Genomic DNA, 72,089 nt, shown 5'->3' with positions numbered 1-72,089 from the left:
GTAAGGATTGATTCACTAATTTTTAATAGCAGTGAACAAGGCTTTTATTGTTATTGATTACCAGTCTAGCTTCTGTTACTGGAACAATTCTATTGCTAAATATGTTCTAATGCAAGCAAAAGCAATTCGATTCAATTATTGGCAACCACAGCAGAAGTTTGACAGTTTTTCTTTAAACTCAATCCATTATTACTGAATTTGGAAACTTTGTAGAGACTTTTGAACCCATTAAATTACCTCTCCGTTCCAATATACCGTACGCAATCCGATAGATTTATTTTAAGTGGAATGCATGTTTGAAACATCTAAACATATTCTACAACAGCCAGGGGCGTAGCTGGGTCAGTAAGATTGAGGGGTATGTGTGTGTTGAGCTCCAGATTTTCCAACAATCACGCTGGCATACAATGTATGACAAGTAGGGTGCATGAGAGGGGCTGAAGAGTCAGTGTAAAAACACTTGTACCCAACCACTTATCAGAAACTCTACCCCAAACACCGCCCACAATCCTCTCCTAAGCTGTGCCCCTGACAACAGTCTTTAAAACAAAACACAGCTTATGGTCGTAATATTACAGGCATCTCTCACAGGAAGTGGTTTCTTGCCAGATGAACTATAGTTTCAACAAAATATCTTACAGTGATTGCAATGCGCATTATATTCTCCAAGTAATGGTGAGGATCGTCATAAAACGAAGAGTCTTATGTCAGGTCGTAAAGGTAGCAGTAAGAAGGATGCTGTTATAGTGGTAGCCACAGAACGAAAAGACTGAAACTGGTACAAGGGAAATAAAGAGACAATTTCGACCCGTGCATTCTTATCAGGTGACAAATCCCTCTCTGAACTGTGTGTGCACCAGTGCACTAACAAACTGGGAATAATGTCTACAAACGGCAACTGTGCCTGTTTTGCGCACATTATGATTCTTTCTGCGCCGGTTTACAAAAGGAATGACCACCAGAGGCCGTATTATCATGAGCTGTGCTGGCACAGCCCGGAAGCAAGCGCTTGTTTTTCTGCTTCTACAGTGTGTAAAGTGTGCACAAATTCGGAACTGAGGTGTTCCTATTTAATTGTGCGCAATAATTATTGTCTATTACAAATTCTGCTGCCAAGCAACACCCATGGAACCGAAATGAATCTGACACACTCCCAAATTTACAAGTTTGGGAATTCGTCAGGTTACTATGCCACTCAGGGACTGTGTCAGAGGGACAAAACGGGGAGAAATATCTTTATTTCCCCCAGTTTTTTCCTCTATGTATGCTGCATTATCCAGCACACATAGAAAGAGGAAAACATCTCTTATGATTGTTTTTGTGCAGGAAGGTGTCCCTTCATGCACAAAAACAATCATCCCTACAATCTAGGCACCCTTGCACTAGGTGCAAGGGTGTTTGCACTGGCGCATGGCAGCAATTTGCGTGCCAGTGCTGGGGTAGAGGACAGAAATACGCTGTATCTTGTAGATACAGTGCATTTCTGCCTTTTTCCGGTGGCACAGAGTGGCACAGCAGGACACTTGCTGCGTCGCCCTGAGCCACAGGCCTTGTAAATAAGGTCCCAAGTACCTTCTACACCATAAGCCAAGTCTCAGCATTTTCCAGGCTTATTCCTCTGGGTAATTGTGGCAGATTTGGCCTGCTGAAATTCACAGAGCTTTGCAGATTTGATTACACTCGGCATTTACTATGTGTGATAACATACCCACAACTAATCATTCTGATATGTGCAGTACAAAAAGGTGCTGCACATAGCAGAACTATAGTATAGTGACGAGGCCCCTAGTGCATTATTTTAGACAGCAAAGCTTAAAAACAGAAAGAGGCAAACCCCACTTACTGTTTCCGAGATGTACTGTCTGAAAATCAAGCCCTAATTCGGAGAAATATGTGGTTAAATGATTTCACTCACACACTAAACATTTCTTTATATCTCACAATGACACACAGATATGGGATGATAGTGAAAGTGACCATTCCAGCAGATTTTCCCACTTCTCTCTCACCTCAACCATTTCAGCACAGAACCATAACTAGACACAAATTCTCAGATTGGAAAACCCAGCCCAGTAACCTGTTAGCAGACTGTAATCATAAGCAATACCGCAAAAGGGACATGCACAGATGTTCAATGTTGCCAGCACACTGAAAACCGTAAAACTCTGAACAGGTATTGCAGGGAGCCTTTTCTCACCATGCAGTAAATGAAGAGCCAGCAGTGTAACCTCCAAGCTTGACGATTCCAACAGCCTATACCTTGGTGTACTCACATTTATCATACACAAAATACAACTAATACAACAAGCTGCCACAAACCTTCTTTTCTGCCTTCACCCAAAGGAACATAGGACTCCAACCCTGCAATCACTCCACTGGCTACCTGTAGGCAGAAAGGCAATGTTAGGGGCACTCTGTATTGCCCACATAGCCTCCCAAGGAAAAGGATAGCTATACCTATAAGTCAAATTCAAGCAATAGAAACAAAATAGAACAAGGCGTGCTGTGCTGCACCACTTTTCATCACACCACCTTGCCAAAAGAAATCTGTAGAAAGCACAGCTTTTTCAGTATAAGCTGCCAGACTCTGGAACTCACTACCAGCCAGCATTCGAAGCATCTAGGATCATATATTCACTTCAGATGGCAGTTGTAAACAGACATACTGACAACAGCACCCAGAAAGATAGTTGCACCCACAAGCGCAATCTTCAGCTTACAACCCAGAGATTGGAAACAACCCAACCAGTAACTGCTTTCGATATGCTGGTGTGCTAAGAAGGACTCACCTATGGTTGATTGTGGCATTATATAGTTTTGTAATAACATATATAATATTTATGGGACAAATAATACTAATACTACAAAACTCAGTGGTCAGCAGCTAAATTTAACTCATGCCTCTTACATTCTCAAGACATATCTGTGACAAAGGTTGTCTATTGTCAGTACAGTACAGCCAACAAAAATAAATCAGCAAATGAACAGGCATAAAATAACATAGGAGATCTGTCACACTCTGCTGAACAAAGTGGAAGATTTTAATCTAGCCCACCACTGCAGGTCCCAAATATCTATATACTTTGACTGCTTCTTTAAATCCAACAATGATAACCAGATGTGGGATGATAGTGAAAATGCCCATCCCAGCAGATTTCTCCACACCTCTCTCACTCCAACCATTCCAGCTCTGGACCATAACTATACAAACAATTCTAAGATTGGACAACTCAATGCAGTATACGTTAGCGACTATAATCATAAGAAATGCCATAAAGGGGCTGGCAGAACTGTTCAAAGCTGCCGTCACGCTGAAAATTAAAAAGATGTGCGTCTGTCTCTCAGACCTCATCATTCACCATAGCTAAGTGGACGACACTTAAGACACGGAAACACTACCCACGGAGGATCACAAAACAAAAACAACACCCTTAAAACCACATATTCTAAACAGGGTATCTTGAAACACCTGGGTAAGAGCTTCAGAACTCCACATATATAATGCTGCAATACAATACAATAACATACAATACAATGCAGGCACATAGAAGCAGGTGTTCAGCTCTGCATTGAGCCAGCTCAGCCCATCATGATATGGCCCAGGTACAGAACAGTACTGAAGGCCAGTGCAATACAGGTGGAATGGTATTTGTGCTCCTAATTTGAGCTACTCCAAAAATAGACAGATGTGAAATTTATGTCCCTTTTAGCACTGATTCTTGAATCTTAGTAGGCTCAAATAAGTGTGATTGCACAGACCTCCATTCATTGACATTTCAGAAATAATATATTATATAAAATAAAGAAATTAATGGTCTTTATAGAGTCTTTATAATGCTACCGTTGTGAAAGTATTCTCTATTACCAGTCATTGTTGCAGATTTTGCTAAAGCTCATTTTGTTTGTGAAGGCTTGAGTTTTTTAAGACACACACACTATAAAAACAAACGTTGCCTAAAAGAAAATATCTATCTATCTATCTATATATATATATATATATATAAATATATATATATATATATTCACTTAAAAAACAAAGATCACAGGGATGTTATCTAGTTAGGCTCACATTTTAAATGTACAAAATCATAGAAATTCATCTTTTAGAGTTAGCTCAAGTAACTATATTTCATGCCCTAAAGTAACTATAACTCGCACCCACCTCACTATGCACAGTTTTCTGATCAATAAATGTATTGCAAATGTTGAAGTGGTAGTATCAAAGATGCCAGAGAAGATGTCATCAATGATATAAAATGTGGAGTAATTAGCTGCACATGACGATGGCGTGAGCTATAGTTACCTTAGGGCGTGAGTTATAGTTACTTGAAATAACTCTAATTATAACTGCTGAATTTCTGAGGTTTTGTGCCCATAAATTCAGCATATAAATATAATAATGTCCCTGTAACCTTTGGCTTTTTCAGTGAATTTCTATGTTTTTTTTCACCACGCGTAGGTGTGAATATAAGCAGCGCCAGGGGCGGCCAACCCTCCTATGTGCACCCAAAACCAAGCTATGCACAGCCTTCGGCCATGCGCAGCATGAGTTTTGATACAGTGGGTGTTTTTTTTTTTCCTCTGGATTTGAGAATCCTCAAGTGGATTCGCGAATCTGGGATCCATGGATCTGCGAATCGCAGAAAAAAATTAAATTGGGCAATTTTTGCCCACAAAGGGTAACCCTCTATGTGTCCTATGGGGTAAGGATACCTGTCTATTCTCTCTTCTTTTCCCACCCCGGATCCAAAAGGACATACAAAATGGCGGCTGCAACTTTTCTGTCAGGTTGCGGCCAGTCAAACAGGGCCTTGTCTTTTTTAATCCGAATCCACAAATCCAAATCTGCGAAGCTAGATATCTATATTTTTAAACTCTAAAATCTCAGAAACTACTGAATGGATTTTCACCAAACCACAAAAAGCTTAATCTGTGGAACAGGTTCTAGCTTTCTGACAAATTTGGCGTTATTCCTTTCAGCGGGTCAGGCTGTAGGCGTGTCTAAAGAATGCAGAATCCCCATAGACACGGAATGAACAAAAAGTGTTTTGGGACCCCACCCTTTATTTCATCCCCGGCTTCACAGATCACCCAAGGCAATTTTCAAAACAGCAGCTGAACTGACGAAAGTATATGTTTTGAAAATGTCATGAAGATTCATCAAGCAGCGCCAAAGTTATTGGCAAAACAAAAAACGCTCCCTCTATGGAAAAAATGGCTCTAACTATAACTACATAGTGTCCCTTTGTAACTTTGCACTCGTTTGATGGATGTCCATAAATCTTTGTAGACCTGCTGCCCTTGTTTCATTTTGGCAGAGATGAATGTTTCACTGCATTTGGTCAAGAATGTGTAAAGACATACAAGGTGTCCCAAAACCAGCTTTAAAATGAATGCATTTTCCATGAAATGTTGTATTTCGCTTAGTGCACAAACCGCCAGCAGGATTTTTATAAAATTTGGCAGTATTGCAGTCTAGGGGGTTCAGATTATTCTTGGAGGTACTGATGGTAAATAGAGTAAGTCAAGTTTAGGGTTAGCACAATACTACTTAAAGTAGCAAGGAAGTCCAAGAAACAAACTAGACTGCTTATGTAAGTTTTCAGATTTGCTACATGAACAACTGAAAGTCACAATATTACGAAAAACTTTAAACAAAAACATAACGAATAGAATAGATCTTAATGTACATTTGTTTTGTTTGTATGTTTTCTGGCTCAACAAGCCAAACAACAACCATCTTTCTTATGCACCCCTGTGCATCAAAATGAAACATTTACCAAGCGGTGAGCAACACAAGCTACTATTTTGAGGGCATGATACTTGGCCACTAGAAAAAAATTAAAATCTCACTTTTTTAAAGAATGACAATTATTGTATTTCATTCATTTTGGCCTCATATGAATCGCAAACCTACTAAAAGTAGCAAGGAAGCCAAAAAATACATGAGGCTGCATACGTACATTTTCGGATTTACTAAATGCATAACTGAAAGACCCATTTATATTCACATGATAATAAAAACCTAGAAACAAATACATAATGAATAGAATATATCTTAATATGCATAATTTTTCTCTGCATGCTCTCTAACTCACGAAATTGAACAGTGCCCAACAATCCACACAAAAAACATCTTCAGTATTTACTCCTGTGCAACAAAATGTAAAAGTGACCTAGCAGTGAGCTACACAATCTATTATATGGAGGACATAGTAATTGGTCATTAAGAAAAAATTATAATCTTAATTTTTATAACAACGATTGACTTTCATTAACTTTGGGTATCAATGGTAGCACAATCCTACTAAAAGCAGCAAGGTAGCCCAAACAATAAACTAGACTGCATGCATAAAGTTTCAGAATTACTACATGAACAACTAAAAAACACATTTATGGTCACATGATTAGGTAAACCAGTAAACAGATACATAACAATACAATAGAAAAAAGATTGAAATCACATTAAATCTGATTGCCACTCTGTAATTATAGTTAGGAGGCAGAGCTGACGAAGACTGAGGCAACCTTAGAGATCCTGGAGAGGGCATTGGCCACTAGTCTGGAACTGCTGGGTCAGTGGTTTCCAATCTTTTGACTCCTGAGGACCCCCAATGAACCATTACTGAAAGCGGGGGACCCCCAGCAATTTGTACGATTTAATTTTCAAACATTAAAACAGTAATTTGCAAAAAATATAACAAGTACACACCAAACAAATACTCAAATTACTAAAGATAAAATTATTTTATGACAGAAAAAATATGCAAAAATCAAAACATTTTATTGGGAAGGTAGACACTGCATCTCTGCAACTACCTTTTCAATGTTTGGTTCTATTTAGGAAAGGTGAATCCTCAGGTCAGATTCTACATTTCCAGAGCGATTTCTGTTTTTATTTTTTAGGTATGCAAGATCTGAGAAAGCTTTTTCACATAAATAAGTAAAGGGTAAAGGAAGTAAACCATGAGGGCCTCTCATCTCTCCCTAGCCTCTCTGTCACATGTACTTCATTTGTTTTATAGCACCTCTCATACCACTGTAGGGTGTCAGAGCACTTAAAGGGGACTACAAGGTGTAGGATTCACGTCATCCACACTGGTAGGCATTTTCTAAGAGTGCTTGGTCCGGAGAAGCATGAACTTAGGATTCAGAACACAGCACAGTGATTAGCGATGACGTTAGCACAGTGCTTAATTTGTGAATAAAAACGTGTCGGTGCCCAAAGCCCTCCTTTTAAACATGCAGCTGCTGCAATTAAATGTGGGTACATGGAATCTTAAAGGCAGCATAATCCTAAACCATCTCGGGCCTCTTCAATCCATATAAAGCCACTCCCTGCCACTTCAGCTCACTCTAGCAGCTTTCTACTTTCTCCCTTTGTGACGCTTTTTTGTTTTTCCCTTCCTCCGTCTTTCCCATATGTGTCTTTTGCTCGCAGCAAATGCTTGAGGCAGAAGAATAAGCCCTGGCCCTCAAAAATAGGTGCCGGTGCTCAGCACCGGAAACAACAAGCACAAATTAAGCACTGCGTTAGCAATAAGAATGTATTTCTACACAAGCAAACCTTTTTTAGCAGCATAAAGAAAATGAAAGACTAGGAAAAAAAAAACTTTCTAATTTGTGCCATGCGGTTTGCATGCAGCTCTTTAATGGCAGTTCAGAGCTCACTGTGCTAGATTATGATTATTAACTGCATAGTAACAAAAGAATCTCTGTGACAAAAGCAGTAACCCACTGTGCCATGCATATAAAATACTGTTTTTTGCATGATACACATTCTTTGCAGCAGGCATATTAACCACCTGCACTACCTTTGAGTCAAAACTGACACTGTACAAAACTCCCATCTCTCTCCATCAGATATATTAATCACTTGAGTTAGCTTGACGCTTTGCAGTGCGTTTAAAACTGCTCAACAAAGGAAGTAATAAATATGAAAACAGGCACGCACATGTTTGTCAGAGGCCCCACCTGGAGAAGTGTCTTCCTCCCAGCCCAGGCCTGCGGACCCCTTGGGAATGTGTCATGGACCCCTGGGGGTCCGCGGACCACAGGTTGGGACCACTGTGCTAGGTGAATGGGACAGAGTACGACACCGCGTGTGTGTGGTCTGGGACCAATTGGAGAAGCATACCTGAAACACTGGGAGGAGGAAAGCTTCCATGGAGGGCAACAGAGCTGGGCGCTTGTTGGCATGATTGATTAGGACAGAAACGGTGATGAACCCAATACTGCCAATGAGGGGTAGTGAGGGAGAAGTAGTGTTGACCTAGCAGGCCGTTAACAATGCCTTCACTTCTCACTTTCAAAAGGAGTATACAGCACCCGAGGGTGTCGAGAAGCAACTGATCTCTGAGTATTTGGCACAGCTACGCCTGCAGTGCCTGTCCTTGGAGGCGGTGGGTCAATGGTGCCTCATTGACACAACAGGAACTGCTTGTGGCAGTGGAGGCATTGAATACGGTCAAGCCCCCCGGAGAAGATGGCCTGCCTGCTGAGTTTTTAAGGCATTTGAAGGGACACTGGTGGATAAACTGCTGCTCGTCTATATTGAAGGCTTAGACAAAGGAATCCTCCCAGGCTCCATGAGAGAGACCCTTATTATACTGATACCAAAACAGGGGAACGAACTCCTGGAGATGATCTTACCACCCAACTTCAATGCCAAGTGTCGATCAGAAGGTCCTTAGCCATGTTTTGGCGGCACAACTGCTGCCTCACCTACCACACTTGATCCATGCAGATCAGTCCTGGTTTATACCTCAGCGTAATACATTATGTAATCTCCGCTGCTTAACACACGTGCTTCATATTTCTATTCTCAACTATGATAAATACGCACTTGCCTTCTTAGATTTCGTACAGGCCTTCAATACGGCATGATGGAATTACATTTGGCAGGTGTTGGACAGAGTTGGCATGGGCCATGATTACACTCAGTGAGTGCAACTACTCTATAAACGACCAATAGCGTGAGTGTGTACCGGTCAATATGTCTCATCTGCGATTACTTTACATAGGGCCACGCGACCAGGCTGTTGCCCCTACTGTTTGCCCTGGTAGTAGAGCCTCTGGCATGCCATCTCCGACATGTCTTGCATGGATGGGGTATACAGTTAGACCGATCGAGGCATGTGGCTTTGCTCTATGCGGACAATGCCATGGTTTACTTGCACCAACCGGATATATCAGTTCCAATATTGCTGAATGTTATGCACAAGTTTGGTGACCTTTCAGGACTGAGAATTAACAGTGCCAAATAGTTGCTGTTTCCGTTTGGCCAATTGAAAGAACTGCCCTTGGAACAGTTACTGGACTTTCACTATTAGTTGGCTGAGTCCTAGGCCTACACTGGGGAGGGATCTGCTGGAGTGGAAGGGAGCGGAGGAAGTGCACATACAATGGTCACAAGGAAATGAGAGGTTGAAGATGACTTGATTTCCTGAGGCTCCATGGCATAGCCACGAAGGGGAATCACCCAACTAACTATCCCAGGTTACTATGTGGCACAGGCTGAACTGAAGACGGGTCCAAGACTGGAGGAATAGAGTGGGCCACTGTGAATGTAGTTGTGGATGTAGCAGTCCACAAGCAAATGGGACTGTCATACAGAGGTCACTGCTTTTCTCCCCAATTATGGACTCTGGAAGTCATGGAAGCTATGGGGGGAAAGCAACGGGGGGATTCTGCAGTTGCTAATGTTGGGAATTTTGATTTGTAGATGGCTGACCTTCAAGAGCGAATAGAAGTAATATGACTGTCTTAAGCATGATTTTATTATTATTGGAATGTGTTTCAAATAATATAAGAGCTTTTGTACTTGTGGATATACCCATAAAAAAGAATGGGAATAAAACACTGAAAACAGCCAAGTATAGTAAAAACAACCATTACCCAATTATTTACTGGTTTCTCATCACCATGTACCACGGTACACTAGAAAGTTACCACAGTAAACCATGGGCAAAATGTAGCAAAGGCCTAGCTGTATTATTAGATTGCAGTGCCCTTGCATCACTCATGGTGTGGCACAGGTTATGCAATATTTGAGTGAGATTCACAAAGGAACACAAGGCCACCATGCATGGCCCTGCATTGATTGGTAAATCTGGAGAAATGCAAGATAGCACAATTCCCTGTTGTGCGTTACTCTACACACCATAATTTACATTGCTGCTAAATTACCCATACATCCATATATGCTAGGCCACTCCACTATACGCTACTACATTCTGCACCTCTCCACTGTACGAGACTCCACTCGGCACCACTTCATTCAATGCTATTACACTGTAGACAATGCCACGGTATGCCACTATAATTTACACCACTCCGCTGTATAACACTCATGTATAAGACACTCCACTGGACACTACTTCACTATACCCTGTTCCACTCTATGCCATGGTACTTCACACCACTACACTCTTCTCTATTCCACTGCATGCACCTCCTCTCTACAACACTCCACTGTATGCTATTTCACTGTATGCCACTCAACTGTAAACTACTCCACTCTACGCCACTTCAGTGAATGCCACTCCACTTTACCTCACTCCATTATATGCTATTCCATTGGATGCTGCTCCATTGTACGCCACTCCACTGTATGCTATTACACTTTACTCCATTCTAATGTATGTCAATCCAGTCTATATTACTTCATTGTATGCCACAGCACTGTACGCTACTCCACTATATTCTATGCCAGTTTACACCACTCTACTGTACACCACTCAACTCTATGCTGTTCTGCTGTGTGCCACTCCGCAATATACTACTCCACTCTATGTCACTTGAGTGTACACCAGTCCACTCTATATCACTCCATTCTATGCTAGTTCATTTGATGCCTCTTCACTCTACGCCATGCTACTGTATGCTATCCCACTGTACACCACTTCACTGTTCACTACCACAGTTTACACCACTCCACTGTACACCACTCCACTCTACACTATTCTACTCTATGCCACTCTATGTAATTCCCCTGGATACAATCCCATTCTACAACACTACACTGTCACAACTTCAATTTTTGCCTCTCTTTTGTCTTGTATTCCACTCAACCCCACTCCACTGTACACCACTCCACTGTACACCACTCCACTGTGTGCTATTACACTCTACCCCTACAATATACCACTCCAGTCTAAACCACTTCACTGTATGCCTCTCTACTGTATGCCACTCCAGTCACAGCTATACCACCCTGCGCTATTCCACTTTATGCCATTCCGTTGTATGCTACTCATTTCTACATCACTCCAGTGTACTCTCCTCCACTCTACATAACTCCACTCTACAAGACTCTACTTCACTCCATACCACTCTACTAAACTCTACTCCACTCTATCCCCATACACTCCACTGTCCAAATTCACACTCAGCTTAATGCTCGTCCACTCTATTGTACGACACACTACTCCACTCTATGTCAGTTTCCAGCAATTTACGACACAGTACTCTACTCTACCATATGAGACGCCACTCCATTTTATAACAGTTTCCTTGACGCTATCCTACGCCACTTAAATGTAAGCCACCCCACTCAATGCTAACTCACTGTACCCTATCCCACTCTATGCCACTCTACTGAAAACCCCTCCACTCAACATTATTCCACTTTACACTCCACTGTACAGTATCCCAGTGCACGCTATTCTACTGTATGCTCCTCCACTTCACAGTAATCCACTGTAAACCACTGCAGTTTGCACCACTCCACTCTACACTGCTCCATTGTCTGGCACCCTCCTCCACTCTATATAACTCCACTCTATGAAAATCTACTACACTTCATAGGACTCTACGACATTCTACTCCAATCTATCCCTGTAAACTTCACTGTTCAACTTTATTCTCCACTCTATGATCCTACACAATGTACAGCACTCTATTCCACCATGCAACACTTTTCTATACAACAAAGCACTCTACTCTACTGTATGTAACCCACTCCAATTTATAACAGTTTGTATCTATTCTATGGTAGCATACTCCACACCATGACGCTGTACTCTACAACACACCAATACACGCTATTGTACATACTCCACACAATGTTACACCACATCGTTCAACTATATTCCACTGTCCGAGACTTTACCTCACTCTATGCTACTATACAACAATCCACTCTATACAGCTCCACTGTTTTACACACTATTGCACTCTATACAACTCCATTCTGTGACACTGTACTAAACTGTATGCCACTCTCCAGCACTTTACCCCTGTCTATGGCCCTTCACTCTACTGTACAGCACTGTTCTATACTATATGCCACTGTACAACACTCTACCCCACTTTGCTCTATGGTACTCTAGTCTACGCTATGACACTGTTTGCAACTCTTTATATGCCACCGCACCCCACTTTACTCCACTCTACTCTGAAACAGTATTCCACTCTAATCCACTACTCCACTCAATGACATTGTACTCTATAGCATGGTAAGCCAATCCACTGTACCACACTCTGTAACACTATGGTACTGCACACCACTCCACTCTACAAAAACCAACTCGAATTTATGCTACTCTACTCCTCTGTAGTCACTTTTCAATACTGTATGACACCCCTCTACACTCTACTGTACAACAAAGTACTCTAATTTATGACACTTTGCTCGACTGTATGCTACACCATTCTGCTTTACTGCAATCCATGCCACTATGGTCTATAACATGCCACTCCACTGTGGGACACTTTACTCCACTCTACACTACCCCTCTCGGTGAACTCCCCTTCTCTATACTCCTCTCCACTTTAGTCCACTCTATGCCACTATACTACAGTCCACTCCACTGCCTCACACTCTACTCCACTGTATGCAACTCCACTCAACAACACTGTACTACACTCTATGCACAATATGACATTCTACTCCACTCTATGCCCATTCACTCTCTATCCTGTACTATACTCTGACACTCGATGACACACCACTCAACTTTTCTCTATGATACGCCACTCCACTGTATAACTTGTAACTCCACTTCATGACACTCTCCTCCACTGTACATTTACGACAGTCCACTTAACGACTGTAGGAAGCTGGCCTGGCTTGTAGTGGGTACTAAGGGGTGCTTACACTCTGTACCAGGTCCAGTTATCCCTTATTAGTGTAGAAGAGGTGTTTCTAGCAGCTTAGGCTGATAGAAGGTAGCTATAGCAGAGCAGCTTAGGCTGAACTAGGAGACATGCAAGGCTCCTACTATACCACTGGTGACATATGCACAATATCATAAGAAAACACAATACACAGATATACTAAAAATAAAGGTACTTTATTTTTATGACAATATGCCAAAAGTATCTCAGTGAGTACCCTCAGTATGAGGATGTCAAATATACACAAGATATATGTACACAATACCAAACATATGCAGTAATAGCAAAAGGAAGTAATGCAAGCAATGTAGAATTACAGTAGATTGCAATAGGAGCACATAGGTATAGGGGCAACACAAACCATATACTCTAGAAGTGGGATGCGAACCACGAATGGACCCCAAACCTATGTGAGCTTGTAGAGGGCCGCTGGGACTGTAAGAAAACAGTGAGGGTTAGAAAAATAGCCCACCCCCGGACCCAGGAAAGTAGGTGTAAAGTGCAGCTATATTCCCCAGAGAGCACAGAAGTCGTGATAGGGGAATTCTGCAAGGAAGACCAACACCAGCAATGCAACCAAAGTACCTGTGGAACAAGGGGACCAAGCCCAAGAGTCGCGACAAAGTCGAGATTGGGCAGATGCCCAGGAAATGCCAGCTGAGGGTGCAAAGAAGCTGCCACCGGATGGTAGAAGCTGTGGATTCTGCAAGAACGAAGAGGACTAGGAACTTCCCCTTTGGAGGATGGAGGTCCCACGTCGTGAAGAAGCTTGCAGAGGTATTCCCACGCAGAAAGACCGCAAACAAGCCTTGCTAGCTGCAAGGGTCTTGGTTAGCATTTTCTGGATGCTGCTGTGGCCCAGGAGGGACCAGGATGTCGCCACTTCTATGAGGAGACAGAGGGGGCGACCAGCAAGTCAGGGAGCCCTCACAGGAGCAGGCAGCACCCGCAGAAGTGCCGGAACAGGCACTACAAAGAGGAGTGAACCGGAGCTCACCCGAAGTCACAAAAGGAGATCCCACGACGCCGGAGGACAACTCAGGAGGTTATGCACTGCAGGTTAGAGTGTCGGGGAACCAGGCTTGGCAGTACACAAAGGACATCCTAGAAGAGTGCACAGGAGCCGGAGCAGCTGCAAATCACGCAGTACCCAGCAATGCAGTCTAGCGTGGGGAGGCAAGGACTTACCTCCACCAAACTTGGACTGAAGAGTCACTGGACTGTGGGAGTCACTTGGACAGAGTTGCTGAGTTCCAGGGACCACGCTCGTTGTGCTGAGAGGGGACCCAGAGGGCCGGTGATGCAGTTCTTTTGGTGCCTGCGGTTGCAGGGGGAGGATTCTGTCGTCCCACAGGAGATTTCTTCAGAGCTCCTAGTGCAGAGAGGAGGCAGACTACCCCCACAGGATGCACCACCAGGAAAACAGTCGAGAAGGCGGCAGGATCAGCAATACAAGGTTGCAGTAGTCGTCTTTGCTACTTTGTTGCGGTTTTGCAGGCGTCCTGATCAGTCAGCGGTCGATCCTTTGGCAGAAGGTGAAGAGAGAGATGCAGAGGAACTCTGATGAGCTCTTGCATTCGTTATCTAAAGAATTCCCCAAAGCAGAGACCCTAAATATCCAGAAAAGGAGGTTTGGCTACCTAGGAAGGAGGATAGGCTAGCAACACAGGTAAGAGCCTATCAGAAGGAGTCTCTGACGTCACCTGCTGGCACTGGCCACTCAGAGCAGTCCAGTGTGCCAGCAGCACCTCTGTTTCCAAGATGGCAGGGGTCTGGAGCACACTGGAGGAGCTCTGGGCACCTCCCCTGGGAGGTGCAGGTCAGGGGAGTGGTCACTCCCCTTTCCTTTGCCCAGTTTCACGCCAGAGCAGGGCTGGGGGATCCCTGAACAGGTGTAGACTGGCTTATGCAGAGATGGGCACCATCTGTGCCCATCAAAGCATTTCCAGAGGCTGGGGGAGGCTACTCCTCCCCAGCTCTGACACCTTTTTCCAAAGGGAGAGGGTGTAACACCCTCTCTCTGACAAAGTCCTTTGTTCTGCCTTCCTTGGCCAAGCCTGGCTGGACCCCAGGAGGGCAGAAACCTGTCTGAGGGGTTGGCAGCAGCAGCAGCTGCAGTGAAACCCCGGGAAAGGCAGTTTGGCAGTACCCGGGTCTGTGCTAGAGACTCGGGGGATCATGGAATTGTCTCCCCAATGCCAGAATGGCATTGGGGTGACAATTCCATGATCTTAGACATGTTACATGGCCATGTTCGGAGTTACCATTGTGATGCTATACATAGGTAGTGACCTATATATAGTGCACGCGTGTAATGGTGTCCCCGCACTCACAAAGTCCGGGGAATTTGCCCTGAACGATGTGGGGGCACCTTGGCTAGTGCCAGGGTGCCCACACACTAAGTAACTTAGCACCCAACCTTTACCAGGTAAAGGTTAGACATATAGGTGACTTATAAGTTAATTAAGTGCAGTGGTAAATGGCTGTGAAATAACGTGGACGTTATTTCACTCAGGCTGCAGTGGCAGGCCTGTGTAAGAATTGTCAAAAGCAATGCTGCAGCCCATAGGGATCTCCTGGAACCCCAATACCCTGGGTACCTCAGTACCATATACTAGGGAATTATAATGGTGTTCCAGTATGCCAATGTGAATTGGTGAAATTGGTCACTAGCCCGTTAGTGACAATTTAGAAAGTAAAGTGAGAGCATAACCACTGAGGTTCTGGTTAGCAGAGCCTCAGTGAGACAGTTAGTCATCACACAGGGAACACATACAGGTCACACTTATGAGCACTGGGGCCCTGGCTGGCAGGGTCTCAGTGACACATACACTAAAACAACATATATACAGTGAAATATGGGGGTAACATGCCAGGCAAGATGGTACTTTCCTACACAACCCCCCCCCAAATGAAGGACAATAAGACTAGCCATGACCTGATGAGTCTTCATTGTCTAAGTGGAAATATCTGGAGAGTCCATCTGCGTTGGAGTGGGTACTCACAGGTCTATGTTCCACTGTATAGTCCATTCCCTGCAGGGATATAGACCACCTCAACAATTTAGGATTTTCACCTTCCATTTGTTTTAGCCAAAGTAGAGGTTTGTGGTCTGTTTGAACAATGAAGTGAGTGCCAAACAGGTATGGCCTCAACTTCTTCAGTGCCCAGACCACAGCAAAGGCCTCCCTCTCTATGGCAGACCAACGCTTTTCTCTAGGGGTCAACCTCCTGCTGATAAAAGCAACAGGTTGATCCTAGCCCTCAGAATTAAGTTGTGAAAGGACTGCCCCTACCCCTAATTCAGATGCATCAGTTTGGACAATGAATTTTTTGGAGTAACAGGGGCTTTTCAGGACAGGTGCAGAGCACATGGCCTGCTTCAGCTCCTCAAAAGCTTTCTGACACAGAATACCTTTTTAGGCATTTTCTTGGATGTGAGGTCATTAAGAGGGGCTGCAATGGAGCCATAGTTCTCTATGAACCTCCTGTAGTACCCAGTGAGGCCTAAGAAGGCTCTCACCTGGGTCTGAGTTGTAGGGGGAACCCAATCTATGATATTTTGGATTTCCCCCTGAAGTGGTGCAATCTGTTCTCCACCTACAAGGTGTCCCAGATAAACCACTTTCCCCTGCCCTATCTGGCACTTTGAAGCCTTGATAGTGAGGTCTGCCTTTTGCAGGGCCTCCAAAACTTTCCACAGGTGGACCAGGTGATCATCCCAGGTGGAGCTAAAGACAGCTATATCATCTAGATATGCTGCACTAAAAGCCTCCAACCCTTTCAGGACTGTATTCACCAACCTCTGAAAAGTGGCAGGTGCATTTTTCAAACCAAAGGGAATTACTGTGAATTGGTAGTGCCCTCCAATAGTCAAAAATGCAGTTTTTGATTTAGCATCCTCTGATAACTTGATCTGCCAATACCTTGCAGTCAAATCAAAGGTGCTTAGATACTTGGCAGATGCCAGTGTATCTATTAGCTCATCTGCCCTGGGTATAGGGTGAGCATCAGTTTTAGTTACCTGGTTGAGACCCCTGCAATCTACACAAAACCTCATTTCCCTTTTCCCATCTTTGGAATGAGGCTTTGGTACCAGCACCACAGGAGAGGCCCATGGACTTTCAGAGTGCTCAACCACTCCCAGTTCAAGCATTTTCTGAACCTCTTGTTTTATGCAGTCTCTGACATGGTCAGGCTGCCTATAGATCTTACGTTTGACAGGCATGCTGTCTCCAGTATCTATAGTGTGCTCACACCAAGAAGTGGTGCCTGGCACAGTAGAAAAGAATTCAGAAAACTGACCCAGGAGATTTATGCAGTGGTCTTTCTGCTCAGCAGTAAGACAATCTGCCAAAACTACACCTTCCACTAGAGCATCTTGTTCTGTGGAAGAGAAGAGATCAGGGAGAGGGTCACTCTCTTCTTCCTGTCCTTCATCTGTTGCCATGAGCAGGGTGAGATCAGCCCTGTCATAGTAGGGTTTTAGGCGATTGACATGGAGTACTCTAAGGGGACTCCTGGCAGTGCCCAAGTCAACCAAGTAGGTGACTTCTCCCTTCTTTTCAACAATAATGTGGGGTCCACTCCATTTGTCTTGGAGTGCTCTTGGGGCCACAGGCTCCAAGACCCACACCTTCTGTCCTGGTTGGTACTGAATCAGAACAGCCTTCTGGTCATGCCATTGCTTTTGGAGCTCTTGGCTGGCCTGTAGGTTTTTGCTGGCCTTTTTCATACACTCAGCCATTCTGGATCTTAGGCCAAGTACATAGTCCACTATGTCTTGCTTAGGAGCTTTTAAAGGTTGTTCCCAACCCTCCTTTACAAGTGTTAGAGGACCTCTTACAGGGTGCCCAAATAGGAGTTCAAAGGGGCTGAAGCCCACTCCTTTCTGGGGTACCTCCCTGTAAGCAAAAAGGAGGCAAGGTAACAGGACATCCCATCTCCTCCTGAGTGTTTCAGGGAGTCCCATTATCATTCCTTTGGGAGTTTTATTAAACCTCTCAACCAGTCCATTTGTTTGTGGATGATAAGGTGTGGTGAATTTGTATGTTACACCACATTCCTTCCACATGGCCTTTAAGTATGCAGAGATAAAGTTGCTACCTCTTTCTGATACCACCTCTTTTGGGAAACCCACCCTGGAAAAGATTCACAGGAGGGCCTTTGCCACTGCAGGAGCTGTAGTGGTCCTTAGAGGAATTGCTTCAGGATATCTTGTGACATGGTCCACTACCACCAAGATAAACCTATTGCCTGAAGAAGTAGGAGGGTCAAGGGGGCCAACTATGTCAACCTCTACCCTTTCAAAGGGAGCCCCAACCACAGGCAGTGGAATAATGGGTGCCTTTGGGGTGCCACCAGTCTTGCCACTGGCTTGACAGGTGACACAGGACTTACAAAAATCTTTTGTGTCCTCTGACATTCTAGGCCAATGAAACAGGGGGACAAGCCTTTCCCATGTTTTCATCTGCCCCAAATGTCCAGCCAAGGGAATGTCGTGGGCTAGAGTTAGGGGGAAATCTCTGTATTGCAGGGGAATAACCAATCTCCTGGCAGCTCCAGGTTTTGGGTCCCTTGCCTCTGTATACAAGAGGTTGTCCTCCCAGTAAACTCTGTGTGAGTCACTGACATCCCCATTTTGCTGTTTGACAGCTTGCTGTCTTAGACCCTCTAGTGTGGGACAGGTCTGCTGTGCCACACTCAGCTCCTCCCTGGCAGGCCCCCCTCCACCCGAAAGCTCAGCAGTGTCTGCTTCCAGATCCTCTGGTGAAGGTTCTGAACAGGGGGGAAATTCTTCTTCCTCAGAAGTAGAATCATCTGTAGAGGGAGGGATAGTAGATAGGGATTTACCTTTTCTAACCCTTGCTTTAGGGAGCACTTGGTCCATTGTTCCAGGATCCTAGTCACCCTGTCCTTTTTGCTTTTTGGCCTGAGCCCTGGTTAAAGCAAAAATATGCCCAGGAATGCCCAGCATTGCTGCATGAGCCTCCAACTCCACTTCTGCCCAAGCTGATGTCTCCAATCATTCCCTAGTAGACAGTCTACAGGTAAATATGAGGCAACCACAACTTTCTTTGGGCCAGTAACCCCCCCCCCCCCAGTTGAGATTCACAACAGCCATGGGGTGGCTTAGAGTGTTGTTATGAGCATCAGTCACTTGGTACTGGTGACCAAGTAGGTGTTGATCAGGGTGTACCAGTTTCTCTATTACCATGGTAACACTGGCACCTGTGTCCCTGTAGGCCTGAACCTCAACACCATTTATTAGGGGAAGTTGCTTGTACTTATCCATATTAAGGGGACAAGCAACCAAGGTGGCCAAATCAATGGCACCTTCAGAGACTAACACAGCCTCTGTGGTCTCCCTAACAAGCTGAGAATAAGGGAGGGATCAGGAGGAATTATGGTCCAGTGTATATCCTCCTTAAGTGAACATTGAAAATCAGCGATACACTGTTCCAATCATATAAAACAGAAAATATATAGTGACCGGGGTCCTAAATTCTAGGAGCAAGGGGCCTCACACACCCATGGGGTGTCATGCTTCATCATAGGCGCTGCTCCTCGTCAGACTGGCGCTGCAATGTCTGACGGGCACCACCCCTGATGGGGGGGCTCTTTGCCGGAGATCTTAATATATGGTGGTGCCGTGACCCCAAAGGTGACTAAAGAATCAACGGAGATCAAAAACAGGTAAGTAGTTAAAATTGACTCTCAAAACTGCCACTGGGACTGTAGATTTTATTGGACCCAATGAACGGTCAGGGCCAAGGTTAAAAATTAGAATCAAAAGAGTGAATAAAGAAGTTAAGATCAATCACTCTTGTAATGTAGAACATATCAATGAGAGGAGTCTGGGAATTCTCCAAAGACTACCACCTCATGGGTCAACATGTTTCGCATCCTGGTGGTCCAAACGGATCCAGTGATGCTTCATCAGGACCTTATGTGACTATATGTATCTCCTGAATAATAAGGGCCACATATATTTATCAAGAAGTTAATACAAGTGTCTCTCAACCAGCAATTAGTAGGGAGGTGTAATAATCACTTACATAAATATGGAATAAATAATTCCTAACTCGTGCCCTGCAAAAGAGAAGTACACAGGTTATACCACAGTAGGGGCGAGTCATAGCTTTATACATATCATAGGAAAGAAAGGGCGACCGTGATGTGCAGTGCAAGTATTACTTTGTGAACAACATACATGCAAGTGCTTGTGAATACAAGCTTACCGTCCTAAAATTGAAGGCGAGCATCCTAGGATTACACGGACCAATAGTCCAGCGCTAAACAACGTCTAAACAAGGGGGAATACGAAACAACAGAATCAATTAAGGGAAAGGTAAAGTTTCCAATCAAGTAACTCATATGTGTGTTGTCATAGGGGTCTCAAATGTAGTAATCATAGATTCATAATTGGTATCGTCACAGGAAACATGGTAAACCAAACGTAATGAATGCGGCAATGAATATCAGTAAAGTAGCTGTGGGACAGAGTGGTCCATAGAAATCAATGAAGATAGCAGACTACATTGTGTTACTGGACATAGATCCTGTCTAGAAGAGAAAGCTGGGCAATGCATAAAGTCATGAGTATCAATAACTGTCTAAATGTAAATTTAAATGTGGAGTCCATCCTCACGGAAACCGAGATAAAGGAAGAAGTCAAAATAGAGGAGTCACCGAGGTCTCCTCGATAAATATACTGTGTTTACAGCAATGCGGTCCCAGGTAGCAGGTGTAGCAGCGTACGGTGCCGGTGAATCAAGACTACATGTTGTCTGTCAAATGGCAGAACAACATAGGAAGCGGAGTCTGCAGAAAAGCGGGTCCCGATATGAAAGGAACGGGGCTAGTATACTATAAAAACTAACGAAACGGGGGGGAGAGAGCGGCAGGGCACTTACTTGTTGGAGCAATGCTGGCCAGGCGGAGACCTACCCCGGTCCGTGGTTCCCGAAGAATGGTGGAACCAGGGCCGATACGCTAAATGTACGTAGCGTGCCGGAAATCGAAGATTTAGAATTTCCGGTCAGGCAGTCAGGCAACGCGGAACACGTTGATCTAGAAATTCCAGAAAGTGAAAAAAGACTCAGAGGGAGTCCCGGAGTCAACACAAGAGAATATATAAATCGAGATCAGCAATGAGCGTTAGTCTGACAGTATCAGATGCTCAAGTAGGACTCTAAAAAAGATGAAAAATAGGGAGGGATAGGTAACCGTCTGCACATGGCCTCTAGGTAAAAAATGGAATTCTGAAGAGATAATGGATGCCACAAAATCAAAATTATTGATTATTAAATCTAAATCACCTACTCATGCTAGGTAAATAATCATTGAAAAAAACTGCAAAAAATAAAGGGAAGAGAAAAATTGCAAAATAAACCAACTCAAGGGGAATTATCAGTAATACCTGCAACAATCTAAAGGTACAGTGGAAAATCATTTAGAAAGAAAATTCCAAGGGATCTCATCATTCAAGCCATTCACATGGGTGCATAATTTAAACACCCATCGTTGTTCTAACTCAAAAAGAGAGTTAGGTGTGTTGCGTGAGTCAATTTGTAGCACGACCCACCACATGTCGTTAGGGCTATGTCTTTTGTCAAGGAAGTGTAAAGCCAGTTTAGTCGTGGCACGGCCACATCTGATGTTGCTGCGATGTTCGTTAATTCTAAATTTCACTGCTCGTGTGGTCATACCTATATATTGTAAATTGCAGGGACAAGTAATCATGTAAACACAATTTTTTGTGTTGCAATTCGTGTGTCTGAGTAGATGCCAAGGGCCTATGGAGTCAAATTCGATGGTTTTTAATCGTTTAGTAAGGGTGCATGTATTGCACGTACCGCAAGGAAAATACCCAGCTACTGGTGGTATACCCCATAGTGTTTGTGAATAGGGGGGGATAAAGTAGGGCGGGGTCTAGTATGGACGACTAAATCCTTTACATTAGTGGTGCGTTTAAAGGCAAATAGAGGTTTTTGAATCTGAGCCCCACCACTACAGAGAATAGACCATCTCTTATTCACAACTTTTTTGATAGTGTTGGAAAGAGGAGTAAAGGTCGACACACACGTGAGTTTAGGGTCTGGGTCCTTCGAATTAGTAGATAGTAAATTGTCTCTGTTACAGGACTTGGCCCGTTTGTAGGCTGTCCTGACCACCTTCTCTGGATAGTGGCGATTACTCAGTCTAGCTTTCAAATCATCAGCTTGGGAGGAGAACATACGGGTGGTACTACAGTTCCGTCGGAGTCGGAGAAACTGACCATACGGAAGGTTATCTCTTAGTTCCTTAGGATGGTGACTCTCATACATAAGGAGACTATTACAGTCTGTGGTTTTATGGTAAGTATGAGTGTGTAATTTGCCATGTTCAATGCAGATCATGAGATCCAGGAAGGGTATCTCTGTACCCGAGCCAGAAGATGTAAATTTAAAAAAAGGGTTCAATGTATTAACCCAGGTAGTAAAAGCTTGTACTCCAGAGAGGGCACCTTGCCACACGATCAAAATGTCATCGATATATCTACGCCAAAGTTTAATGTTGGTATGAAAGGGGTTGGTGTCAGGGAGTATAAACTTTGATTCAAAGTCAGACATGTATAGACACGCAAGGCTTGGGGCGAAGGTGCTACCCATCGATGTGCCACGAGTCTGAAGAAAGAGAAGATCCTCGAACTGGAAGAAATTTTCTTTCAGGGCTAGAGATGCACAGTGCATGATGAAATGTACAGGGGAAGTAAGTGTCTGGCTGACTGAGTGAAGAGCAGTTTCAACAACTTCCAAAGTGGCCTCTTGTGGAATATTTGTATACAAGGCTTCAACATCAAGAGTGATGAGAGCATGAACTTCAGTAGTTGAATTGATAGCTGAAATCAAGTTAAGGACATCTTTGGTGTCCTTCAAATAGGTGGTGGATGTCTGGACAATCGGTTGTAAAAATTTGTCACAAAAAGTGGAGAGGGGTTCCAGGATGGACCCTATCCCCGAGACGATTGGACGTCCCGGGGGAGGTATTTTGCCCTTGTGTATTTTGGGGAGGCAGTAGAAGTAGGGGATACGCGGGCTTGTAGTGTCCAGAAAAACGGCCTCATTGCGTGAGATCCAAGTGTTCGTTAAGGCTTCCTCAATCATACCTCGTATTTCGGTTTGTAACCTCTTCGTTGGATCTGTGTTGGTCTGTGTGTAGTAGGTCGAATCCCCCAATAGACGTAAGCATTCTTGTCTGTAATCAGATGAATTCATTATCACCGTGGCTCCCCCTTTATCCGCAGGTTTGATGACAACACTCATGTCTGTAGATAGAGTTTTTAGGGCATCTCTCTCAGCATTGGAGATGTTGGAAAAACTCAGTTTGGGTTGTAAAGCAGATAAATCATTTAGTACTGCTTTTTCAAATGCTAACACTTCGTGGGGCATAGAGGAGGTTGGGGGCATGAAAGTGGATGATTTTCGAAGGCCCGGGTCAGTGGGTTGGTCAATATGGGGGCGGTCCTCAAAGAAGAATTGCAGTCTAATCTTCTTAAAGAGATGAGACATTTCACAGTGGAGGCGGAACGGGTCTTCTCTGGGAGTAGGGACAAAGCCCAGTCCTTTATTCAAGACTTGTAGTTCAATGGGGGAAAGTGATCGTGATGATAGATTGATCACTAGATCCGATTTGGTGGGTTCTTCCCTTGACTGCGTTTCACCATTTGTGGTTCGTCCTGTGCCCAGTGTACCCTTCTGCCTCTTCCTCTCCTTCTGCCTTTTCCCCTGCCCCGGCCGCGGCCTAAAAAAGGCATGTATGGGAGCATGGGGCGTGGTTGATAGAAGGGAAATGGTTGTTGCCATGCTAAGGGTTGTCCAGGGGGATAGTAGGAGTGTCCAGGGGGATATTGGGGGTAGTGGTAAAATTGATGGGTCCCATCATCATCAGTATTCCACCCGTCGGATGAGGAACTATTGCTATATTTCCGTGGTTGTTTTCTTGATGTGGAGGATTCATCAGAAGAGGAGGAAAGTGTCTCAGTAGTGAAGTCATCAGTGATGTAGGGGTAGACTTTTTCACGGTTAAATCTTGTGATGTCTTTTTGTAGTTTCGTGATTTTCTGTTGAGTTAAGAACTCCCTATTATCATTAGGTTCAGAGTTGATTTCTGCTAATCGGTTCTTGAAAGCAGCCAGTGAAACTGTGGTTTTAAGAGCACCTTCCATGAGTGTAATCTGAACCGTGATGGAATCAGCCAAACGTTTGGAAGTGTTGATAATGAGAACCAACCAGTCTCTGGTGCATTTCCATGCTACTTGGGCCCAGTCTTTTCTGAAGGCTAAATCTTGCAGAAAAATCCTGGGCATATTTGAGACGAGTAGACCATTAGGGGCTATATTCGCCCTCAGGTATTCGGTCATAATGGTGCCGTGTAAGACGGTTTTAATCAAGTCTCTTTTGAGTGCAGACAACTTGTCCCACTCTTCTTTAGATGGACCCGAGAGTCCAGCGCCATCATTTCCCAAAATAGAAGGAGTCTGTAAAATAGTAGATACTATATCCTCTATTTGCCTTTAAACGCACCACTAATGTAAAGGATTTAGTCGTCCATACTAGACCCCGCCCTACTTTATCCCCCCCCTATTCACAAACACTATGGGGTATACCACCAGTAGCTGGGCATTTTCCTTGCGGTACGTGCAATACATGCACCCTTACTAAACGATTAAAAACCATCGAATTTGACTCCATAGGCCCTTGGCATCTACTCAGACACACGAATTGCAACACAAAAAATTGTGTTTACATGATTACTTGTCCCTGCAATTTACAATATATAGGTATGACCACACGAGCAGTGAAACTTAGAATTAACGAACATCGCAGCAACATCAGATGTGGCCGTGCCACGACTAAACTGGCTTTACACTTCCTTGACAAAAGACATAGCCCTAACGACATGTGGTGGGTCGTGCTACAAATTGACTCACGCAACACACCTAACTCTCTTTTTGAGTTAGAACAACGATGGGTGTTTAAATTACGCACCCATGTGAATGGCTTGAATGATGAGATCCCTTGGAATTTTCTTTCTAAATGATTTTCCACTGTACCTTTAGATTGTTGCAGGTATTACTGATAATTCCCCTTGAGTTGGTTTATTTTGCAATTTTTCTCTTCCCTTTATTTTTTGCAGTTTTTTTCAATGATTATTTACCTAGCATGAGTAGGTGATTTAGATTTAATAATCAATAATTTTGATTTTGTGGCATCCATTATCTCTTCAGAATTCCATTTTTTACCTAGAGGCCATGTGCAGACGGTTACCTATCTCTCCCTATTTTTCATCTTTTTTAGAGTCCTTTTTGAGCATCTGATACTGTCAGACTAACGCTCATTGCTGATCTCGATTTATATATTCTCTTGTGTTGACTCCAGGACTCCCTCTGAGTCTTTTTTCACTTTCTGGAATTTCTAGATCAACGTGTTCCGCGTTGCCTGACTGCCTGACCAGAAATTCTAAATCTTCGATTTCCGGCACGCTACGTACATTTAGCGTATCGGCCCTGGTTCCACCATTCTTTGGGAACCACGGACCGGGGTAGGTCTCCGCCTGGCCAGCATTGCTCCAACAAGTAAGTGCCCTGCCGCTCTCTCCCCCCCGTTTCGTTCGTTTTTATCGTATACTAGCCCTGTTCCTTTCATATCGGGACCCGCTTTTCTGCAGACTCCGCTTCCTATGTTGTTCTGCCATTTGACAGACAACATGTAGTCTTGATTCACCGGCACCGTACGCTGCTACACCTGCTACCTGGGGCCGCATTGCTGTAAATACAGTATATTTATCGAGGAGACCTCGGTGACTCCTCTATTTTGACTTCTTCCTTTATCTCGGTTTCCGTGAGGATGGACTACACATTTAAATTTAAATTTACATTTAGACAGTTATTGATACTCATGACTTTATGCATTGCCCAGTTTTCTCTTCTAGACAGGATCTATGTCCAGTAACACAATGTAGTCTGCTATCTTCATTGATTTCTATGGACCACTCTGTCCCACAGCTACTTTACTGATATTCATTGCCGCATTCATTACGTTTGGTTTACCATGTTTCCTGTGACGATACCAATTATGAATCTATGATTACTACATTTGAGACCCCTATGACAACACACATATGAGTTACTTGATTGGAAACTTTACCTTTCCCTTAATTGATTCTGTTGTTTCGTATTCCCCCTTGTTTAGACGTTGTTTAGCGCTGGACTATTGGTCCGTGTAATCCTAGGATGCTCGCCTTCAATTTTAGGACGGTAAGCTTGTATTCACAAGCACTTGCATGTATGTTGTTCACGAAGTAATACTTGCACTGCACATCACGGTCGCCCTTTCTTTCCTATGATATGTATAAAGCTATGACTCGCCCCTACTGTGGTATAACCTGTGTACTTCTCTTTTGCAGGGCACGAGTTAGGAATTATTTATTCCATATTTATGTAAGTGATTATTACACCTCCTTACTAATTGCTGGTTGAGAGACACTTGTATTAACTTCTTGATAAATATATGTGGCCCTTATTATTCAGGAGATACATATAGTCACATAAGGTCCTGATGAAGCATCACTGGATCCGTTTGGACCACCAGGATGCGAAACATGTTGACCCATGAGGTGGTAGTCTTTGGAGAATTCCCAGACTCCTCTCATTGATATGTTCTACATTACAAGAGTGATTGATCTTAACTTCTTTATTCACTCTTTTGATTCTAATTTTTAACCTTGGCCCTGACCGTTCATTGGGTCCAATAAAATCTACAGTCCCAGTGGCAGTTTTGAGAGTCAATTTTAACTACTTACCTGTTTTTGATCTCCGTTGATTGTTTAGTCACCTTTGGGGTCAAGGCACCACCATATATTAAGATCTCCGGCAAAGAGCCCCCCCATCAGGGGTGGTGCCCGTCAGACATTGCAGCGCCAGTCTGACGAGGAGCAGCGCCTATGATGAAGCATGACACCCCATGGGTGTGTGAGGCCCCTTGCTCCTAGAATTTAGGACCCCGGTCACTATATATTTTCTGTTTTATATGATTGGAACAGTGTATCGCTGATTTTCAATGTCTCCCTAACAAGACCAACCCCAACTAAATTACCAAAAGTGAGCCCAGCTACTCCTTTGGATTGGTTATTAGTAGGTTTGCTCCCACCACCACTGCTATTACTAGGGGCACTAGGTGTAGCAGTAGGGGTTGTGGTAGTGGGAGGCTTGGTGCTTCTCTTTGGACAACTGGCATCAGTTGTCCAATGGCCTTTTACTTTACATAAATAGCACCATGGTTTCTTTACTTGATTAGAAGAGGATTTGGACCCACCACCCCCACCAGAGTGTTTTTGTGGGCCTGGTGAAGACTCATTTTTAGATTTGTCCCCACCCTTGTCTGAAGACTTACCATCCTTCTTCTTGCCATCCTTGTCACCCCCTGTATGAACTTTTCTGTTCACTCTTGTTCGGACCCATTTGTCTGCCTTCTTTCCCAATTCTTGGGGAGAGGTCAGATCTGAGTCCACTAGATATTGGTGTAACAAATCAGACACACAGTTATTCAGAATATGCTCTCTCAGGATCAGATTATACAGGCTTTCATAGTCAGAAACTTTACTGCCATGTAACCACCCCTCCAAGGCCTTCACTGAATAGTCAACAAAGTCTACCCAGTCTTGTGAAGACTCTTTTCTGGTTTCTCTGAACTTAATCCTGTATTGTTCAGTGGTTAAGCCAAATCCATCCAAGAGTGCATTCTTTAAAACTGTAAAATTATTGGCATCACTTTCCTTCACAGTAAGGAGCCTATCCCTACACGTTCCACTGAAAGATAGCCATAGGATAGCAGCCCACTGCCTTTGAGGGACCCCCTGTACAACACCGGCCCTCTCAAGTGCAGCAAACCACTTGTTAATGTCATCCCCCTCCTTGTAAGGGGGAACTATCTTATGCAGATTCCTAGAATCATGCTCTTTCATAGGATTACTATCTGTAATACTGCTGCTGCCACCATGGGGTCCTAACCCCAACCTCTGTCTTTCTTTTTCTAAGTCTAAAGATTCCCTGTCTAGAGTCAGCTGTTGGTGTTTAAGCTTCAGCCTGGACTCTTCCACTCTCAATCTATTGAGCTCCCTTTCTAACATTCTGTCATCAGGGTGGGTGGGTTGGGCATGCTTTGACACAGAAGAATGGTGTGAATGAACAGAGGGAGAAATGTCCCTAACAGTTGGCACCCTAACAACCTGGACTGCAGGAATGACATCCCTACTGTGATGAGAGCTCACATTAGTACCAGTTTTGCTAGGTGGTCTGCTAAGGAGCAAATTGTGAAGAATACCATCTAACATTCTTACTGGGGGTGCCCCAGAATCAGAGTGTGAACCATCTCCTAACTTCTCAACAGATGTGCCAGCTAAGGCCTTATCATTCTCAATGAGCATGTTATTTAACAATTCTCTAGAGGGATTCTTCCCTACCCCTAAACCTCTATCAATGCAGAGACTCCTCAACCCTTTCCAGCTAAGGTTATCATAAGCAGTGCTGGCCAGATCAAGAGTAGGACCTGTACCAGACATGATAGAAGAAAGGTTTAGGGACAGAAAAAGAGAGAAACATTTCCAGAACTTTTTAAGGAAAACAGAAAAAAAAACTTTTTCATCTTTTTAGAAACTTTTTGAAAGTTTAGAGGTACTTTTCAGCACTTAGCAAATAGAGTAAGAGAAGAAAAGCAAAACTTTTTGGTTAGGTGTACATACACTGAACTTGTTTTATATATTATTCTCTCATGAAAAGTACAAAATGACAAAGTGGTAAGTAGTTGCAAGTACTTATCCCACCGCTGCACAACCAATGTAGGAGGCTGGCCTGGCTTGTAGTGGGTACCAAGGGGTACTTACACTCTGTACCAGGTCCAGTTATCCCTTATTAGTGTAGAAGAGGTGTTTCTAGCAGCTTAGGCTGATAGAAGGTAGCTATAGCAGAGCAGCTTAGGCTGAACTAGGAGACATGCAAAGCTCTTACTATACCACTGGTGTCATATGCACAATATCATAAGAAAACACAATACTCAGATATACTGAAAATAAACAATACCAAAAATATGCAGTAATAGCAAAAGGAAGTAATGCAAGCAATGTAGAATTACATAGATTGCAATAGGAGCACACAGGTATAGGGGCAACCATATACTCTAGAAGTGGAATGCGAACCACAAATGGACTCCAAACCTATGTGAGCTTGTAGAGGGTCGCTGGGACTGTAAGAAAACAGTGAGGGTTAGAAAAATAGCCCACCCCAGGACCCTGGAAAGTAGGTGTAAAGTGCACCTATATTCCCCAGAGAGCACAGAAGTCGTGATAGGGGAATTCTGCAAGGAAGACCAACACCAGCAATGCAACCAAAGTGGATTTCCGGATGAGAGTACCTGTGGAACAAGGGGACCAAGTCCAAGAGTCGCGACAAAGTCAAGATTGGGCAGATGCCCAGGAAATGCCAGCTGAGGGTGCAAAGAAGCTGCCACCGGATGGTAGAAGCTGTGGATTCTGCAAGAACGAAGAGGACTAGGAACTTCCCCTTTGGAGGATGGAGGTCCCACGTCGTGAGGAAGCTTGCAGAGGTGTTCCCTTGCAGAAAGACCACAAACAAGCCTTGCTAGCTGCAAGGGTCGTGGTTAGGGTTTTTTGGATGCTGCTGTGGCTCAGGAGGGACCAGGATGTTGCCACTTGTGTGAGGAGACAGAGGGGGCGCCCAGCAAGTCAGGGAGCCCTTACAGGAGCAGGCAGCACCCGCAGAAGTGCCGGAACAGGCACTATGAAGAGGAGTGAACCGGAGCTCGCCCGAAGTCACAAAAGTAGATCCCACGACACCGGAGAACAACTCAGGAGGTTGTGCACTGCAGGTTAGAGTGTCGGGGACCCAGGCTTGGCTGTGCACAAAGGAAATCCTGGAAGATAACACAGGAGCCGGAGCAGCTGCAAATCACGCGGTACCCAGCAATGCAGTCTAGCGTGGGGAGGCAAGGACTTACCTCCACCAAACTTGGACTGAAGAGTCACTGGACTGTGGGAGTCACTTGGACAGAGTTGCTGAGTTCCAGGGACCACGCTCATCATGCTGAGAGGGGACCCAGAGGACCGGTGATGCAGTTCTTTTGGTGCCTGCGGTTGCAGGGGGAGGATTCTGACGTCCCACGGGAGATTTCTTCAGAGCTCCTAGTGCAGAGAGGAGGCAGACTACCCCCACAGCATGCACCACCAGGAAAACAGTTGAGAAGGCGGCAGGATCAGCGATATAAGGTTGCAGTAGTCGTCTTTGCTACTTTGTTGCGGTTTTGCAGGCGTCCTGAGCAGTCAGCGGTCGATCCTTTGGCAGAAGGTGAATAGAGAGATACAGAGGAACTCTGATGAGCTCTTGCATTCGTTATCTAAAGAATTCCCCAAAGCAGAGACCCTAAATAGCCAGAAAAGGAGGTTTGGATACCTAGGAAGGAGGATAGGCTAGCAACACAGGTAAGAGCCTATCAGAAGGAGTCTCTGACGTCACCTGCTGGCACTGGCCACTCAGAGCAGTCCAGTGTGCCAGCAGCACCTTTGTTTCCAAGATGGCAGAGGTCTGGAGCACACTGGAGGAGCTCTGGGCACCTCCCCTGGGAGGTGCAGGTCAGGGGAGTGGTCACTCCCCTTTCCTTTGTCCAGTTTCGCGCCAGAGCAGGGCTGGGGGATCCCTGAACCGGTGTAGACTGGCTTATGGAGAGATGGGCACCATCTGTGCCCATCAAAGCATTTCCAGAGGCTGGGGGAGGCTACTCCTCCCCAGCCCTGACACCTTTTTCCAAAGGGAGAGGGTGTAACACCCTCTCTCTGACGAAGTCCTTCGTTCTGCCTTCCTGGGCCAAGCCTGGCTGGACCCCAGGAGGGCAGAAACCTGTCTGAGGGGTTGGCAGCAGCTGCAGTGAAACCCCGGGAAAGGCAGTTTGGCAGTACCCGGGTCTGTGCTAGAGACTCGGGGATCATGGAATTGTCTCCCCAATGCCAGAATGGCATTGGGGTGACAATTCCATGATCTTAGACATGTTACATTGCCATGTTCGGAGTTACCATTGTGACACTATACATAGGTAGTGACCTATGTATAGTGCACGCGTGTAATGGTGTCCCCGCACTCACAAAGTCTGGGGAATTTGCCCTGAACGATGTGGGGGCACCTTGGCTTGTGCCAGGGTGCCCACACACTAAGTAACTCAGCACCCAACCTTTACCAGGTAAAGGTTAGACATATAGATGACTTATAAGTTACTTAAGTGCAGTGGTAAATGGCTGTGAAATAACGTGGACGTTATTTCACTCAGGCTGCAGTGGCAGGCCTGTGTAAGAATTGTCAGAGCTCCCTATGGGTGGCAAAAGCAATGCTGCAGCCCATAGGGATCTCCTGGAACCCCAACACCCTGGGTACCTCAGTACCATATACTAGGGAATTATAAGTGTGTTCCAGTATGCCAATATGAATTAGTGAAATTGGTCACTAGCCTGTTAGTGACAATTTAGAAAGTAAAGAGAGAGCATGACCACTGAGGTTCTGGTTAGCAGAGCCTCAGTGAAACAGTTAGTCATCACACAGGGAACACATACAGGGCACACTTATGAGCACTGGGGCCCTGGCTGGCAGGGTCCCAGTGACACATACACTAAAACAACATATATACAGTGAAATATGGGGGTAACATACCAGGCAAGATAGTACTTCCCTACAACGACACTCCACTCTATGATACTCTACTTCACCCTACTTCACTCTAAAACACTGTACTCCACTCTATGACAGTCTGTTACACCCTACTCTACTGTTTGACACACCATTCCACTTTACAACTAGCTTCTCCAGCTGTCTACGACACTTGACTCCACTATACAAGGCATCATGCCACTACACTATATTACACTTTACTGCACTGTACAATATGGTACTACACTCTACTATACACCACTCAGTTTGAATTTACTATACTCCTCCATTGTACTGTACAACACTCCACATAATAACTCTACACTTGTGACACTGGACTCCAGGATTTGAAACACATTTTTATTTAAAAGATTTTTTTAAATTTAAATTTAGTGAAATGGTTATAGTTAGGAAAACATATTTTCCCTATACAAACCAAGTTTAAACTACAAAATCTTAAAAATTCTAAAATTATAGATATAACTTTCTTTTACAATCTATACAAATCAACAAATTATTTTATGTAGCGGACCTTATTGCACAGTCTTTTCAGTTCGCTAACCCCTTCATGATGTGCTTTTGCACTGCACAAAAAGTAATGTTTTGTTGACTCCATAACTATATACTTTTAAGGGAAAGTTAAAAAAAATAGAAGAAATACACAGACAAGGTCATTTCTGAACTTCCTCGGTCTTTGACCGGGTGACTATGGGCCAGGTTTAGATTTCGCAAGAGGGGCTACTCCATCACAACGGTGACAGATACCTTGTTTGCCCAAATCTAAATTTCATAGGCGGACAGGATATCTGTAACCCTTGTGACAGAGTAACTAGTCCGTCAACATCTAAGTCAGGTCCTATGTCCACTACCCATCTTTTCTCAGTTTGTCCTGTTATCCTCAATAGATTTCTCGAATTTATTTGCAGTTTAGTAAATCTTCTGCTCTCATTGAGTCTTGACCAGTGTTGGTTGTGTTTCTGCTTAATAATACTATCAATCCAGTATATTCACAAATTATCAACAGCATCTTTACATATGCTTGGGTATCTAGTGAATTTAAGATGGCTATCATCAATCTCTCCTCAAAAAATATTTTCTTTGTCAAGCTGATCCAGCCAATTTGTGGAGGGCATCACTTTTCCTACTGGCAGCCAAATTCCTTGAAAAAAACACCATGGAACAGCTCAAGGAATTTGTGGAAGGAAAGAACGTACACACTCACACATAGACACACACACCTTACACTAGGCTCACGATGAATACAGGGATCCTCTCTTAACACACTACAGTTTTTAACAGTAGGCAGACCTCTATCCCCCACATTTTTCCGCTTTCAGCTGCAGATACAAAGACCAGAATCCATGCTTTCTCATAAGCTGCTGCAGCCATTAGTCACCTCTTTGCTTTGAAATAGAAAAAGGGTTTACCGGTTCATATTTAGTCCAGAATAGACTGCAACTGCCATAAAGCAGCACCCAAACTCAGGCAGAGCATAAGTTAGAGGACTCATTTCACAAGTAACATCTATAGGAATACATACTGAGCTTGTCAGGATGAAGAAATGAGGAGTAGGATGGCATTTAGCTATAACTCTAAGGACATTCAGACCTATAATGTTTCATCACAGAATAGTAAACAACTAGGCACTGAAAGGCTGCAATTTGCAGCAATTGAAACGAAAATATATTAAATCATTTCCAAACATTACTCTATAGGTTACCTTTACCAAAAACAAAGTGTGATGTTAATAATAGCCAAGCATGGATCCTAGCTAGATAGCCTTTCCACAAGTCCAATTTGGATAAGAGTAGTGAGTGTAATGCTGTTCAGAGGTGTTCAGTGGAAATGAGGTGGTAGATTTTCTTGTGTGCATGTGGATGAAACTGAGGGGCATATTTATACTCTGTTTGCGCCGGATTTGCGTCGTTTTTTTTTACGCAAATCCGACGTAAAGCTAACTCCATATTTATACTTTGGCGTTAGACCCGTCTAGCGCCAAAGATCTTGGAGTTTGCGTAATTTTTTAGCGTGGACACCTACCTTGCGTTAATGATATGCAAGGTAGGCGTTCCCTTCTAAAAAATGACTCTAAGGCATGTGCGCCTTATTTAAACTCCCGTGCAAAAATGACGCACGGGAGTGGGCGGGCCTGAAAAAATGACGTCCAGCCGCTTTTGCGTCATTTTTTAACGCCTGGTCAGGGCAGGTGTTAAGGGACCTGTGGGCTCGGAAGGAACCCAGAGGTGCCCTCCCATGCCCCCAGGGACACCCCCTGCCACCCTTGCCCACCCCAGGAGGACGCCCAAGGATGGAGGGATCCATCCCAGGGAACTTAAGGTAAGTTCAGGTAAGTATTCTTTTTTTTTTTTTTTGGCATAGGGGGGCCTGATTTGTGCCCCCCTACATGCCACTATGCCCAATGACCATGCCCAGGGGACATAAGTCCCCTGGGCATGGCCATTGGGCAAGGGGGCATGACTCCTGTCTGTGCTAAGACAGGAGTCATTTCAATGGGGGTTGGGAGTAAAAAAAAATGGCGCACATCGGGTTGAGGCCAATATTTTGCCTCAGACCTGACTTGCTCCATTTTTTGACGCCCAAGCTCCATTTTGCCCTACGCCGGCGCTGCCTGGTGTGGGTCATTTTTTTTGACGCACACCAGTCAGCTGCGCCGGCTAACGTCATTCAATAAATAAGGTGCCCGCATGGTGCTTTGGAATGGCGTTAGCCGGCGTTAAAATTTTTGACGCACAACTGCTTTGGCGCAGTTGTGCGTCAAAAAGTATAAATATGGGCCTGAGATGGTTTGGCCACATTGTTGATACCCACAATTAGTGTGAAGGTCAGATCTAGTGTCATCTCTAAGGGTCTGGTTGTCAGGGAAGCTGATGAAGATAAGTATTTCAGATCCAACAAGTTCAGAATGAGGACTTAAGCTTTCTTTGGAGAGGACTGGATGGGAGACAGAATTCCATTTTCTGTAGGTTTAGTGGGGGTGTTTTGTAATATCCAGAATTGTCTTTCTGAGAGACAGCTTTTTATGATTTTGTTGCCTTGTGTGATGTTGGCCGATTGGCACACTGCCATGCTAAAGTCTTTTAAGATCTAGTCTAGGGGTTCAATGTAAAGGTTGGAGTTGTGACAATTTGTGAGCCCCAAAGAATATAGCACAATATTTGATACAAGCCCATTGTATGTTTTGGCAATACACTGTGTGAGTGCATTTTCTCTGCCAACCTGTTTTAAAACTGCAATGGTTTGGCCTACCGGTAGGTACATCAGACCTATATGAGGTGGTGGGCCTGGGAGAGAGGGCAGATAGTTAATAAAGTCATTCTCTGAAGTCATATCATGTTCACTCTTTATTATACCCCCCAATACACACTCTGCTATATCTGAGCTCATCACTGCAGTCAGCTCACCCCCTCCCCCATGCTGCATTCTATTACAGTGCAACCCAGTCATGTCAGTCATCAATACAGGGGACTCTGTCAATGTAATGATCCAGAGGTTATTTGATGACCTAAGAGACATGCGGCTGCTGAAACTCAACCAGGTACGAGTGTGTGTATGTGGACAAGCCAAACCACTGCCATTCACTGAGATGTTCACAACAACCCATGATCACCAAAGTCACATAGAGAGTTCAAAAGTATGTGGCAGACACAGCATATTGCTGAGCTGCCAAATGGCCAAAGATTTCCCCCAAGTACAACTTACATTTCAGATCAACCTTGTCTAAACAGAAATACTGCTACAAGGATTCCCAGAGCTATTTAAAGAGATTGTGTTGCAAATGGGTTCCACCCACTGCATGTACCTGGATTTTTTTGCTTTTTGGATCCCCCAGTGTTAGACTTTTTTCACTCTGGATGAGTCTCATTACATGTGTATCACCCACAGTAATCAAATGGCAAATGGACTGCATGTGTTTACCGCCTGTGTTCATCTTTTAACATAAGGCCACTGCAACACAGAAAAGATAAAGGGTACTTGGCTGGTTACATGTGATTATGTGTGCACACATGTGTACACATGTGCAGTCGGTGAGGGGGATACTACTGTCATGTGCAGCCTGATTTTTGCACACAGGTAACCTTGCTCAGAGGGGACTCTGCAGGAGTGTAGGCCTTATAATGTTAAAATACACTAGTAGGGAAAGTCAGTGAGATTCAATGTTTTGTCTGTGACAACACTTTATTCTACATATAGGGAGAAAACTGCCCTAGAGTGCAGTTTTACTTCCCTTTGGCCTACAGACACCAGTGACATATCAAATTGGGGTGTAACCTGTGCAAGAAAATCAATTCTGCAAGTTCCACAGAGATATCTGTACAAAATGGGTCATCCAGAATTGTCACATTTCTGTGGTTCAGCTCAGGATCAGAGCCCAGGCCTTTTGTCGCCATTCCGTACCAGGTTAATTACATTTCTCTCCAGCATCAGGAACAAAGGCCTCTGTAGTAACGTGCTGACACTGGGTGTTCCATGTCCATGGGAACTTTGTAACTATGTGATGAAGTATTCGTGGAATGTGGAATGCATCATGACACAGTGCATGAGACATGCTAGTTGCAGTTGATTTTGAAAGCTGCGTAGGGATCGGACTCTATTTGCTGACTGGATGGGGATACTTGGACTGTCATACTTGAACCAATAAAGGAACCTTCTGCCATCGGACCTTGACTCTGTTAATTTATTCCAGAGCCTCCTCCCCTCACACAAGGGGAACAATTAACAGTGCTTCACCCAGCTCCTGAGGAGGAAAGGATGGGACTGTATCAATCAATCAGCTGACTCAAAGTACAAAGTAGCTGACTCACTGTACAGGCCCCCCAAACAAAGAAGGGAACCTAGACATCTGGGGTCAACAGAAGAGGGTGCTCCCCTTTGAACATTTGACAGCTACGGCCCCTAGAGGGTATGTAACTAGTGACTCCTGGTTGTTGCCATTTTGTACTGTTTCAGCATGCTGTGCAGGAGGGTTGGGACAGGGGTGGTGAGGTGACATGGCTTCTGGAACATTCCACTTCCCTTTTAAAAACTCTTCCACAAGGGGTAGACTCTCTCCTGCTTGGTAATTTCTCTGCCCTTTGCTGCTGGACATTTGGACCGCCATGGGCAACTGGATGGAACAACCCTCGGGTTCCCACAAAAGACCAAAGACTCTACCCAGTTGACCCCAGGACCAGTGGGTCTCCCCAAGGGCTAGTGAAGCTGACCCCTTAGACAACATGAGGACCAGTAGGGAAAAAGCCCTGGACGTCTGCACCCAACAACAAAGACCAGTAGAATAGCTGGCGCAAGGAGCTGGGAGACCCACTTTTTTTTTTACTACACCAGTTTGGAGGAGATGAGGTCTGCTGCAACTGCCTATGGTGCCTAGAGGTCGGCACTGGGAGTAAAATGAACCCAGGATTGAAAAAATCAGCCAATAGGTCCCAAGTTATGGCATTATAAAGAATTGCGGCATTTGACCCTTTTCCACCACAAAGTGAGTGGGGCTTCACTGCTGTTTCTCTAATTACCAGGGCCCGGGTTTGGCACCAAATTTATTATTAACTTTCATCGGGGGCATGCCTGGGGCCCTTCCCCTGTACTGTCTACTGGGCCAGGGACCCCAACCCCAGGGCCTTTATTTTGAAAGGGGGGCCGGGATCCCATCCCAATCACCTGAGACCAATGAGTATGGGAGAGCACCATCACGCCCCACCCAGTGGTGGTGGCTTTGCACCATCTCCCCATGCCTGTGGTCTGGGGTAGTGGGGTGGCTGCAGTAGAAAGCTGCACTCAAGAGAAGCTGCCAGTTGCCCCAGCTGCACGCGGACATCCAGGCCACACGTGAGTCAGCAGTGTGGCTAGGAGTGGGCTCTCTGAGCTGCCCCTAACAAAAGAAGGAATGTGTTGAGGGCCTGAGTGGGACTGGACGCCCACTCAAAAGAAAGAATCAATAAGTAAGACGCAGGGGATCCTGGAACAGTGGGAGACTCGCTATCATAATATTCATTGCTCCAGGATAGAGCACCCCATAAGGCTCTAAGGGGCATTTTCTTCACATGTTTAACTGTTTGTGGTGGTCTCAAAATGTGCAGGGGGTACCATCAACATGTAAAAGGAGGCATGGATGGCTGCATGAGCACAGCTGCCTTCCCCCAGAGATGTTTTTCATAAGGTGCTGACACTATATCTGCATGGTCGGGTATCCTGGACCTTCCAGGGCCTTCATCAATGTCTTAAAGCACTCCCAAGGTTGGAGGTTTGTTTCTACAGGTGGGAGTGTTATGCCCTCTAGGGGCATGGTTTATGGTTGCATTTACTGTGGCCTAAAGATGGTTTAAAGAAGGCAGATGTTGTACAACGTCTCTAGGGTCTAAATCTATGGTTGCATGTTAACTTAGTCAAAATATGATGCCCCCTAGGTTCTGATTTTATGATTGGATTTTCATGATTTAAAAGTCCACAAATACACACAGACATGGGTTTTGTTCATTTTAAATTATTTCTTGAGATAATGCTGATAATGTTTATTCAATTACAATGGATATGCTTTATTTACATTCATAAGTGCATTTACACCTAATGTTTAATATTGATTGTATCATTTACCTAAAATGATGTCTTTAGCATGAGGTCTGCTGCTCCTAAACTTTTGACCAAACTAGTACGCTTACCTTATGTTTGCATGACCCCTTCAGGGGGTCAAAAGTAATGATGTAATGTCATCTATGGTATTTTCCATCTGCCAAAGAATATATTTGTAAATTGCTGAACAGTATTTAGTAGTGTGTTTGTATCATAACTATTCTATTCCTAGTTCTAAAGAAAAATCACTGACTGGACAATCATTTATTGAGTGTTAATAATGTGGGCCAGAGAGCGGTGATTGGTAGTCCATACCACCTCCCCTGAGTAGGCTTTGGAGTGTTTTGCTTCACTGCCCTAAGAGAGTCAAGTGCTACAATGTGGTGCTTGATTCCCAGTAAGGAGAATTGTCGACCTATTACATGTGCAGGCCACACAACTAGCAGCCCAATTTCCTACAAATTGGGGGCCATATTTATCAGAAATTCATGCAATGCTGCAAGCCACCTTGCTGTACTGTGCTCCGTGAGCGGGAAAGGGCAGGAATTCAGCGTATTTATGATACAATATGATATATTAACTTTATTGTGGCGCTCAAGGCCCTAAAGGTGCAGAAGCCAATAAAAAACATTTACAAAGATCAAATCAATAATAAAACCAATCACAATATATTATAAACAAAAACTATCTAAAATCTACACAATTAAAAATCATACACTATTAAAAATGACAAGAACATCAGGGTCCTCAAAATTGAGTGACCCTAGGCTACAACTTTAAATGCCAGCTCAGAGAAAATGAATCTAAGCATGTAAAATGACCAAAGGCTAACATGAGCATAAAGCAGTTTTTCTTTGGTCCCTACATGCCAGCTCTTAATACATATACTAGAAGCCAAATTAACACTAAATCTGAGCATGGTTAAAAAAAACAGATGCATCCTGAACCCTGCAACATTATTAGATAAAAACCAGAGTGTTGTACATGCCATAAACAGACAAAATATCAGGGCCATATCACCCCACCACCTATTTCCTTAGGCTCTATACCCTGAATAGATAACTATAAATGGAAAAAACAATGGGCTGGCCAGTATTCCTCCTCAGAACACTTAGGCCCAAATTTATACTTTTTCATGCAAAACTACGCTAACTCAGTTTTGCATGAAAAAGTTTACCGCCGGCTTGCACCATTCCAAGACGCCAGTCTGGCGTCTTATTTATGGAATGGTGCAATCCGGTGCAAGGGTGGGCTAACATCATGGAAAATGACGTTAGTCGGGTGGGAGTGGCGGTAGGGGAAGAAGGCGGTTTTGCACCAAAAAATGACGTTAGCCTGGTTAGAGTAAAAAAAGATTACTCTAACCAGCCTAATGTAATTTTCTTGATGCAAAACCTACCATACCACACTACTCCTGTCTTATAAAAAACAGGAGTCATGCCCACCACCCGAAAGGCCATCACGGGGGACAAGGGTCCCCTGGGCATGGCCACTGCACCCAGGGCCATGAAGGGGGACCCATTTCAGGGCCCCCAATTGCACTTTAAAAAAAGTAATAAAATACTCACCTCTACTTATCTATACTTATCTGGGATGGGGTCCCCCATCCTCCGCTGTCCCTCTGGTGTGGGTGTGCCTGGGGCCTGAGGAGCGCATCTGTGGACTCATTCCATTGTCTTCCATCAGAGAAATAGGCCCACAGGTCCCCTAACGCCTGCCCTGACCCAGGCCTTGAATAATGGTGCTAAGCAAGATTAGCACCATTATTAAGGCCCGCCTCCCTCCCGTGCACCATTTTTGCACAGGAGGATAAATATGGCGCCTGGGCCTTAGAGTCATTTTTTGCCCGGGAATGCCTAACTTGCATCTCATTGACGCAAGGTAGTTCCCCGCTAGCAAAAAATGACTTTAACTCCAAAACTTTGGTACTAGACGAGTCTAGCTCCAAAGTATAAATTTGGAGTTAGGTTTGCGCTGAATTAGCATTAAAAAAAATTATGCTAATTCAGCTCAAAGCAAGTAAAATTCTGGGCCTTAGTGCTTCAAAGCAACGAGTAAAACCAAAAGTGCGACAGACTTGAACTATCCAAACAGATCTATACTTCCTATAAGCAGAGCTAAAGAAGAAAACATGAGCCTCTGTCTCCTATGATGGGCACATGATATCCGCCATCTGCCCCCCCCGACACCTCCTGCTTGTGAAGGACAAATTGGAAGATTACAATGCCTAAACTATAAATATAGCTTTCTCGCCACAACCGGCTGAATTTCTTCAAGGCAACTTTCCAAACAATAAGAGTCCTTAAAACTTAAGAATTGTGTGGTCAAGTTGCCTTGAGAATGGGCCCTTAACAAATTAGAAAATGTATAAACCCTGTAGCATTTGATAAATTCGGCTCGTGGGATGGACTGACAGGCCTCTGCCGGGTTATCCCACATGTTACGCTTTCCCATATTTTCCAAAGTATCCATGACATATCTCAACAAGGTAATCTGGCTGCCCCTGCAACCCCTAGAGCCTCCTCAAGGGAAGATCTATAAGAAATTAGCTCAGGAGTTACCCAGATTCTCCACCAATAGAGTATAGGCATAAGTCCAATATCCTCTATTAAAGGTCTTGTACCCAAATCCAAACAGAGGGGCAGCAAGGGAATACTGACTGGAATGCTCAGCACCTGTCTCATAAAGTTGTTCTCAATGCTCATAAACTCACATGGCCGCACCTACAATTTGCATTTTATAAATCTCTATAATGGGGCTAACTAGCTTCAACAATGACTCCTGTGCACCTTCGGGAGCCCACCAACAAAATGACCCAGCCACAATATTTGTCTTTCCATATGGGAAACTCAGTCATTGGATTTGCTGAGTGCAATTCCTAAGTATTCAAAGATAGAAACTCTCTCTAGTCGAATCCCATTTAAAATGGGATTGGAGCACAAGGTTCAAAATCATATATTTCGTTTTACTCTTATTCATCTCTAGTCCAATCTCCCTACAAAAAGTATTGAAACCACTAAGTTCTCATTGGATACCCGTAAGGAACTCTGAGAGTAGGAGGTGTCATCAGCAAACTTAAGAGCAGGTACCTTAACGTTCGCTAGATTATGGGCATCATTGTTTATGATTGACAAAGAATTAACCAAACCATTAACATACAACGAAAATAGTGTAGGTGCCAGACCCCTGCCAAACCCCTTTTGTAACTGTGAAAGGATCTGAGAGTTATCCCAATTGGCTACATTGAACCTGCGCAAATTTCCCTTCATGGAGTCTTTGCAGAATGTGACACAGGTATGGGGGAACCCCTAGATTGGCCAAAACACTCCAAAACTTGTCCCTATGAACCAAATCAAAAGCAGAGCCTAGATCAACAAAAATCAAATACAAACTACCGCCCTCTATGGCAACATATTTCCAGTAGAGAAACTGTAGCCTAAAAATGTGATCAATAGTTGAGGTATGCTTGCAAAAGCCTGCTTGAAGTGGGCTGAGAACATTTGATTCCTCCATCCAATCCTGTAACCTCTTGAGTATCACTCTAGAAAAATAGGACATCAATCAGACTAATAGGCCTATAATTGCTAGGTAGCAAGCCTTTTCTAAAAATAGGAATGATCTCCGCCCCTGCCCATGTGTGCGGAATAGGCATCACCTCCATAATGACATTAAACATAATGTCTAAGTATATACCCCATAATTCAGGTGCTGCGCAAAAAAGGTCCACTGGAATGTTGTCCATTCCTGGTGCCTTCCCTGGGGCAAGTAAATTAATTGCCCTCTCAATGTCCTCAAAGTTATAGGACTGAAACCCCACCGACCCTGACTTGAGAGCTCCCACCTGGATCTGTCTGCCTCGATTTCTCTTCCCCCACATTCTTCCAACCAACGACCCCCTGGTGTGGGGGCCTTACTCCCCTCTGCTTGACTGTCAGAGACTTTGCAGCAAGCAACCAAAGCCTCCATCCTTTCCCTCCCCTTCTCCTTAGTATTTAAGAACTTAGGGCCAGATGTAGCAATGTCCGCATTTGCGATTCGGAAGTTGCGAGTCGGTGCGACTCGCAATTTCCGAATCGCAAATGCGGATGTAGAACGGTGTCTCAGACACCGTCTGAAATTCGCTATGGGGTCGCAAAGACCCACCTCATTAATATTAATGAGGTAGGTAACATTTTGCGGCCCCATAGCGAGTCCCTGCACTCACAGGGATGGTGGCCTGCAGAAGACAGCAGACCTCCATGTCTGTAACTGCTTTTTAAATAAAGCAGTTTTTTTTTTGTATTGCAGCCCGTTTTCCTTAAAGGAAAACGAGTTGCAATACAAAAAAAATAACAAAACCATTTGGTTTCGTTTTTTCAGAGTAGGCAGTGGTCCATTGGACCACTGCCTGCTCTGAAAAAACATTTTGGCAACATTCAGAAAGGGGAAGGGGTCCCATGGGGACCCCTTCCCTCTTGAAAATGGGTTCCCACCAGTGTGACACTGGTGGTAACTGCAAATTGCTTTGCGACCGCGTTCGCGGTCACAAAGCAATTTAGCATTGTGGTGCGAGTCGCAAATAGGAAGGGGACACCCCTTCCTATTTGCGAATCACATTCACATTTTGTGAGTCGATACCGACTCGCAAAATGTGAATGTGCATCTCGATGAGCATTTTGCATGGCGCAAACTGCGATTTTCGCAGTTTGCAACATGCAAAATGCTTCCTACATCTGGCCCTTGATCCTATATATATTGTTTGCAGGGGTGAAGTCTGTTTGGGTCCCCATGTTCTTTTTGTCCCCTGACCACCTGGAGACAGTATTTATAATAGCCCTAATCGCAGTTTCCAGTAACAACAACTGTTCCACCAGTGGCAGTAACTATGCCACCAAAACGGCCTTTGCTTGGGCCAAAATGACCCTAGATATTGCTGTTGCACACTGTGGCAACTGGACCTTCCCAGTGGTCCCCTCCTCCTCTCGAGCGTTCAATCCTGCAGGATGATACTGCTTAAATCCATTGCCGCCCTTTCTACCTGCCTTATGAGAGTAAGGGGCCTTGCACGTTCTTCTGACTACAGGACTCCGGTCTGTGCCAAAAATCTTTCGGGACAATCTGTGACAATATCCAGCCTCAGTGCATCTATAGCACTCTGAGCCTCTTCCAAAGTTGCTGCACTATCTGAAATAGCCAGACTGGTAGAGGCAGGGGACTCGATACCAAGGGATGCACTACTCGCCTCTTGACTAAAGGACAAGAACCTGTCTATAAGTTCAATTTCAGAGGCTACCACCCCAATGGCCCATTTAACATCATGTTTATTGATGTTGGTTTTAACACAGGTAGCGGGGACTCCACCTTTCCAAAACATTTGCACTTTCTCATTGCTTGTAACTTGCCTCACATGTCCGGATAGAAGGGAGCACTGGATAACATAATTTCATTAGTCTCCCCCTTTCCCACCCAGCAATCTGAGTACCCAAATAAGCACCTCAGGAGTGAAGAATGGCAGGACTTTGTTAGATATTTATCAAACGCTTAACACACAGTACCCACAGCGCAGATCCACAATGGCAATGGGAAAAAAAGGAGAGAATTAACGAGCAATCACTAACCCCTCTATCTTTTGAAAGAAATGGTCAAAGAAAGAGACTGGCCAATCCCAGCTTCATCCTGGCTCTGACAGGTGCAGACCGGCCTGCTCTTGGCGCGGTCTTTGCCCGGGCCGTGCCCGGGCTCGTCCCCTGCTGCGGTGGGAGAGGCAGCACTATATAGCGCGATGTGAGGCTCCTCCCCCTCTCAGCAGCTGCTGCCAGTTATGGCAGAGCAGAGGTGCCTGGGACACTGAGTCCCACTTGGGCAGGAAAACAGTGAGTCCAGTAAGTCCAGCAAAACTTGCACCGTGGGGGTAGAGGCAGCGCTATGTAGGGGGATGTGAGGCACCTCCCCCTGTCAGCAGCAGCAGGCAGTTATGATGGAGTTGAGGGCCCTGGGACACCGAGTCCCACCAGAGCAGGAAAACAGCAAATCAGCAAGTCCAGTAAAACCTGTGTTAAAGGGGGAGAGGAGGTGCTCTGTAGCGCAATGTGAGGTGCCTCCCTCTGTCAGCAGTTGCGGGCAGTTAAGATGGAGCGGAGGGCCGTAGGACACTGAGTCCCACCAGGGCAGGAAAACAGTGAGTCCAGCAAGTCCAGCAAAACCAGCAGTGTGGGGGTGTAAGCAGTGCTATGTAGTGTGATGTGAGGTGCCTCCCCCTGTCAGCAGCTGCAGGCAGTTATGATGGAGCAGAGGGCCTTGGGACACTGAGTGCTGCCATGGCAGGAAAACAGCGAGTCCAGCAAATCCAGGAAAATCCCGTATTTACAATGTATTCCTGTCCTTTCCTAGCACCGGCACACTTTCTGTTCTTCCTGCCAAGTGCCAATGCATGCACTCTTCTATTATGTTGCACGGGTACTTACATTGCATACAGGATTGTTTTTGTGCAGGAAGGGACACCTTCCTGCACAAAGACAATATTTCTCACACTTATTTTCTTCTTTTAATGTGTTATGGAAAGAAAACAGTTAGTAGAAATAAAGATATTTCTCCTTGTTGAACCACTGGTGGGAAGGTGTATAATTCTGCTGCATTCCCAGGTGTACCAATGTTGGTAAATCTTGGAATTTATCAGAATCCATGGGTGGATGCATGGGAACACCCTGACTCCACCCTTGGTGTGCCTCCCTGCTGCAGAGTAATGCAAGGCAGTGATTTGTGCTGCCTTGCATTACAGTAGATATATCAAGACACTCAGGGCCATGCAAAGTGGTTGTGCATAGCTTGATAAATCCCATCTAGGTTTTTCGATTCCCTTGCATTCCCTTATGTGCCACAAGGGTGATGCAAAACCTTGATAAATATGATATTGGATGCTTAAAAGGCAAGCAGATGCAACTCCAGATTGATCCCTCAATCCAGCCAACAACCTTGCACCACTGGCCTTCAGACCAAGGTGAATGAAGAGCTAAAATAGCTAGAGGAAGCAAACATTATTGCAATAGCAATTGGCTCCACCCCCTAAGTTTCACATATCGTAGTGATGGGAAAACTGAAACAACTTAGGGTGGTGCACATCTGTGTGTATATGTGGTTGAACTATGTCATTATCAAAAGAGAACAGCACATCACCTCCATGGTGGACAACATTGTGGGTGAACTCCATGGAGCCTGCTGGTTCTCAAATATTGGCTTGAGGTTAGGATACCATTAAATCCTTCTAGCTACAAAGATGAGGTGCATCACCACCTTCTTGATGCATGTAGGGCTACAACATTACAAGTGGCTTAACTTTGGTATCACCAGTGCTAACACAGTTTTCCAAAATGTTGTGCGAGAAGTGCTAGACAGGTTGCCGGGAGGACTAAATGTGATCAAGGACATCCTGATCCATACCACAACCTTAGAATACCACTACCAGTGGGTGAGGATGGTGATAAAGAGGCTACAAAACAGTGAGCTGACCCTGTACAAATGTGTTTTTCTCAAAATTATCATCAGTTTCTTTGGGTAACAATTCTCTGCTGAGAGGGTAGACCCTGACTTCAGCAGAGGTGCAAGATTTTAAAACTGTGCATGCCCCATCATCTATCACCAAGGTGTGCGGCTTTCTTAACATGGTGATTCATCAGAAACATCACAACGATCACCCCCCTTTTAAGGGACCTGTTCAAGTCTACCAACCTGTGTGTCTGGAAGAAAGAGTAAAGAAAAAGCCTACCAACAAACAAAGGAGGCTCTGCTTGCAAGCACCACCATAGTCTATTTTGATCCAGCTAAAGTGATGGAGGTATCTGTGGATGCTAGCCCAACTGGGTTTGGAGCAGTTCTGTTAGAACAACAGAAAGTAGGTGAGGTAGGCCACTCTAGCCTATGCCAGCCTGTCAAACAAGGCAACTCACAAATAGAGCGAGAAACCCTAGCAGCGCACCGGGGCTGTTATCATTTCCGTTTATATGGAAATGTTCACCATTTTACTGTGCATTCTGACCACAAGCCCCTGGTCCTGCTGTTCAAGGAATCAGCATCCAGACCCCCACCTCGCTTTAAAAAGTGGGTTTTGCAACTGTAAGAATATTCATCTACTCTTGTCTACCGACAGAGGGCTCAAAGTCCTGTGGACTACTTGAATCGCTATTCCCAGAACACCATGTCAGAGAACAAACAGGAAGCGAGAGTACAGAAGAGCATGCCAATTTGATCAATGGCATATTCCAGTGTCCCTTGAAGACATAACGGAGGCTGCTGATGAAAGTGACTGCCGCTAGCTTCCTCTTGCAGCCATCCAGTTTGTCAAGTGGAGCCAATTGAAACAGAATCTCTGCCTCAAGAAGCCAGATGCTCAGCAGATTTTGGTATTGCTATGCAATGCCCAATAAGAACTGGTCGCATCATAAGATGGTTCTTTGCTGGGAAGCCTTTGGTTAGTGATTCCATAAAGCTTGTTTCTCAAAGTAAGGCACCTAGTGGGGGTGTACACGAAATTCTGCCCCCGAAAAAAAAGTATGCTTCCACTTACTTGGTGAGTGGGTGAAGAACATTGTGTGGTTATTTCCAATGTGCCAAGTAGTCAGGGGTACTGACCCACCCCTGCCAGCAGTCACAGAAGACATCCTCCAACTGCCTTGGATTAGAGCAAGCTGCAGTCTCCTGGATGGACAGTACATTCTGGTGGTCATTGATGATTTTTCCAAGTACCTCGAGGTGAAAGTTGTGAATAGTACAGCTGCAGATTACATAAATACCATATTATAGAAGACTCTGGTCATGTATGGTTTACTTGTGGAGTTGAGCACAGACAATGGGCCCTCATTTCAGGGGCATGAGATCACCGAGTATCTGTGATCCTTGGCAATCCACCACCTCAAGGTGATGCCTCACTGGCCGCAAACAAATATAGGGGTGGGGAGGGTCATGTGCAACAATACCAAAGCCATTCACATTGCCTATGCTCAGCACAACCACATAGAATGAGCTCTATACTCGTTTGTGTGGTAGTACAGGCAAACGGTACATGTTACCATTGTAAGGGCCCACAGTCAGCTATGCTTTGAATGGTCCACTCGAGATTTAATATCACATCATCGAAGCTTTAGAGTAGATAGACAGCCACGCAGTGCCATCAAAATGATGACATGGTCAGAAACAGAGAGCCCAGGTGTCTGACATCCAAGTAGGTAATTATGTAAGAGACCGCAACTCAGGAATCATATTCCAGCTTGCTTTTGAGCCTGAGTCCTGGAAGGTGATATAGGCCAGTATCACAGTGATTACTGTCATCAACAGAAGTAACATCGTGCCTCAAAATATCGGATGGTTCAAGAAGTTTGTGCCTCCAGCAAGCATGATGTTTACTGACAGACAAACCCTGGAGGAGGGTGGGCCGGAAAGTGATGCACTGGGTGAGACTGCAGCTTCTCAGGTTGTCTCGGCCCCCCTTCTGCTTGGTGGACTGATTCAGACAGACCCAGCTGAATTGGAAAACCTGACCAGGAGAAGGGCGTGGAAACTCCATCTGGAGTCATCGAGGTCAGTCTGCATCCCAGTATAATCTGACATTTTCCCGAGCGTCCGCCTCATACCAGGATTATATCACATCATGTCAGGGAGAGGGTTTTTGTTAGTTGCTGTTTGTTATGTTTTGGGAGGAATGTTGGCTACAAGCCCATAGGTTATGTTATGTTTGGAATGGGGTGGGGAGTGTGCCGCTGCTTCCTCTCCCTTCTCCCACGTTTTGAGGCTGTGATAGTTTTGCTTACCTGTAGGGTCCTAAGACGTATATGATTTTTTGCGTTTTTGCATTTTATTTGTGTTTCCACACAACATAATGCACACCATCTGCTTTGTGGCTGAAGAGTAATCACTGATTTTCACCATTTGGCATCTGTTGTTAAGGCTGGATATTAATCAACTCAAGAATGTGCTTCTGAAACCCATGCAGTGTGCTAATACTGCGGGTAGTCTGCCGTGTTTTATTATGTTTATAAGCAACAGAAAGATACAGAAAAATGATTAAGCAGACGTCGCCTTTGTTGGGGAGGTGGTTCATGTCATATAGTACTTTGGAGTTAGGCTTTTGGTGCTGAAATTGACTCTGAATCCAAATTGGTAGTTGGCCTGTAGTGCTTCTCTCTCGTTGGCAGAGGTTACTTGCTCTCCCATCATTTTTTCAATGGCTTTTCTTAGCCACAGGAAATTGGACTCGAGGCGGTGGCTGGCTAGCTGGGAGTATTCAATGACTGCTTTCTTGAGTATGAGACTGATCTGAATGGTTTTTAATGAGTTTGCAATTATTCCATGATCAATTAAGGCGTTGATCTGTTCGACCCAGAAGTCAAGGATGACAGGGCAGTTGTCTTTTGAATGGTTTTGGCTGGTCTGGAATGACGTATTTTGTGTACTTATAGTTTTGTGCAGTTTCTGCTAGCTCGTTGGTACATATAGACGTGAAAACCTCCCTGTTGTTGGCGTATTACAAAAGTACTGGATCATTGGAATTCCAAACATTTCAACCAATATCCACATCTGTGTATAGTCGTAGGGTTTGTTTTTGCCTGTGGAGAAGGGGTGGTAATGAACAGAAGAAATCGTGATTCTGCCATTTATTACCTGCCCGATATGCAAATATGGCCGACAAAGCTAACAGCATGACTAACTAGCTCAGGCCTTTCTTTCAGATTGCAATGGAAGAGATGATACTATCACACGAACACTGAAGAACAATAGTGCCTTGATAAAAGACGACATAAAAGAGATATAGATTCATGAAGTGAAGGTGGCACAGAAGAACATCTTTACACAGTATAAGAGGGAGATATTTGCTTTGCATTGTGAATAGATAAAAGATGAAGCGCGTAGGCAGGCAGCATGATTGCAAGGAAATGATTCTGGGATAACAGACAAGGCTCTAAACCTCATTAATTCGAAAAATACAATGGAAAAGCACGTTTATTTCTCAACCTCTGCGTGTAATTCAGGGTCGTTTTAGAACATGTCTTGTTTCCGGCATATTGAAGACAAGTGGTAGATTTAGAGAGACTTCTAACGGGTCCAGGGGGTTGCTGTTAGTTGAAGGTGGATTCCCTCTTTCGGATTATTCCTCTAGGCCCACAGAGCTCGAATTACACAAGTTCATTAACTTTAAAGGCAATTACTGACCGTGCTGGCTGCAAATGAACCTCTGAGGTAAGTAACTATCAACCGACTATCCCATGATCCATTTCTGCTTAGATCGGGCTAATACAAGATAAAGATGTCGAAGAACAGGTACAGATGGAACCAACCCGTTAATTCTCCATAACAAGATATTACCTCAAATTGGGTGGCTCGGTGGACTGATCTACCCTCGCAAGCTGGGTGCGCTGGCTCAGTGAACTAATGAATCCATTCTACTAAAGCTGTGTTAGAACTGATGGCCAAGGATTCAAATCCTGATGGACCTACTCAGTCTTTCATTCTTCTGAGGTGAATAAAATGTGTACCTTTCACTTGGGTAGTTCTAAGCACCCGTTATTCAGCCTCCAGGGGTGCAATTTGCTATGCAGCATAATATTACTGCCACTTAACAATACATAGCCTGCGTGCTTGTCTCATTAGAGTGCCCTCGGCTTCACCTCAGGCACTCAGCTCACAGGAGCATTACATACCACCATCAACCCCCACCCCCACACAAACACACACTCACTCAGTTCTTGTTTTATGAGAACATCCTGCTCTGAGGTCCATTTCATAGGACCTTTGACTCCATTGGCGTCTCCATTAAAACAGTAGGCGTGACAGTTTCAGAATCAGAATCCCTACCAAGGGAAGCCGCGGGCCTGGGACTGTTTAAAAAAAAAAAGAATTTTGGGTAATGTGTAATTCGAGGAGGCCATCCTTAGTTTTAATACTCGTTTATTTTCTATCTTGACGATGTGATTTGTGAGCAGCTCTTCCCAAAAGTGCAGTGATAATTATAGTTTTATATAGTGTGTCCGACAGTATTTGTGTGGGGTTGTTGAGAGCTATGCATAGCAGATGTGCAGTTATCTCGTTGTGCATTCTGTACTCCTCGTGCCTCCGGATTGGTCGTCTCTCTTGATTCGTCTGATAGATAGTTGGTGCTCATGTCTTACTGTTTTATACTTATTATGTTTTATTGCTGCGTAGTTAATAGTTAAGGTTATTCTTCTCTATGTGCCAATGTCTGCATTTTGTTTTTTTAAGGGAGTAGCCAGAAAATTAGACTCCCCCACTTCACTTTGAACCATACTTCTAGTCACAGTGAACATGAAAAGCCAGTGAACGCGACCGTCCTTACAGTAGTTCCAGCCACAGTTTCCTTGTTCTTCCAAACATCTATTCATCCATCTTCTTACCCTCCCATGTTTTAAATCACTCATCTGTTCTTCCCTTCAACTTTGCATCCATCCACTCATCCAACTATACTTTCTTCCTTCCATCGTTTCAGCATTTCAGATACCTCCACCCTTTCACTCATCAGTACATCCATATATCCATATTTCCCATCCTTTTGATCTTCATTCCTTCATCTTTCCATTCTTCTGTAAATCCTTCATGTGTCGATCCTTTCAATCTTCAATCCATCCTTTCATCTTTCCTTTTATTTTTACTTTCACTCTTCCATCCATGCTTTTACCTTTTTATACATATTTCCACCCTTTCACTGTGCACATGTATGTCTCCATCTTTCAACCCATCCATCCCTCCATTCTTCATTTGTTTTTCACTCATTTTAAATTCTTCCATTCATTCATACTTTCACGTATTGATCCTTTCACTCATCAGCCCATTGTTGCCTTGTTCACTTTAGTTTTCCTTTTATCCTCCCATTCATCCTTTTACCCTTCCACCCTGCCATCCATTCATTCCCCTTCCTCCATTTTACCCTGCCACCCAACTTCTTTCCTTTCATGTTTTCTTCCTTTCTCTCACCCTTCCTTTCTCCATCCTTTCTGCCCCTTTTGCATCTACTCATCTTTTCTCCTGCCCCTCCCTTACCTTATCTTTTTTTCTTCTTACATAATTACTCAATTTTTCTCTCTTTGTTTTCCTTTTCCATCATTTTTCTTTAGTCACAGTACGTCTACTCTAACACCACAGCCCTCAGTCATAATATTCTATGAAGATGGTATTTATGATCATTTGTCCAGAAGAGGCCTGTAAACAAAAAAATTATGTTTAGTGGGGCCAAGTTAATCATACCTTGGGGAAGACAATTTGGGGCCTGATTTAGAGCCTGGTGGAGTGGAATACTGATATCAAGTCCGCCATATCACGATCCCATTATATGCTATGGCGATGATAATACGGTTGACGGGATATCCGTCACATTTATGATGAAGTATTCCATCTGCTGAGTTCTAGATCAGGCCTTTGGTTGGTTGGGCATAGCCCCTGTAATGACAACGTAAAGAGAATGTACTGACCAGGTTGTATTGACTTAAAATGCTTGAAATAAATTCTGCTGTACTGCTATTTTAATGGAGATTATATATTTTCATTTGTATTTATTTGATTATAGCATAGAGTTCCCTGTGGATTTTTGGAGTAAATGTGTGACAAATTATGGGTCATATTTACTAGAAAGTGTCGCACCGTTCCGATGCGCCACTTTTCTTGCTTGGCCCCTGTCCCACCTAACAACACTGTGGTTGTACCGAATTTACAATATCATTTTACATAACAGTTTTACCCAGTGAAGTAGGATTGTCAGGTTCTCTACACTGCGTTTTTGAGAGCATTAATGTGCAGTGGTGAGCATTCAATAAGTAAGATCAGTAACCCTGGTCAAAATGTTTTAAGGTAACTGTGAGGATTCCTCTATAGGAGTTTTGTCCCAGGTAGTGGAAGATAATGCATCACAAGTGTTATAGGAGTATTTACACTGTGTATAACTAAGATACAATTGCACAGGATATTTTGGGATTCTCCCTAAGAGCAAAACTAAAATTACTAGCAAATTGTGCCTGTTGTAATCTGATTATCTTTGTTGTATGGGACTGTAGATGAGAATTGTGCTTGTTGCCTATGCCTTAACCTGTGTGTTCTTGTTAGTAGTCATTGTACACACTTCTCTAACAGATTTTCATTAGTAAGCATCTGTTAGGGCCCATGCCCCTCACACTATTGGTTTCTCCTCTTTGGTTTATACCTCCTGCCCGTTTTACTCTAGGTTTCCTCATAATGTAGCCATTTTACTCTTCTGGTTTCTCTGACTAACAAACTCCTACCACCTATTGCACTGTTTCGAGTAAAGTCATGTTGGTTAAAAGACTGATTCCTCACTTCCTCAGCCTCTCTTGTTCCCTCACCACTCTCCTGTTAGATCTACCCCTTTTGTACTGCCTTTCCATAGTGCTATATAAGCACACGGTACAATGAACCATGTCTCTTGGCCTGTGTGTATCAGTGACTGAGGACTGGTGGTCTGTTGGCATGGTTGCATGTGTGCCTGGTCTTTGTGCATGTGTGTTAGTAGGCATTTTGTTGTTTGTGTACCTGGACATCTTTAGATGTTTTATGTTACAATATTTGCAGGTATGCACCAATTTTGCAGTTTTAATTCAAAGTGTTGTAAATATTTGGTATTACTTTTACCCAGTTTAACCATGCTCAATGTATCGTCCTCAGAATGATGAAAGACTGAGTTGGCATTGTCAGGGACTCAAACCAATGACCTATATCATGCAGCATTTTCAAAGAGTCACTTTGAATGCTTGTTCACAGAAAGAATAAAAACATGAAACTGGCTGCAATAGGGGGATGTTCTGCTACTATCTATTGTGAATGATTAAAATATCCTGGTACGGTTTGTCTACTATTACTTATGTCCTCAGTGAAGACTTCAGCAGGCCACCATCCCTGTGAGTGCAGGCACTTGCTATGGGGTCGCAAAATGCGACCCACCTCATTAATATTCATGAGGTGGGGCTTTGCGACCCCATAGCGACTCGCAGTCGGTGTCTGAGACACCGTACTGCATCAGATTTTGCGAATCGGAAATTTCCGATTCGCAAAATCGGAAATTGCTACATCTGGCCCCTAGTCACTTATGGGCCTGGTAAACCAGGCAGTTATGCTAAAGGCAGTGCTGCTGCTTTTTGGGGTAAAAACTGAACATGTCAAACATTTGTGTCTTTGACTTTCTTAAGTAATCTCGTTACAACATTTTTTTTGTTTCATGCTTTGTTTTTCTAGGATGATATTGCAGGTGAAAGTATTACATTTGAGCATACAGATCAGATACTACACTATTCCAGGGTCAGCAGGCCCCAATAACCCAGGTTTATTTACACCCTTATAAGTCTTTGCTGACATGAGAAATTTTAAAGTCGAGCCCAACATCTACATTTCATTTTCACTGATTGATTACCACACAATAGCAATATCTCTGGAGCTGTGTGATACCATAGTGCTCTGACAGTGACTTGTCTTTGAATTCCTGTGCTAACACTTACTGATTATCCTGACGTTTGATATTGAAAACCTGGCCACCCTATAATTAGTAGAAATAAAATGTGCTATAAGCCCCAATGAGAGAGTCTAAAACAAGATTGCAGTAGGCAAACTCCCATACTTGTGCAGCTTTTCCTTCACTTAGTGCACAGGCATGATCAACTCAGTGCTTAATTTGAGCCATTAGTTGCAGGTGAAGCCCATTGCCACCCATTTTGGGGGACTGGCAGTTATGTTTCCTCAAAATAATTTGGTACAGGTCAATAGAGAGAAGAACCAAAAGGGGGAAAGAAGGGTGAAGAAAAAGATGGAAAAACAGCCAGAAAGAGAGAGAGCAGAGGTGAAAAAACCCTCCAAGAATGCAATAGAGAAACAGGAATGGTGTGGGTCAAAGAGACCCAAGGTAGGATCAAGAGTATGCATCTTTGGTATTTGGCACCCCAACCAATTGATAGTACCATTGTGGTCTTGTGAGCAAAGCGTTGGGCCCTTACACCTAGGGGCATATTTATGAGCCCTGTTGCATCACGCATGCTCCATGCAATGTGGTGCATGAATCTCATCTGGAGTAAGACAAGGAAGCGCAAATCGCTGTGTTGTGATTATTCAAAAGTGCTTTATTTTGGTAATATACCATAAAAGCATACATAACATGATAGAAACATACATAACATGCAAAGAAGTTAAAAACATAGAAGGCAATTGTACAATGGTTTTACAGATGAGTTAAAAAAATTAAAACACATGCAGACGATAGAAACTGTATGCAGAAGATATCATTTTATTTCTTGACAATAATCAAAGAGCTCAGGAGAAGGCTTTTGAAGTCTTTACACGATTTGAACAAATACTGGGGTATAGGTGAATAGCAAAAAAACTGAAATTATACTTTGTGGTTGTACTTCCAGTAGACCACTTCCTGAATTGGTGCAGTGCGTAAATTCACAGCCTAAAAGGTATTTTGGGATTAGATTTGCGTCCACAATAGAAGATCTGTATGATCTTAACTATGCCCCCCGGCTCTTCAAAACTCAGACATTGCTCACAAAGTGGGGGGCACTTCCTTTAACTGCTGTAGGGAGAGACGCACTGATTAAAATGACATCCTGCCGCTGGTTAATTTTTTGTTTTCTGCCATCCCTTGTGTTTTAACTTCCTTATTTTTTCGAAAACTGGACTCAATATTTACATCATTCATCTGGCATAACGGAAATGCACGCATTGCACTAAGGGCCAGATGTAGAAAGCATTTTGCATGGCGCAAACTTCAGAAATAGCAGTTTGCGCCATGCAAAATGCTGTTTGCGATGCACATTCACAATTTGCGAGTCGGTACTGACTCGCAAATTGTGAATGCGATTCGCAAATAGGAAGGGGTGTTCCCTTCCTATTTGCGACTCGCATCGCTATGCTAAATTGCTTTGAGACCGCGAACGCGGTCGCAAAGCAATTCGCAGTTACCACCAGTGTCACACTGGTGGTAACCCATTCGCAAGAGGGAAGGGGTCCCCATGGGACCCCTTCCCCTTTGTGAATGTTGCCAAAAAGGGGTTTTCTGAGCAGGAAAAACCGAAACCAAAAGGTTTCGTTATTTTTTTATTTTGCAACGTGTTTTCAAGCAGTCACAGACATGGAGGTCTGCTGACTTCAGCAGGCCACCATCCCTGTGAGTGCAGGGACTCGCTATGGGGTCGCAAAATGAGACCCACCTCATTAATATTAATGAGGTGGGTCTTTGCGACCTCATAGCGACTCGCAGTCGGTGTCTGAGACACCGTACTGCATCTGATTTTGCGAATCCGAAATTGCGAGTCACACCAACTCGCAATTTCCGATTCGCAAAATCGGAAAATGCTACATCTGGCCCTAAGTGCCTTATATGTAGATCGAGATAAAGGGGGCCTGTCACTTCCTTATCTGAAGGACTATTATTTGGCGTTTTTTGCCCAATACATGGCAACTTTCAAACCTGCATTGTCTCTCGGTAGCCCATTCTCTCCAGGTTTTCGTGATTTAATTTGTAGAGAATATAGTTTGCAGGACTTAATATTGTTGGTGAAATCCCCAAAGAAAGTATGGTATAAGATCCTCAGGTGGTTTCTAAAAAAAGAGGTCAGAATTTTTTCAAAGGTATACAGTCCCATTTGTGAACTTTTTGCTCATCTATCTGAATTTGTGATGAGGTCCAGTTTTAGGTCTAATTTAGAAATAGTTAGGAAGCTGCCGGATTTAGGAAAATTGGAGATTTCTTGAGTGGAGACAGATAGGGAATGCTCTTGAATATTGGAGTTGCCGTCCAGAATAATTTTTTGCTTCTGGGGTTTTACAGTAATTTGCTTAGTAACTTCACTGACTTGGATTGTGGTCAGGTACGTGACACTCAGAAGACAGTGAAAGAACTGATTGACCCATTTGAGGGGCAGACAAGCGGGGGAATGGAGAAGGCTACTGTTGGAGTGGAAAAGTCCCAACCTTTTTGATAAAGCCACTAGGAAATGGGAGCGAGATGAAGGATTACAATTGACAAAGAGTGTCTGGGAGAAAATCAATGAATTCAATTTTGGTGCATTGAGAGGTGCAAATTGGCATAGAATTATGTTTTTTGGTAAATGGCTGCTTTATCACACTACACAATTTTTGTCCCGGATCATTCCCAGCTGTCCCAAGTATTGTTTTCGCTGTCAAGGGGATGGAATAGCAAATTAGACTCATATTACAGGCACTTGCGGGTTTATTCAAGAGTTTTGGGGTGAGGTGTTCAATTCTTTGTAAACAGCGATGCAGATGGAAATTAACCCCTTGGTTTGGCAATTGGTCCTGGGCTATGACCCTGAGAAACAACTCACACCTAGATGGGTGAAATTAGTCTTTATCGTACAGCAGTGGCCAGATCCCTCCTATTACAAAATTGGCGTACCACGCAGATTCTAACTATTGGCGAATGGGTACATAAAATAGTACAAGTAAGAACGCAGGAATGGAAGTATGCTGCGAGGTCAAGGGGCTCAAGAGATTCTTCCAAACCTTTGGTAGGGTGTTTGAGATAACTGATAACTCACGACAGCCCCGTCAAGCTGGCTACTCCCAATCTGTGAATAATGAGGTTGTTAATGTTATTGTTTACCTAAAGTGATGGTATGACTTTATTGAACTTATTTTGGAACTGAAAAAGGTGATGTTATGATGTTCGGATCACTTTATAAAAATAGATTTAAAAAAAAACACAGTTAAAAACTAGTATTTGCAGAACACAGACTACAGTAGACAGTTCCAACCTAATATATTTACATCCATTCCTACACAATCTTGTCCTACTAGTATGTATAAGTATTGCCAAATGCTTATAATAGTTTGAAGCTCAACATTAATCTTTTCACACAGTTTTGGGGTTTGTCCCTACAATAAACGTTTAGCCAGTAGACATAAGACCCAGCTGTGGGGGGCTGGTATTTGCTCATGTTGGAAATGGGGTACATAGTTGGCAGTCAGTTTACACCCTGTCCAAGTAGGGACCCTTACTCTAGTCAGGGTAAGGTAGTCACACTCCTTAGATAAACCCTGCTCACCCACTTGGCAGCTTGGCATGAGCAGTCAGGCTTATTTCAGAGGCAAAGTGTTAAGCATTTATACCCATACAGAGTAACACTTTGAAAACACTGCAAATTGAAACCACACCAGTTCAGAAAATATCCAATGTTTATCTAAGCAAAACAAGACCACAATGGCAAAAATACAACATACACAAGCAAAGATATGAATTTTCAAAATTAAATCCCAATAAAATGCTTAGAACAACAATAGCTCCAACTGGGGCTATCATGCCATAGTTGACGGAGTTGTTTCCCTCAGTCCGACGCCACTCATGAGTGAGTGTTGTGCTGGTCACAGAGTCGCACAGACCCTAGGTACAGTACTTTAGAAATGAGGAAAACAAAGACGTTGCACAGAGTTGGGGAGGTGAGGCGTTGCTGGAACCGGTGCGGCATCGCTTCCTTACTGCTACCGGGGAGGTGAGGCATCCTTATGGATGCAGGAAAGGTGATGCGGCATCAGTGGTGAGGGGTCGGTTCCTTATGATCCTGCAGGGTCGATTTATCCAGCGGGTCCAAATGCGATGGGGTGACCTCTCGGTGTTGTGGTCACACCATGCGGCCACAGGCACTGCAGGACTCAAGATATTGCGGGTCTTCATAGGTGGGCGCTGTGGCGGATTTGGGCCAGCAGCATCAGGCCTGTGGCATCAACCGTGGTAGTTGCACTTCAGTAGGGACTGCAGCTTTGGGTGCAGGCAACAGTGCAGGTCCGCGTAGTGGTGCTGATTCTGGAATCGTCCAGAGTCATTGTGCCTGATTCTTGTTTTTAGGCCAGCCTTCACTCCCAAGGGCTCAGGGACTGGAGTGGGATCCACCTGGTCATTCAGGGTCCTCAGCATGAGAACCCAATGGGTGGCAGGTGAAGTATTTGATGTTACTGAGACCTCTTAACAGAAGGCAAGCTCAGACCAAGCCCTTGGAGAAAGCAGGATACGCAGCAACTGCAGGCCAACCCAGCAAAGCACACACACAGCAAAGGGTCAGTACTCCTCCTCTCAGCACTTCAACTCTTCACCTTGGCAGAGTCTCCTCTTGATCAGAAGTGTTCTTAAGTTATGGGGTCAGGAGTCCAATACTGATACTCATTTCTGCCTTTGAATTAGGCAAACTTCCAAGGAAAGACTTTGTAGTGCACAAGACACTGCCTTTCCTGCCCTGGTCCCAGACACACTGTAAGGGGTTGGAGACTGCATTGTGTAAGGACAGGCACAGCCCTATCCAGATGCAAGTGTCGGCTCCTCCCACCACTTTAGCCCAGGAAGACCCATCAGGATACACAGGGCACACCTCAGCTCCCTTTGTGTTACTGTCTAGAGTGAATCCACAAACAGCCAAACTGTCCTCCTAACCCAGATGTGCATTCCAGCAGACAGGCAGAGGTAGAGAATAGAGAACTTTCTAAAAATGGCATTTTCAAACTTACAATCTAAAAATCAACTTCACCAAAATATGTATTTTTAAATTGTGAGTTCAGAGACCCTAAACTCCAGATTGCCATCTGCTCCCAAAGGGGACATTACACTTAAATATATTTCAAGGCAATCTCCATGTTAACTGATGGGAGAGATAGGCCTTGCAATTGTGAAAACTGAATTTATCAGTGTTTCACTATCAGGACATGTAAAACCTACTAGTACATGGCCTACCTTTTAAACACACCTCACCCTGCCCATGGGGCTACCTGGGGTCTACCTTAGGGGTGTCTTGCATGTACTAAAAGGGAAAGTTTGGACCTGGCAAGTGAGTGCACTTGCCAAGTGGACATAACAGTTTAAAACTGCACACACAGACACCGCAAAGGCAGGTCTGAGACATGTTTATAGGGCTACACATGTGGGTGGTATAATCAGTGCTGCAGGCCCACTAGTAGCGTTTTCTTTACAAGCCCTAGGCACACATGATGCACTATACTAGGGACTTACTAGTAAATCAAAAATGACAATCGTGAATAGCCAATCATAATCATAATTTACACAGGGAGCACTTGCACTTTAGTATTGATCAGCAGTGGTAAAGTGCCCAGAGTACCAAAACCAGCAAAAACGAAATCCAGCATACAGTCAAAAATACAGAAGGCAGAGGCAAAAATACTAAAAAGTGATGGACTGGCAGTACAAGGGGCTTGTAAATAAGCCCCACAATTTCCTAGCTGATGGTGCAGAGATGACATCCAGAAATGCTTTGAACCCACGGTTCAACTTAAGGTCCATAAAGTCAAAAGTAAGGCGACCTAAACGTTTATTGCCCACCTCTGAGCCCCATACATATGATATTATTCTTTTAGCTGCACCTTTGAGAGCTTGAATCTAGGGACCTCCATAACCAAGAGATTTTCCAAACCCATCCAGGTAAGAGTTAGCTTGAGAAAGGAAAGACACTTTAACTTCCCATCCATATTCATAGCCACTATCTCCCTAAAGCCTTGATAATAACTATCCAGGGCTGGAGTTGACCTCAATCTGGACCAATATGTGATTAGTCTAAATCTAGCCTTGCTTGTAATTGATTTTACTCCAGTATCCCAAAGCACTGGAAGAATGGACGTGCTTGCGGGGGTACTTAGGAATGATCTTAAAAAGTTGTTTTCAACTGTTGCAAAGGGCGCAAGCCCCACATACCCCCATAGTTCAGCCCCATAAATGGCACTCCCATCTGCTTTTGTTTGGTAGATTGTTTAGCGCTGGAGAAACCTACCCAATTTTAGAAGAGTTAAATAGTCCTAATATCTCTGATGCATAATGGGTCTGGCTGAGAGCACTCTTCCTGTCTTGGGGGAGCCATGACATGTTGGGGGAAATTCTAATACCTAAGTAATCAAATTTAGACACCCTTTCTAAGCTAATGCCTTCCAAAGTGATCTAACTTCTAAAAGATATATCGGGGTTGATAACCATGAATTTAGTTTTGCTCAGATTAACTGCTAAACCTCTAGCCTTGCACAAATTCGCAAACTGATTCATCAAAGCCTGTATGCCCGTTGAGCACCTGGCTACCAGAAGGGTGTCAACTGCAAATAGCAGGATTGGTATTCTACAACCTTCTAGCAACAGAGTATCTCCCCTGCACTGCCATATGGAGGCCACAATATAATATAGTGCAAAAAGGCATGGTGCTAATACACAGCCAAGCTGTACCCTGTGACTAACCTTAATGTGGTCTGTGAGCGCTCCTTGTTGCCCCCAGTACACGTGTGTAAAGGTTCTGAAGGTGCATTAGAATATCAAGAAGTGCTGCAGGAGTCCCTTTATCCTGTAACGTCTTCCACAAAACATAAAGGTGTCCCTTCTGCATAACCACTGTTTTCCAGTAGATGCACATAAATCTAGGAATACGGCAAGATAGGGCACCTGTCTCTTCAATTCAAGCTTCAAGGCAGCAAAGAATCTGCTTTGCGAATATTTTCTGGAAAGCATTTATCAGACTGATTGACCTGTAACGGAGTGGGGTTCCCTTCGGGCTCTTCTTATGAATGGGCACTATTCCAGCAGCTTTACAAGAATGTGGTATCTCTGTCCCATCCCACCCCACTCCCCCCCCCCCCCAGGATGGCCTGGGTAAGTTCATTCAAATACATTGCCCATTTGTCACTATGTGTAATAAAGACATCCCTGGGAATCCCTTCTGGTCCTGCAGCTTTCCTGGGGGTAGTAATCTGGATTGCACTTATGATTGTCTCAAGATTTATTGTAAGGGCAGGTTCTGAGGTGGATCTTCTAATTTTCGGTTGGTCCATAGTACAGCACTCTGTCTATGAAATGTTCTCACCACATCTGGGGCTGGATGTACTTGGTCATCGTAGTTTGGGTGTGCGTCTGCCATTTGCCACTAATTCCAAAACATCCTAGGGTCATTGGTCCTAGCTGCCTCAAAGATAAGATCCCTTAAGAGAGAATCCCACTGCCTCTGGGCCTACTGCTGAACTTCTTTGTACTTTATCAGTCTAGCCTTGATCAATTAACAATTTTCACTTCTTAGGGCAGCCAATAGATCCCTCTTAACTATTCTACAGTTATGAAACCAGGAATCATTAGGAACAGGGTTAAGGCAAGCCTTCCTACTTGTGGTATGAAAGTGGTTCCTTCTGTAGAACATGGATATCCTGATTTCTTGCAGTGAAGTTACGGAGTTTATCTATGTCCTCTAAGGCAGTAAATAGGGCCTCATTTATGCTATCTATAGCCTCAAATCATGGCATTACATAACTCTTCCCTGGGGAGGCATTCCATGGACATTGCATGGGTGTTTTGATGCAACTCCCATGTTTTTTTACACAATCCCAGATTTAGCAGAACCGATAGATCAGGGAATGCACCAAAAGTATACACCATCTTAGGAGAGGCGTAACAAGGAGAAATGTCTTTATTTCTCTGTGTTACTTCCTCGTTCTGTGTGCACTGGCCATAGAAAGAGGAATATACCTCTCAGGATTGTTTTTGCACAGGAAGGTTTCCCTTTGCACAAAAAAATCCTGCATGCAACGCAGGCGCCCTTGCACCATGGTGCAGGGGTGCCTGCATTGGCACTAAGCAGCCCATTGTGCATTTGCGCTGGGGAAAGGACAGAAATGCATTGTATTGCCTTTAATGAAGCAGATTTGTAGGAAAGTAGCCTCTTTCTAGCTTGGTTCCTGCCACGTTTTGCAGCCTGTTTGTCAGTGTGTTTGACTTTGTTCACTGCTACCCAGGAGCCCAGTGACTGTGCTCTCTCCTCTAAATTTGGTTGCTGGTAACTTTTTCTTCCCACTATTGGCATATGGTCCCCACATGTAAGTCCCTAGTATATGGTACTTAGGTATCCACGGCACTTGGGTTCCAGGGGATCTCTATGGGCTGCAGCAGTTATTCTGCCACCCATAGGGAGGCCATGCAAAGGGTTCTGCAGGCCTGCCATTGGAGTCTGCGTGAAAAGGGTGCATGCACCCGTTTTCACTACAGGTCACTACACCAGGTCACTGTAAGTCACCCCTATAGTAGGCCCTCTCAGAGGGCAGGGTGCAGATACCTGTGTGTGAGGGCACCCCTGCACTAGCAGAGGTGCCCCCATGAACTCCAGATCCATTTTCCAGGACTTTGTGAGTGCAGGGATGCCAGTTTATGTATGTACTGGACATAGGTCACTGCCTATGTCTACATAATGGTAACTCTGAACCTGGGCATGTTTGGTATCAAACATGTCGGAATCATACTCAAGTACTGTTGCAAGTATTAGAAGTATGATCCCATGCACTCTGGGGGCTCCTTAGAGGACCCCCAGCATTGCTACCACAAGTCATTACAATTTTCTGGGCAGCCCAGCTGCTGCCACCCCTCGGTCAGGTTTCTGCTCTGCTGCTGCTTGATTTGATCAAGCCCAGGAAGGCAGAACAAAGGATTTCCTTTGGGAGACGGAGGTAACACCCTCTCCCTTTCGAGATCGGTGTGACTGGCTTAAAAGGGGCAGCCTCCTCAAGCCACTGGTTTGCTTTGAAGGGCACCTTTGGGGTATATGTATACTTGTTTTGTGCCGAATTGGCATCATCTTTTTTTACTCAAATTTGGTGCAAAACGAACTCCATATTTGTACTTTGGCGCTAGACCCCTCTAGCACCAAAATTATGGAGTTAAAGTCATATTTTTGACGTGGAAACCTACTTTGCGTCAATGAGATGCAAAGTAGGCGTGCAAAAAATGACTCCATTGCCTTAGCGCCATATTTATCCCCATGCTAAAATCACACACAGGAGGGAGGAGGGGTCAAAAATGGTCCAAAGCTTGCTTTGCACCATTTTTTAACGCTTGGGTCAGGGCAGACATTAGGGGACCTGTGGGCCTATAGCCATGGCGGAACACCAGGGAATAAGCCCACAGTAGCCCTCTCCGGCCCCATGGACACCCCTGCCGACACCAGAGGGACAACGGAGGATGGGGGACCCCATTCCAGGTGAGTATTTTTTTTTAAAGTGTCAGAGGGGGCCATGAAATGGGCCCTCCTTCATGGCACTGGGTGCAATGGCCATGCCCAGGGGACCCAGGTCCCCTCTGCTGGCCATTGGGGTGGTGGGCATGACTCCTGTCTTTTCTAAGATATTAGTCATGTGGTACGGTTGGTTTTGCATCAGAAAATGACGCTAGGCAGGTTAGAGGCCTTTTTTTGTACTCTAACCTGCCATAACGTCACTTTTTGGTGCAAAACCCCCTTCTTCCATACCGCCAGCCCCACCCTGCTCACAACATTTTTTTTTACTCTAGCCCACCCTTTGCACTGGCTTGCACCATTCCATAAATATGATGTCCAGCTGGTGCACAGAAATGGTGCAAGCCAGTGCTAAACGTTTTGGCGCAAAACTGTCTTAGTACAGTTTTGCACCAAAAAGTATAAATCAGGTCCCTGGTGCCCTCCATGCATAAACCAGTCCACACCAGTTCAGGGACCCCCAGTCCCTGCTCTGGTGAAAAAATGGACATTGGAAAGGGGAGTGACCATTCCCCTGTCTATCACCACCCTAGGGGTGGTCCCCAGACCTCCTCCAGAGAGTCACTGGGTTCTGCCATCTTGTTTCCATGGTTGGCAGGGAACTCTGGGAGCATCTTAGTGACCAGGCCAGGCAGGTGACGTCAGAGCCCCATCCTGGTAGTTGTTTACCTGGTTAGGTGACCAATCCCCCTTTCAGGGCTACTTAGGGTCTCTCTCTTGGGTGGGTCCTCAGATTCCGCTTGCAAGATTCCAGCAGCACTCCTATGCAACCTCCACTTCAACTTCTGGCTACTGGAACCGCACTTGGACCCTTCAGGAACCAACAAACGCTGCTACAATGAAGAAGACTGTTCTGCAACTTTGTTTCCACGTCTCCTGCAAGCTTTGCAACATTTCCCCGGCTGTGTATCCTCAGAAGACTGCCACTCTTCAGCCTGCACAAGCAGAAGAAGGAATCTCCCTTGGAGTGAAGGAGTCACTGCACTGCAACCGCAGGCACCTACAACAAGCGATGACCGGCTGCGTGGATCTCCTCTCATTGTGAGCTCATGGATCCTGCATCACGGGTGGTAGTCTGCAGTAGTCCTCTTGGTCCTCTCTGCCAGCTGTCCAACTTTGGTGAAGGTAAGCCCTTGCCTTCACACGCAGGACAGTGCCCCCATGCACTGCATCTCTTGCAGCTGCCAAGGCATGTTTGCATCTCCTTCAAGGGATCTTCAGTCAACGTGTAGCTCTAGCCCCAGCACTCCATCCTGCAAAGCACAGCCTCCTGCATGGTTCTCCTGCGGCATGGGATCCTCTTTTGTAGTGTTGCATGGTCTCCTTCTGCGACCCCTGTGTCCCCGTCCTGTGGGACTCCTGTGGGTGTGGCCTCTGCTCCTGTGGACTCTCTGCAATTCTGAGGGCCTCCTGTGTCTCCACCTCCTCGGTTGAGTCCTCCTGGGCCTTGCTGGTCCCTGGCAGCACCTCTTTTCCACTAACCATAAGTTTGCCTTTGCCAAGGCTTGTTGGTGGAATCCCTGCACCGACAACCATCTGCAATCTTTCTTTCAACATGAGACTTCATCTACATTCATCAGGAACTCTTCTCCGGCTCTAGTGCTGCAGTGTTGACCTGTTCTTCCTCACAGTCGACCAACTCCTGCATTCACAGATGGGTGGGTAGTAGTTCCTACTCCTCCTGGACTCCACTGTGCCTCTTGGACTTGGTCCCCTCCCTCCACAGGTCTTCTTCCAACAGGAATCCACTGTTGGTTTTCTTGCAGTCTTGTCTGGGTGTCTTCTTTTTCTTTTCTTTTTTCTTTTTTGGTGGTTTGAGGAAAATCCAGTGTTTTACTCCTGCATTCCTGGTCGCTAGGGGGTACTGCGTTACTCATTTCTGTGGTTTTCTAGTACTCCCACCTCCCCTTTACACATCTTACTTACATAGGTGGGGGTACCGCATTCCCATTACATTTTTTTAGTATATGGTTTGTGCTCCCCCTAGAGACACTATTAGTTATTACTATGTGAACTGTTTTCTAACCTTTTCCATGTCTGTTTCTGATTACTAGTGTTTATAGTTAGTGTATTACTTACTTCCTAAGGGTGGGTTACCTTTCTAGTATTTTGTGGTGATTTGTTCCAAAAATAAAGTACCTTTATTTTTGTACAACTGAGTGTTTTATTTCATGTGCGTACATTCTGTGTGACTACAGTGGTATTGCATGAGCTTTGCATGTCTCCTAGATAAGCCTTGGCTGCTCATTCACACCTACATCTAGAGTGCCTGGTTTCTCGACACTGTCTACACTTCACTAAGAGGGGATACCTGGACCTGTTATAAGATGTAACTGTCACAACCTACTCGTTGTCTATGTCTGCGACCCACTGGAAATGTGGCTAGGTCTTGGTTCCTATAGGTTCTGCCTTGACCCAAGTAGGGGCGACCCTTTCTGGTAGCCATGGTGCTGCTGACGGAGGGAACGGCAAAGGCAGTCAGTGCCCTCGAGAAGGAGTCCCTGAGGAAAAAAAACCAAAAAGGGGAAAAAGCCTCAAACAGGAACTCCTGGAACAGGCTCAGAAAACATATAACTGATGCAGAAGAACAGGAGCGGAGAACACCACCCAAAGGAAGTGTTGCAGCTCAAAGAGAACAGGAATCACACCTCTTCTATACCCAAAGAACAGGAAGTAACCGGCAGGAAGTAAAAGACAGCATATTGGATTGGGAATATAGCATAGAAACCTATAGAAAATGTCACCATGTTAAATAAGGTTCCAAAAGCATGCAGGGAGAAGGAAGACATGCTGGGAAGGAGACAGGATCATGGAAATGAAAGAAAGGCATAAATACAGGAAGAAACGAGGAAGGCAGAAAAGAAGAAAGAAAAAAGAAGTAGAAGGTAAGTGGGGTTGAATGGAAAGTAGAGGGAGGCAAAAACTAGCAGGGGCGCGCCACGCCCTTAACGTGTCGAGGCCCCATGCCCAATTTGGGGCCTCAATAAAAATAGAAAATGGCAGGGCCGCTGCACGTCCTGCCACCGCAGCTCGCTGCTGCGTCCTGAGCCGAATGTTCGGCTCGCACTACCCACCACACACCAGGCCAGCTTCCTACAACATTCCTGCCCTTTCTCTATGATGCAGTGCAGCACAGCAAGGTGACTTACTGTGCTGCATCACATCCTCATAAATAGGCACCTTATTCTTTTGCAAATTAAGCACTGGATCTAGCTAATATCATTGTATTAATGCTACTATGCTTTCATAGCTCTACACCCAACATAATAGCTTCTGAGCTCTTTGAAGATGGCATCAGTTTAAGAAACAGTAGACTGAGCCATGGTGGGATTGGACTTTGTTAACCAACTCAGTGACACTACCTGCCACTGCCGCTTTTAGTGTTGAGAAGAAAGATGTGGATGAGCCACTGTCAGGTTTTAAGTCTTCCTTGAATGAGGCACCGCAACTTGATAAAGTGTTTCACAGGTTTAATTGCAGGATTCTTTTAAACAAAGTAACTGTGAGGTCCGTAGTGATTTTCTTCTTTCTTTCCAGGCAGTGGCATCAGATAAAGTAACAACATACAGAGTACCTCAGGGGGGAAGAACAAGAATATGGCAGGTAATTTCCTCTTCTTGGTTTGTTATTTTTAGATCCATCACCAGTCCATTACCAGTCACCCGGGGACTATTTTATGTGTAGGCCAGGGAATACACCCTAATGTCTCAAAGATGCGCACCCCTTCTCTTTTTTAGGAACCTATTAAATCATAGGTTCTCTCAGTCACACATTATTCCCTCACTAAAAGTCCCACAAAGTGGGGGGGACCAGTGTCAAAGAGAAGTTAAAGAAATAAGCAGGTGAAAGTGAATAAACCCCAAAAACCCCATTGCCCTGCAATGAACTGTTGTGCCTACACCCACCCTGCATTTTTCAGGCTTACAGCCTAGTACGCACCTGCCAAAGCCACGTCCCTTCTGAAACATGGCTGGGTTTTTGGGCTTCTCGAAGGGCTCCTCCCTGGGCTGCCTCCATAGTGGTGTCACTCTGCATGTTCTCTTTCCACTGGTGAGTCTCCACAGGTACGGGGAAGTCCTCAGCTGCCTAGCGTTCACCATTCTCTCCCGCCTGTCCTTTTTTGGTGTTCTGGTTATGTGTCTGCATCGTTATGGTCACATCCTGCCCTTCCTCTCTGGGGCCCACCTCTTCTTCTTCTTCCTTCCTCCTGCCAGCAAATGGATTATGGGTGTAGAAGTCCTGACAAGACTCCCCCCCCTCCCTCTGCTTTTCTACTGGGTTAAAGAATCCATACTCTTCATCCTGTGTTGTGAGCAGATGGGACTCGCCCGAATCAACAGGAGGCTGAGACAAAAGTGTTGCCCAGCTCAATAAACCCTCTGCCTCATCACAGCCACTGAAAATTCAAGCCAGACGCCTGCTGTAGCTCACTTATGGTGCCTCTTCGACCCTTGCTTAAGACGAGGTGACATTAATTTGGTTTCTGCCTGCCACCTACACTCTCAGTCCAATCCCATTGAAATAATGGGATCATAATACAGTGGACGGGATATCCGCCACATTAGTGATGGTGGAAACCCCTCTGTCCAGGTCGTAATAAGGACCCCAGTCTATTTTCTAACTTTGTGTGAGGTCTTTTTGTTGTTTTTTCAATGTGTTACTGTTTGAACTGTTGCAAAAATACTGTACACATTGCCTCCTAAGTTAAGTCTGACTGTTCTGTGCAAAGCTACCAGGGAACGAACACAGGTTAATTTATGGTGTGTATCTGACTTACCCTGACTAGTATTGCATACAGAAACCTAATTTCTAGGAGGCACCTACAGGGGACACATGACAGGTCAACAGACTTGCCTTTTAGTGCCTACTAATAGAATTGACGTCTTGGAGGAGGGCAGGATTGTTTTTAAGTTAAAGTTTTAATAAATGCTTCTTCATGCAGGGGCATCATCTGATATTGTAAGGGGAAAATCTACTGTTTTCCTGAATTAAAGTCAAATCATTAACCACTGACTTAAAACAGACATATGAGAGAAAGGCATTCTCATATAGTGGCTAAATTTCAGAATCTGAAACTATGAAACAGAATGAATCCCGGCTTCCTTGCTTGACTAAATTGTGTCATGGAAAGCAAACAAATTGCATTTCCCTATGCTGCTTTTTTCCTCATTATCGCATCTGTGAACACCTTGAGATATGTTTGTTTAGGGTGTGTATGTGACTTACCTGTAGAGTAGCAAATTACATTGGATCAATCAGTTGTGCAGTAATGAGGGCTGCTGATCCCTTGTCTGGCTGGAGTGCACTCGCTTCATTGGACACTGATGCTGCAAGCAAAACCTTGTTGGTGCAGAGCAGAGTGCTGCAGATACTACAACACAAGCTGCTGTAGCACAGATGGACCACAGGCCCAGAAATGGCCAGCTCCACAGCTCTGTCTGTACCAGCAGAAGGTACTACATGGAGAAGCATCTTGGGCATTGGCAGGCGGCAGGTGCCATACCGCAGATATGGGCCAGGCCACAGGTGCATTAAAAGCAGTGCAACCTTTCTGATCCTACACTGCCAGGTGATGTAACAGAAGCAGTTTTCTGAGCTACACCGCATACATGCACAAACTCCAAGGCAGTGCACCAGCAGGATGATGATTTCATTTGTAGAGGAAGAGTTTGGTTCAAGCAAGGGTCAGGTAAGCACACCCCACAGGCCCAGCCTCTGCCTCCATGTATGTGTGACTGCACTGAGTCCAATCAAAGAAGGAGATGAGTCCTTGACCAGCCTACCCCTTAGCCTAGGCACTAAGTGCAATCAGTTATTATCACCATTCTAGGATTGGGCCCACGTAACCTCAATTAATAATGTGGAAAAATGTAGAACAAGAGCAAAGCCTGCACTTTTTAGAGGGGCCATAGATATAATACACTGGCCTGGGCCCTCTCAGTTCCACTCTGTAGTTATGGCCCTGCCTTGAGGCACCCCTGCTTAAAATGCTAGAGTGGGAGGCTAAGGATAGTACTTGTTTTCTGCTATTCGCACCCGTCTAATCGTACAACACTTCTTTGTGTGAGTATCTACCAAGAATAGTCACAAGTAAAAGTTTTCCAAAGTGAAGGTCACCTTTATGCATCTGAGGAAACCAAGGGCCATATTTATGAAAAGTGTGTGCAGCACCACTTTTTTTGCACCCCTTAGAGGCCCACTAATGCCACCACGTGTGCACCATATCTAAGATATGACACACCATGGCGGTAGTTAGGGAATTAGTGTCAAGATATTTGATGCTAGTTCAGAGCTTTGCAGGATTAGCATAAAACATGTTGATGCTAATCCTACAAAGCCCATTGAGGCCATTGTATACAATGGTGTGCCTCCTTTTAATGCCTACAGTGTGTTAAAAGTGCAAAACAAAAGGTGGAAAAAAATCTCTTAGATGTCTTTGCACCATTTTTACAACCCCCCAACCCCCAACGGGGGAACACCCCCTTTGCATACCTTATGCCTGTCGCAGTCATAATTTTGCGCATTGTGCCACTTTGAAAATTTGGCATAGCGATTTGGCCTCGGTGGGTCACATTAGCGTAAAAAAAGAATTACACTAATGTGGCGCAAGGATGCACTAAGGGCTCCCAAAACTTGAGTAGAAACTAAAACCGCCCTAACAAAAATGTTCAAACCAGCTTCACCTTCAGGAGGTCTATATTAGAATGGATCATCAGGCATGGCAACTTAAAAAAAATTCATGTTTGAAGAAAGATGGAGCTGCATGCAGAGAGGCACTTCTGCTCTCTTATTCCAACGTCCCTCCCTGTCCACTCAACAAAAACAACAACCTGGCTATGGGTATGGCTATGACTGCTGCCAATGTCCAGGGTGTTTCTAAAACTCATACTGGGCATTGGCTACTCACAGACTTAAAGACAACCTGTAAACACAATTATTGCAGGGGTTTCCATCTCAGCTTCCTTTCCACTGGCTCTTCAGAGGGTGACTGTGTGAAGAGAGCTGATATCTTGTTACACAGCTGGCACCGCATGAGTTGACAGGTCTGGATCATAGGAGCATGGTTTGTTTATGGCTGCACATTCTGTTAAACAAGCAGCCCCTAGTCTGCAGCCTGTTGTGTCTTATGAGTTTCTTGTAAGTTACTGATGATGGACCCTTTTGGCTCCTGATGGACTCTGTAGAACTCTAAAGTAAGTGTTAGGGTGTGGTGCCTAGATCTGATGCCTAGATTTGATGTTTAGAATGTTGAGTTCTCACTTGCACGCAGAATAATAAAGACATGTAAGATCAAATTCCATGTGTAGCCTATTCATTAACGAGTACCCAGGCTGAGGAGGACACTACAACTGGGAACGAGATAGGGAATACATAACTCGAAGAACCAACAGTGCTCTCCCAGAGAGTTTACTGTGGTCCAGCAAACTGCTCGTGCATGACACTCATGCCTCAGTCAAAGTAAAGATCTATGTTTGGTATATGTGGAGTCAAAGCGTCACTCCAACCAGTGGCAAGCTTTCAAAGAAGATAAAGGCCCTACATGGAAAATTGTATATTACTGGCCAGGAATCGGCTGGTGAGGCTGTGAACGAGGTACCACATTACAACGCAAGACCAAGCTATAAGATAACGGAATGATAATGCTGAAGGCAGTGATCACCAGGTACGGAGAAGCACTAAAGGCAGTGACAGTTAAATGCAAAGAAATACTAAACACTGTAACAACCAGATACGGAAAACACAATGAGCAGTGACAGAAAGATGCAAGAGAACACTGTGAGTGGAAGCCGACAAATGCACGGAAAAAAAGTAGACGTGGTGATAGTCAGCTATATAGAGAATGCGATCACGCTTACCAGAACCTGAATAAAGAGAGCCATCCGACCTCAGCACCAGGCACCGCAACCCAAGTGAAAGCACAGAGGTTGTGCTTACAGAGCGGTCAATCCTTCGAAGGGCACAAAACCCAGGTTGTTTGTGTGGCACGTAACAACTCAAAAAGCCTTCATGAAGTTGAAAAGGTCTCCAATGACTGTGAAAAAAGAGCCCAAAAGACTTCAATTTGTCCATGACGACCCTGATGCCAGTATGTCGCAGGGCCTTGATGAAATTTGTCCTAGTGGGTAGCAGATGGTGATGGCGAGGACACCACTTTCAATGTCAGTAAGTTCCAAAGGTGATCATAATGCTGCTTTCTTCTTTAAACCACAACTTCTATTTGATTCCACCAAAAAGCAAAATATTGGTGGCAGATGGACTGCCTGGATTGAAACTTTTGATGATTTAATTGATGCACTGGAAGAAACAGATGGCAAAAAGATTATCAAATATTTTAAGAATCTTGCAGTTGAAGGAGTAGAAGTAATAAAGAAATTACCACATGCTGATGAAGTCTCATATCATCAAATCAAAAAAGTGCTACATCTCAAGTTCAATCCAATGCCAAAATGTGACTACAAAATATATATTTTAAGTCAGGAAAGACAGAGAGCTGGTGAAACAATCAATGAATTTGTTGAAAGACTTGAAGCACTCACCAAGCACTGTAATTTCAGTTAATTCAATGATGAAGAAGCCATACATCTTCGTGTTATGGGAGGTTGTTTGTCAGATTTATT

Source organism: Pleurodeles waltl, chromosome 1_2 (assembly GCF_031143425.1).
Source record: "Pleurodeles waltl isolate 20211129_DDA chromosome 1_2, aPleWal1.hap1.20221129, whole genome shotgun sequence".
NCBI classification, from domain to species: domain Eukaryota; kingdom Metazoa; phylum Chordata; class Amphibia; order Caudata; family Salamandridae; genus Pleurodeles; species Pleurodeles waltl.
The sequence above is the reverse complement of the archived record's forward strand: the minus strand, read 5'-3'. Positions refer to the sequence as shown.